We start from the raw sequence: 72,089 nt of genomic DNA on the forward strand, positions 1-72,089 counted from the left end.
CACTCACAACCACAGTACGTGGTAAATATCTACTTTAAACCTCCTCTTAATGATGAGGAAAGACAGAGAAGGCACACAACATGTGAGTGTGGGAGCCACAACAGAGTCTCTGGGGCATCTGGCTTCAAGAGTCTGTGTTTTCCACTGTTACCGTGGGGGGCATTTTGAGACATGGAGGGCAGTCAAAGAGCTCCAGAACTCTCTTAAAAAACAAACACACAAAAAAAGATGTCCCCCTCAGGGAATAAAGGCTAAGATCACACACAGGCTGACTCCATCCTGACAATGCGGAGAATTCCTTCCCTGGCTCCCAAGAAAACCATCCTTAGCCATGCATGGGCTTGTGGCATCCGGGGGAAAAGGAAGCTTGTTCCTTTAACATGACAGCGACTCCTGGGGTCTAGCCCCAGGGAAGCCCAGCACCCAGAATTCCTGTTCAAGGAACCTGCCTGGCAGCACCCATCGGTCCTTCAAATCAACCCCGGAGAGGTTCCCGGGGCGTCGGTGCCATGAATTACCGATCAGCCATTAAGAGTTCCAGGATAAAATATTAACACTGAGCACAGGGGCTGCATGATTTATTCAAGCTAACGGTGTTCTTAACCTATCGCTCCTCTGACACTGTGTGACATTTCCTGAGGAAGGGAATTATATTTTGTTTTCATGTTTTACTGATTTAGAGCCCTGCAGATGGGGAGGGGGGGACACAAAAATAATGGAGAGCCTGGCCACTCTCGCTTCATGGCTGCCTACAGGATGAACGGGGGAGTGAGTGGAGCGGGAACTGGCTGAAAATCATCGCCCTCTGGGGACTTGAACTTGTCAGGCCCAGAGTGAGTTTGTACTGTGGAAAAATACAGTTGATGGCATTTAGAACAACAACGGCAAAAAATAAAAAAATAAAAAATACTTGAAGTTTTTTTTTTTTTTTTTTTTTTTTTTAACCTGCTGGAGTAAAATTCATTCCCCCTAGTTCTGCCTTTCCCGTAGTCTCCTGGCTGCTGCTTCTGGCTAACTCTTTACACTCACTGGTGAAAACTGTGAGTGTCTCAAGGATGTGCACTCTCAAGGTCACTTTTCCACGCTCCCACTCTCGCAGGCATGTTGGGTCCTGGGACTTGGACAGCCTTGGCCACCCTGACTCAGGGCTCTCCAAACCCCGGCATCCAAGAACGCTCTGTCCAATGCTTACACTCCGTATTCAGCATCTCAGCTCCTGGCCCTTGACCACTAAGCAACCAGCAAATGCTGGGCTCGCCTGACCTCGCTTCCTTTCCTTTGTATGGACTTAGCCCCTGAGGGAGGAACAGGTGGTTTTGTCGTGGTTTAAACAGACATAATTTATATGGGTATTTTATCCACTCAATTTATTTGTTCTTAGAGGGAGGGTTGGTCTGCTCTAAGCTGACCCATCATAGCTGAGAAAGGACATTTTTTTTAAATCTCCCCAAATAAAAATGAGCCGCTTTGAAAATATCTCATCTCTCTTTCTCTCTGGTCTTCTTTGTAGCCAACATTTGGACGAGAAACAACAAATACATTTAAAGAAAGTTAAACTGATTTGGGTTGAGGCCAGGGAGCTGATATCTGAGAGGGGGAAAGGCCATATAAATGACAGTAAGAAGCGTTTTTCTCTCTCCCTTGCGTGGGAAAGCTCGGCCATACCATCCTCACTGTCCCACACCTCATTCCAAAACCTATGTCCCGTCTTCCACCAGTGTAAGGATAAACACTCCATACACTGAGATATTATTTAGGAAAAAAGAAAAGAGCCATCAAGCCATGAAAAGAAGAGGAGGAAACTAAAAAAGCATATCACTTAGTGAAAGAAACCAGTCTGGAAAGACCACATACCATAGGACTCCAGGAATAGGACATTCTCGAAAAGACAATGACGGGTACAAGAATAAGATCAGTGGCTGCCCAGGGCTCGGGGGTGGGAGAAAGGGATGAGTAGGTGGAGGACAGAGTATTTGCAGTGCAGAGACACTATTCTCTACGATACTACAATGGGCTCCTGTCATCCAACGTTTCTCAAAACCCATAACATGGGCACTGCCAAGAGCGACCCCTGATGGACGCCATGGACTTCAGTGGCTGTCCCTCTGTCCGTGTTTGCTATCAGTTGTGACGGGCGCATCCCACCGATGAGAGATGCTGATAACGAGGAGACCGTGCATGAGGGAGACTATGTCTGGAAACTCTCTACTTCCTGCTCAATTTTTCTATAAGCCTAAAACAGCTCTAAAAATAGTCTATTAATTAAAAAAAGAAAACGATGCTGAAAACAGTAAGTACTATATTCACAGGATTGAATTCCAGCATTAGTATTAACAATATAATTAAATCTTTTCAAGCATGGCATTTTCAAAAAGGCTCCGGATTCATCCCCCAAATTCATAGTTCATATCATGCCACTCAAAGTGTTTTTCTCGTTTTCTACGACAACATCAGCTAAGCCAATAGAATCAACTGTCTCCTCCTAGTTTAGGTCTCGGAGCATGTCTGCATATGTGACCCATTCCATGGACTCGCTCCAAATATGTCTGGAAATAACTTGGGGTAGAAGGAGTGGAAGAAAACGTCCTTTCCAGGCATCCTCAATTTCCTCAGGCTTTACTGGATCCTGGCTCTGATGACTGGAATTACCTGGTGCTGCTGATGGCTGGTCTTTGACATAAATACCTTACCTCTTTGGCTCATTCTTGCTCTGAAACCCCTGCCATGGTTCACAGGGTGAGAAGCCTACTTGAAGTCATTGTTCTAGGATCTATTTCCAGTAAAGTATAATTTATCCGAAGCAGAGAGCTGACTTGAACTCTAGCAGGAAACCCTTTCGGAGAGTTGCGGGGTCGGAAATAACCAAGTGCATCAATCAGAGAAAGCAGTAAGTAGCTGCTGCTGGGAAAATGCAGTCCTTTCTTGCACAGAACAGTGGCCCTCACTCAGGCTCAGCATCATTTTGGAGGCTTTCCTGAACTATCCGTTTCTGGGGGGTTCTGCTTTGGTCTGCGGAAATCTGCAAAGAGCTGACATCAACCAAGTTTGAGGCCCACTGGACGCACCCCCACAGCTCTCCTTCTGCCTTTATCTCTTATCAGTTGATTTGAAGTTCCAACACCAGCCAAAATACTTGCTGTGGGATTCCTCTCCCCCAAAAAACTATATTTCCCTCAGGAAACAGGAGGCATCTTACATCAGATTTCTTAGTCTGAATTCCAGATGTGTGCTTTTGAGTGACAACAATCAAAAATAACACTTTTTGTGGGGTTTTTCTTTTTCGGTTTCTTTTTTTCAAATTAATTTTTATTGTGTTATGTTAGTCACCATAGAGTACATTATTAGTTTTTGATGTAGTGTTCTATGAATCATCATTTGCATATAATACCCAGAACTCCATGCAATCTGTGCCCTCCTTAATACCCATCTCTGGGCCAACCCATCCCCCACCCCACCCCTCTAAGACCCTCAGTTGGTTTCTCAGAGTCCACAGTCTTTCATGGTTCATCTCCCCCTCCAATTTCCCCCAGTTCATTTTTCCTTTCCTTCTTCTAGTGTCCTCTGTGTTATTCCTTATGCTCCACAAGTAAGTGAAACCATATGATAATTGACTTTCTCTGCTTGACTTATTCCACTCAGCATAATCTCTCCCAGTCCTGTCCATGTTGATATAAAAGTTGGGTATTCATCCTTTCTGATGGAGGCATAATACTCCAAACTATATATGTACCATATCTTCTTTATCCATTTGTCTGTTGAAGGGCATCTTGGCTCTTTCCACAGTTTGGTGACTGTGGCCAGGGCTGCTATGAACATTGGGGTGCAGATGGCCCTTCTTTTCACTGCATCTGTATCTTTAGGATAAATACCAAGTAGTGCAATTGCAGCATCATAGGGAAACTCTATTTTTAATTTTTTGAGGAACCTACCTCCACACTGTTTCCCAGAGTGGCTGCACCAACTTGCATTCCCAACAGTGCAAGAGGGTTCCCCTTTCTCCACATCCTCGCCAACACTTGTTGTTTCCTGTTTTGTTCATTTTTGCCATTCTAACTGGTATAAGGTGGTATCTCAGTGTGGTTTTGATTTCAATTTCCACGATGGCTAAAGATGATGAACATTTTTTCATGTGTCTGCTAGCCATTTGTATGTGTTCATTGGAGAAGTGTCTGTTCATGTCTTTTGCCCATTTTTTGACTTGATCATTTGTTTTTTTGGGTGCTGAGTTTGCGAAGCTCTTTATAAATCTTGGATATCAGCCCTTTGTCTGTACTGTCACAAAAATGACATTTGAAGAAAATATGTTCAACTTGAAATGATCTGAGTCCCTGCCGGGTCTGGAGGCTTCCAGAGAGTAGAGCAGGTGGCTGACCAGGAAGAGGAAGATGAGAGGCAGGAGGAGACAGGGGAGGGATGGAGGATGGACAGAAGGGAGGAGGGAGTGAGGGTGGGAGCATAGAGGGGTGGAGGGAGGGAGAGACACAGAGATGCACTGAGATTCTGTGGATTTTATAGCCATTTCTGGGTCATGATGCCCCTTCTTGTTTTTCTTATTTTTATTCATCTTTTTAACAGCCTTTTAAAAAGGTCATTAAGAGAAAGGAACATTGTCACTGATGCCTCCCGGTGATAAAACGTGTGTCCTCATGTTGTACAAATGTGTGTGTGCCGCTTGGGACGACTCGTCCAGGGGCAACTCACCCACCCCCATTTCAAACAATCTAGCAAAACGTGCCAATGATCATGATCCCGAAAACCACCCCAGGCAAGTGCTCTGGACCAAGGGACTGTGACGTCAAAGATACAGATGGAGAATTTAAATCAAGAGCTCCTAGAAAGAGGGGAGTGAAAAAGACAATATCCCTTGGTGTGTTAATTTAAAATATGTACGTATGATTCTGTCACTACTTTAAGTATTTTATTTGACAGACAGCAATCACAAGTAGGCAGAGAGGCAGGCAGAGAGAGAAGGGGAAGCAGGAGTCCCGCTGAGCAGAGAGCCCAGTGTGGGGCTCAATCCCAGGACCCTGGGATCATGACCTGAGCCAAAGGCAGAGGCTTAACCCACTGAGCCACCCAGCCACCCCCTACCCCATCGCTACTTTAAATATGGACTTTTTCATCCATGTTTTTAAAGCTTATACCTTCACAGTTTTTTTTTCTTCTTCTCTTCTCATTGTAAAAATGAAGAAGTGCTTCATATTGAGAATCCTTTTATTTCAATGGTATCGTACGTAATAAATTCATGCGGGTTTCTAGGAAGCCACGAGATGACTTTTCTTTTTTTTCTTTCTTTTTTTTAATGATTTTAGATTTTATTCATTTGTTTGACAGACAGATCACAAGTAGGCAGAGAGACAGGCAGAGAGAGAGGAGGAAGCAGGCTCCCCGAGGAGCAGAGAGCCCGATGAGGGGCTCGATCCCAGGACCCTGAGATCATGACCTGAGCCGAAGGCAGAGGCTTTAACCCACTGAGCCACCCAGGTGCCCCAGATGACTTTTCTTTTTATTTAGGCTGAAATGTAGAGTGCAAAGACCATTTCAGGGATGCAGAGCCCAGACAGACAGGGTCTGGTATGAAGTTCTGTTTTTCCCCCCTTCTTCCAGGATGCAGCCCACTATTTCTTGGGAACTGCAGGGCGAGTGCCTTCCGTAGCACCCAGCGGATTTTTAAAATCGCCTTTGGCTGTCCTGAACAGAGTCAATGCCTTTTTTTTTTTTCCTGTTTATTTATTTTCATTTTATTTCTTTTCGGTGTTCGAGAATTCATCGTTTATGCACCACACCCAGTGCTCCATGCAATACACGCCCTCCATAATGCCCACCACCAGGCTCACCCAACCCCGTGCCACCCTCCCCTCCAAAACCCTCAGTTTGCATTTTTAAGTATAGAATGTTGATATGCCAATTATAGCTCACCAAAGCCGTTAAAATAAATGACAGAGAAAAGCCAACTTTTCTGAATATAGGAAGTGACTCCACCAGCAACACGTAGGAAGTTCATTCTTGCCGAGTACAATGCGCTTGTCAAGACTGAACAGCCACCACGCATTTCTAAGACCTTTCTGTGGATTCGGCTCTGCTTAGTGATGAGAGCTCTGATCCAGCAGGGGGCTGGGCTTTCTGTGTGCACGGACGTGATATACTTACTCACAGTGTGGAATGTTCTTAAGTCAACCCACAGAGCTGCCAGAGGGAGAGTTTTGGGATTTGGCTGAGGCAGACCTCTGTCGTGCAGACCTTTCACCTACAGGGGAGCCAGAGGGCAGGAGTAAGTCCCCTGGCAGTGGTCCAGCCTGACCCTAGTCTCACCCACTGCCTTTCATGGCAGCTTCTCAGGGTTCCCACGAAATGACTTTTGCTTTGAGGACACTAAAATACACCACCGTGTCTTTGTGTAACATGGCCATTAAGTCACGGGGGAAAGACTGGATGCCGGTTAGAAAGATTAGGACCTCAAGTGCCAGGACTTAGGCAGGAAGCAGTCCATTGAGAGGTCATTTGGGATAGAGCCAAGAGCCTGTGCGCATGTTCTCGTAGCTCCCAGAAACGTGTCCTGTTACATCAGCACGTGCTTACTGAGCACCTGCTACGTGTCAGGACTTGTGCCAAAAAGTACGGTTCGTGGGAGGATAAGACCCCCCTTGCCTTCTTGCTGCCCACTCTGACAAACTGGGCAGAAGGGGACAGAAAACCAGTAAGACAAAGAATAACTTTAAACAGGCTCTGGCGGAAAGAAAAAGGATTCATTAGTCTCGAAGTCTAAGAGGTTCGCTATTGGACTGGGTCTGCAAATGCATTTTGGAACACGAACAGAAATTCTACAGGTGGATAAGGGGGAGGGACCAAGAAAATCTGCTGAGCTAAGAACATAAGCAAAGGTGACAAAAAACCCATCCTATGCTGTTCCTCAGCGGACAATCTGGAGTGTCTCAGGACATGTTGCCTGTCAGATACCATGGGAAATTTGGGGTGCCTTTCCTACTCCCAATAATCCACTCATGCGTCTCATTCCATCACTAGAAAATCAGGCATGAGAGCTCAGTGGGATCTGTGTCTCACTCCAACTCAGTTTTAATGACAAGATGATCTAAAGCTGGGATGCCTGGGTGGCTCAGAGTGTTAAGCATCTGCCTTTGGCCCAGATCATGATCCCAGGGACCAAGCCCGGTGTCAGGTTTCCTGCTTAGTGGGGAGTCTGCTTGTCCCTCTGCCTGCCACTCCCCCTGCTTGGCTCACTCTCTCTCTGACAAAAGAAAAATAAAAAAATAAAAAACCAAAGATGATCTAAAGCTGTTATGTCAAAATCTCTAACATACCCACTAAGGGGTTCCCCATCATTTGTCCTCCATTTCCCTGCTCACACCCAAGGGGTTAGATTTTGTATGAATTTGAGCAAAAGGAACTGGAGAGTAGAACATTAACCTTTAAAATTCACCTTATAAGAGAAATCCCTGTTTTGATGCAGAAAAACAAAATCATTCCTGTATATATGAAGTCAAAATCATTTTGTACTTTAGTTTTGCAAAATTCTCAGAAAAGTCCAAAGGGACATTTCCAGTTTCTTCTAGACCCCATTAAGGATGAGACAGGTTTGTATGACACTGGTTCCTTTGCCCATAAAGATGTCCCCAGTGGCCATCTCTGTACCCTCTGCCCCGTTCAGGCTCTCTGAGCCAAAGGTGAAGACATGTGACCCAGGAAAGACACGTCAGGTTCTATCCTCATGCAATCCCAGGATTAGAATGAAGATGTCCAGGCATAAATTGTGGGGGAAGTTGAGTCACAGCGATAGACGCACGATAGGTAAAGGAACTATCAATTCCTGTCTCTGTTGATATTTAATGAAACTGACCACCTATGTTATAACATTCCACATTATTTTCTTTTTTTTCCCCATTTTATTTATTTTTTCAGCATAACAGTATTCATTGTTATTGCACAACACCCAGTGCTCCATGCAAAACGTGCCCTCCCCATTACCCACCACCTGTTCCCCCAACCTCCCACCCCTGACCCTTCAAAACCCTCAGGTTGTTTTTCAGAGTCCATAGTCTCTTATGGTTCGCCTCCCCTTCCAAAATTTTTTTTTTAATAAACATATAATGTATTTTTATCCCCAGGGGTACAGGTCTGTGAATCGCCAGGTTTACACACTTCACAGCACTCATGATAGCACATACCCTCCCCAATGTCCATAGCTTCCTCCCCCTCTCCCAATCCCACCTCCCCCCATCAACCCCCAGTTTGTTTTGTGGGATTAAGAGTCATTTATGGTTTGTCTCCCTCCCAATCCCATCTTGTTTCATTTATTCTTCTCCTATCCCCCTACCACCCCATGTTGCTTCTCCATGTCCTCATATCAGGGAGATCATATGATAGTTGTCTTTCTCCAATTGACTTATTTCACTAAGCATGATACGCTCTAGTTCCATCCACGTCGTCGCAAATGGCAAGATTTCATTTCTTTTGATGGCTGCATAGTATTCCATTGTGTATATATACCACCTCTTCTTTATCCATTCATCTGTTGATGGACATCTAGGTTCTTTCCATAGTCTGGCTATTGTAGACATTGCTGCTATAAACATTCGGGTACACGTGCCCCTTCGGATCACTATGTTTGTATCTTTAGGGTAAATACCCAGTAGTGCAATTGCTGGGTCATAGGGTAGTTCTATTTTCAACATTTTGAGGAACCTCCATGCTGTTTTCCAGAGTGGTTGCACCAGCTTGCATTCCCACCAACAGTGGAGGAGGGTTCCCCTTTCTCCACATCCTCTCCAGCATCTGTCATTTCCTGACTTGTTAATTTTAGCCATTCTGACTGGTGTGAGGTGGTATCTCATTGTGGTTTTGATTTGTATTTCCCTGATGCTGAGTGACATAGAGCACTTTTTCATGTGTCTGTTGGCCATCTGGATGTCTTCTTTGCAGAAATGTCTGTTCATGTCCTCTGCCCATTTCTTGATTGGATTGTTTGTTCTTTGGGTGTTGAGTTTGCTAAGTTCCTTATAGATTTTGGATACTAGCCCTTTATCTGATATGTCGTTTGCAAATATCTTCTCCCATTCTGTCAGTTGTCTTTTGGTTTTGTTAACTGTTTCCTTTGCTGTGCAAAAGCTTTTGATCTTGGTGAAATCCCAATAGTTCACTTTTGCCCTTGCTTCCCTTGCCTTTGCCGTTGTTCCTAGGAAGATGTTGCTACGGCTGAGGTCGAAGAGGTTGCTGCCTGCATTCTCCTCAAGGATTTTGATGGATTCCTTTCTCACATTGAGGTCCTTCATCCATTTGGAGTCTATTTTCATGTGTGGTGTAAGGAAGTGGTCCAATTTCATTTTTCTACATGTGGCTGTCCAATTTTCCCAGCACCATTTATTGAAGAGGCTGTCTTTTTTCCATTGGACATTCTTTCCTGCTTTGTCAAAGATGAGTTGACCATAGAGTTGAGGGTCGATTTCTGGGCTCTCTATTCTGTTCCACTGCTCTATGTGTCTGTTTTTGTGCCAGTACCATGCTGTCTTGATGATGACAGCTTTGTAATAGAGCTTGAAGTCCGGAATTGTGATGCCACCAACTTTGGCTTTCTTTTTCAATATTCCTTTGGCTATTCGAGGTCTTTTCTGGTTCCATATAAATTTGAGGATTATTTGTTCCATTTCTTTGAAAAAAATGGACGGTATTTTGATAGGGATTGCATTAAATGTGTAGATTGCTTTAGGTAGCATGGACATTTTCACAATATTTATTCTTCCAATCCAGGAGCATGGAACATTTTAACATTTCTTTGTGTCTTCCTCAATTTCTTTCATGAGTACTTTATAATTTTCTGTGTATAGATTCTTAGCCTCTTTGGTTAGGTTTATTCCTAGGTATCTTATAGTTTTGGGTGCAATTGTAAATGGGATTGGCTCCTTAATTTCTCTTTCTTCTGTCTTGTTGTTGGTGTACAGAAATGCAACTGATTTCTGTGCATTGATTTTATATCCTGACACTTTACTGAATTCCTGGACAAGTTCTAGCAGTTTTGGAGTGGAGTCTTTTGGGTTTTCCACATATAGTATCATATCATCTGCGAAGAGTGATAGTTTGACTTCTTCTTTACCAATTTGGATGCCTTTAATTTCTTTTTGTTGTCTGATTGCTGAGGCTAGGACTTCTAGTACTATGTTGAATAGCAGTGGTGATAATGGACATCCCTGCCGTGTTCCTGACCTTAGCGGAAAAGCTTTCAGTTTTTCTCCATTGAGAATGATATTTGCGGTGGGTTTTTCATAGATGGCTTTGATAATATAGAGGTATGTGCCCTCTATCCCTACACTTTGAAGAGTTTTGATCAGGAAGGGATGCTGTACTTTGTCAAATGCTTTTTCAGCATCTATTGAGAGTATCATATGGTTCTTGTTCTTTCTTTTATTAATGTGTTCTATCACATTGATTGATTTGCGGATGTTGAACCAACCCTGCAGCCCTGGAATAAATCCCACTTGATCGTGGTGAATAATCCTTTTAATGTACTGTTGAATCCTATTGGCTAGTATTTTGGCGAGAATTTTTGCGTCTGTGTTCATCAAGGATATTGGTCTGTAGTTCTCTTTTTTGGTGGGATCCTTGTCTGGTTTTGGGATCAAGGTGATGCTGGCCTCATAAAATGAGTTCGGAAGTTTTCCTTCCGTTTCTATTTTTTGGAACAGTTTCAGGAGAATAGGAATTAGTTCTTCTTTAAATGTTTTGGTAGAATTCCCCTGGGAAGCCGTCTGGCCCTGGGCTTTTGTTTGTTTGGAGATTTTTGATGACTGTTTCAATCTCCTTACTGGTTATGGGCCTGTTCAGGTTTTCTATTTCTTCCTGGTTCAGCTGTGGTAGTTATATGTCTCTAGGAATGCATCCATTTCTTCCAGATTGTCCAATTTGTTGGCGTAGAGTTGCTCATAGTATGTTCTTATAATTGTCTGTATTTCTTTGGTGTTAGTTGTGATCTCTCCTCTTTCATTCATGATTTTATTTATTTGGGTCCTTTCTCTTTTCTTTTTGATGAGTCTGGCCAGGGGTTTATCAATCTTATTGATTCTTTCAAAGAACCAGCTCCTAGTTTCATTGATTTTTTCCATTGTTTTTTTGGTTTCTATTTCATTGATTTCTGCTCTGATCTTTATGATTTCTCTTCTCCCGCTGGGTTAAGGTTTCTTTCTTGTTCTTTCTCCAGCTCCTTTACGTGTAGGGTTAGGTTGTGTACTTGAGACCTTTCTTGTTTCTTGAGAAAGGCTTGTAGTGCTATATATTTTCCTCTCAGGACTGCCTTTGCTGTGTCCCACAGATTTTGAACTGTTGTGTTTTCATTATCATTTGTTTCCATGAATTTTTTCAATTCTTCTTTAATTTCCTGGTTGACCCATTCATTCTTTAGAAGGATGCTGTTTAGTCTCCATGTATTTGGGTTCTTTCCAGCTTTCCTCTTGTGATTGAGTTCTAGCTTCAGAGCATTGTGGTCTGAAAATATGTAGGGACTGATCCTAATCTTTTGATACCGGTTGAGACCTGATTTGTGACCCAGGATGTGATCTATTCTGGAGAAGGTTCCATGTGCACTAGAGAAGAATGTGTATTCTGTTGCTTTGGGATGAAATGTTCTGAATAGATCTGTGATGTCCATCTGGTCCAGTGTGTCATTTAAAGCCTTTATTTCCTTGTTGATCTTTTGCTTGGATGATCTGTCCATTTCAGTGAGGGGAGTGTTCAAGTCCCCTACTATTATTGTATTATTATTGATGTGTTTCTTTGATTTTGTTATTAATTGGTTGATATAGTTGGCTGCTCTCACGTTAGGGGCATAGATATTTAAAATTGTTAGATCTTCTTGTTGGACAGACCCTTTGAGTAGGATATAGTGTCCTTCCTCATCTCTTATTATAGTCTTTGGCTTAAAATCTAATTGATCTGAAATAAGGATTGCCACCCCAGCTTTCTTCTGATGCCCATTAGCCTGGTAAATTGTTTTCCACCCCCTCACTTTCAATCTGGAGGTGTCTTCGCGTCTAAAATGAGTTTCTTGTAAGCAACATACTGATGGGTTTTGTTTTTTTATCCATTCTGATACCCTGTGTCTTTTGATTGGAGCATTTAGCCCATTAACATTCAGGGTAACTATTGAGAGATATGAATTTAGTGCCATTATTAGCTTGTAAGGTGACTGTTCCTGTATATTGTCTCTGTACCTTTCTGATCTACTACTTTTAGGCTCTCTCTTTGCTTAGAGCACCCCTTTCAATATTTCCTGTAGAGCTGGTTTGGTGTTTGCAAATTCTTTCAGTTTTTGTTTGTCCTGGAAGCTTTTTATCTCTCCTTCTATTTTCAATGATAGCCTAGCTGGATAGAGTATTCTTGGCTGCATGTTTTTCTCGTTGAGTGCTCTGAATATATCATGCCAGCTCTTCCTGGCCTGCCAGGTCTCTGTGGATAAGTCTGCCGCCAATCTAATATTTTTACCATTGTATGTTACAGACTTCTTTTCTCGGGCTGCTTTCAGGATTTTCTCTTTGTCACTAAGACTTGTAAATTTTACTATTAGGTGACAGGGTGTGGACCTATTCTTGTTGACTTTGAGGGGGGTTCTCTGCATCTCCTGGATTTTGATGCTTGTTCCCTTTGCCATATTAGGGAAATTCTCTCCAATGATTCTCTCCAATAGACCTTCTGCTCCCCTCTCTGTTTCTTCTTCTTCTGGAATCCCAATTATTCTAATGTTGTTTCGTCTTATGGTGTCACTTATCTCTCGAATTCTCCCCTCATGGTCCAGTAGCTGTTTGTCCCTCTTTTGTTCGGCTTCTTTATTCTCTGTCATTTGGTCTTCTATATCACTAATTCTTTCTTCTGCCTCATTGATCCTAGCAGTGAGAGCCTCCATTTTTGATTGCACCTCATTAATAGCTTTTTTTATTTCAACTTGGTTGGATTTTAGTTCTTTAATTTCTCCAGAAAGGGCTTTAATATCTCCAGAGAGGGTTTCTCTAATCTCTTCCATGCCTTTTTCGAGCCCGGCTAGAATGTTCAGAATCGTCATTCTGAACTCTTGATCTGACATATTACCCATGTCTGTGTTGATTAGGTCCCTAGCCTTCGGTACTGTCTCTTGTTCTTTTGTTTGTGGTGATTTTTTCCTCCTTGTCATTTTGTCCAGATAAGAGGATATGAAGGAGCAAATAAACTACTAAAAGGGTGGCAAAGACTCCGGAAAAATGCGCTGTAACCAAGTCAGAAGAGACCTCTAATTGTGGGGGGGAGAAGGGATAAAAACAGGTTCTGAAAAAAAAAAAAAAGAAAAAAAAAGAAAAAAAAAAGAAAATTTTAAAAAATAAAACAAATAAAGAAAAAATATAAAAAAGAAAAAATATATATATTTAGATAAACTAGTCAAAAAACGTTAAAAAAGAAAAGGGTAAATGTTTTAAAAAATTTAGCAGAAGAAGAAAAAAAAAGAAAAAAAATTGAAAAAAGAGAAAAAAAAAATTGAAGTAGCCGCAAGACTAAAGAATCATGGGGAGAAAGCCATGAGTTCCGTGCTTTGCTTTCTCCTCCTCTGGAATTGCTCTGCTGTCTTAGGAATTGAACCTACTTTCCTTGATAGATGAACTTCGTCCTGGCTGGATATTTTGTTGATCTTCTGGGGGAGGGGCCTGTTGTAGTGACTCTCAAGTGTCTTTGCCCGAGGCGGGATTGCACCGCCCTTACTGGCAGCCGGACTAAGTAATCGGCTCGGGTTCGCTTTTGGGAGCTTCTGTTCCCCGAACGCTTTCCGTAGAGTTCCGGAGGACGGGAATGAAAATGGCGGCCTCCTAGTCTCCGGCCCGGAGGAGCCGAGAGCCTGGGGCCCCACTCCTCAGTGCGCCCCCAGAGGACAGCACCCAATCACTCCCGTATCCCCAGCCTCTAGCCGCACTCCGAGCTCACCCAGCCCGCGACCAGTTCAAGGTAACCCCAAGCTGAGAGTTCAGTCCTCGGCTCTGTCTTGGCAGCCGGCTTCTCCGTTCTAATAGCTGCGAGCTCTCCGACACTCCGACACCCCGGATCCTTCTGTGACCCTGCGGGGCCTGGGGCCACGCTGGCCCCGCGTGGGCTTCACCCCGGTTTAGCCCCTGGAGCAATGTCCCTCAGTGGAACAGGCTTTTAAAAGTCCTGATGTTGTGCTCCGTTCCTCCGCTGCTTGCCGGGAGCCGGCCCCTCCCCCCGCGGTCTATCTTCCCGTCGTTTTAGATTCACTTCTCTGCCAGTCCTACCTTTCAGAAAGTGGTTGATTTTCTGTTTCTAGAGTTGCTGTTCTTCTTCTCTTCGCTCTCCCGTTGGATTTGTAGGTGTTTGCAATGTTTAGATAAGCTATCGAGCTGATCTCCTGCTACCTGATGTAGTCTCAGGCTGCTACTTCTCCGCCATCTTGACTCCTCCTCCACATTATTTTCTTTGTCCATTGGACCTACTACTCACGTTTTCCAAATCCTTAAACCCAAGGCTAGTGACTTTGTTTCTTCTGTGCATGCTCGTTCATAAAAGCAGCACCTTGACTGACCGCACTGTGCCCTGGGCCAGGTGCTGGATAAGCTGGTGGTTTCCTCACAGATTTTCTCCAGGGAGGAATCTAACAGACAGATGCCCAGATGGTACCCTCTTGACCCTGATGAGGCTCCCATGTAGGGATGTGAGTCCCCCAGATCCAAACGCTATGCAGATAGCCTTCAGATCGTCTTCTGTTGAAGACTTTGGTGACACCAGGGGAGTTGAAAGGTGCCAGGTGGGGGGTGCCATGTTTTACAACAAATGTGTGTGTTTCTTATTCATTACAATTGGCCAATGCTGCATTTGGTTGGGGTGGCGGGGGATGGGACAACATAGCTATACCAAGCTATGCTTGGTATATTGCTTTATCGTGCCTGTGAGCCTGGCACCAACTGCCACTTGGCATGCATTCTTTCACCTGACCCTCACCTGGCCGGGGCTGGGGGATGCTATCATCCTCCTGTTTGAGGGGATGGTGGAAACGAGGACAGGCAGAGACGGTGAGTCCCTGCACACAGCACTTGTGTGTCCGGCTTCCTAGTACCTCATAAATACGGGAGCTGCCTCACTAATTACTTCCTGATTTATAGAAAGCAATGTGCCTAAGAAATCATTCTTGTCAGGGTCAGGAGCCCAGTGGAAGACAATGCCCCTTCTTAAGAAACCTGGCTCATGTGGAGATTTAACCTATTTTTCTCAAGAAAAAAAGCTACCGTAATTCTAAGTCTGGGGCTCTCCAGAGATTTGCGTCCATCATTCCCTCAAAGACCCTTTCCTGAGTCAACAAATGAGCATCCCGGGCAGAGGAAATAGTGGCACTTTGCTGATAGCGTGTCCAGGATAAAGATTCCACATTTAGCAAGAATAAATAACTATTTTCCCCTACCCAGGTTGAAAATAGGTCAGGAAACTAGGTAAAGAAGTTCCAGAGTCCCACCCGTCTCTGTGCCTTGAATTTCACCAGTGTGAAACGGGAGTCTGCCTCTCATAACTCAGGAGGCTCTGGGGCCGGAAGCTGATTCCTGCCTCCTCCCTCCAGGTTCACTTTGCTGCAGACAGGTGACCTTCTGTATAAACATCTCAAAGCAGCATGTCCATTTCCACCAACTTTCTGTAATAGGAAAAAAACGACATTGAAGCTCTGGGCAGAAAAATCCCCGTATCATGCTCAAAGCTCTTTCTTTGCAGCCTGATAGCAGAAGGCAAGAATTGGGGGTCCTGGGGGTGTGACGAGTGATCCACTTTGCTCCATCCTTGTTATCAATGCTGCTGACCCACGAGTCTCCAGCCGGAGAGAATTCCATTCAGACACCTTTTGCAAGGGTCTCAATTTTCAGAAAAAAAAAAAAAGAGAGAGAGAGAGAGAGAGAGAGAAAGAGTGACCTCCAGGCTCACGAAGAGCAGGAAGAAAAGCCCAAAGCCACAGAAAACACTTGATTTTCCGCTGGGCAGACAATGGTACTCAGTTTAATAGTTCGAGCTGGGATTTTATAAAGCCATAAGCAGCTACAAGAAATTTCCCAAGACTCCTGAAAAGCAATATTGATAAATGTGATCCAGCCACTGTATTCATTAACCTCATTCTAGCAGTGAAAAAAAAAAAAAGATATTTTGGTTTCAAATAGCTTCCAATAGGAAGAATGCAAGATAATGAAAGTGTAATTTATATTTTGGCTCACAGATGCAATAAATTACAATGTTGGCATTTGGACGTGGGACCAGAATTAAGACCCTTTCTTTCTGAATGATCCATTGGGAACAAATTGGTTTCTGGATGAGAAAATGAATCCAGGTCTGAGTTTTCTGAATTTTGGGATACACCTGCATGAATTCTTTCAGAGCTTCTCATCCAATGCTCCAGCAGTTAAATATTTGTCTTCGCAACCAGAAAATAATAGTGTATCTTATTTTTACTTAATGACTTACCATGACCGTGGTAGGCCAGACTAACCTCTTAGTCAAAGTGTGTCCAATTATTCATACACAGTGACAATAAAATAGGGATATAAGTAATACAGTGTCAATATTATTTCTTCTAAATAGGCCACCTGATAGGGAAGGACATTTGCATAAAAGAAAATAAAGGCAAAGGCATTTTGAGCTAAAAGTTTCACTGTGTTCTGTTTTTTTTTTTTTTAATAAATGATGCATAGAGTTTGATTGTGGTCTCAGATAAATGATCCCCAAATACTTTCTTAGAAAAATAAGAGTCTTCATAGGCTTTTCTTTAATGACTACAAAATAAAGTTATATTCATTGTAGAAAATTGAGGGAAAAAATAACTTGGAATGGCAATCATATACCCACCAAGAGTAATTATTTTTATTTTATGTTTTCACATTTTTATAAACGTATAAATCTTGTTTTTACAAATGTGTACACTTCTTTATCATGCTGTCTGTGTAAAATTATAGTCTGCCATTTCTCATTAATAAGAAATCACGAATATGTTCGATGTATGCAGTACTTTTCTGCGAGTCTATGTTTTAGTATCTTCATCAAATTCCATTATAAATGGATTCTATTTTATGCATCTGATTTCCTAGTACAGAAACTTCAGACTGCTTCCTGTCTTCCATATAGGATATGTTTCTTTGATGATTACATAGTTCACAATATCTTTGGATGAGTGTCCAAGTAAACCCCAGGATAATTTCTAGAAGTGGGATGACTGGGTTTTGTGTGCATTATTCCTCCAAATGTACTGTCAAGAGCCTTTCTCCACATCCACCCATTTTACCCTGGACAGGAGATGTCCACCTGAAAATGTCCCCTTGGTTTATTGATGAACAGCACCTGGAAAACCACAGGCTTGTTGCAAACTGGAGAAACTTAACGTTTCCATGCCAAGGAGCTCCCTCTCTTCCAGGATGGGCTCCAAATTGTTCTTTAGTTTTCAGGCAAGCAGACTGGGGGCTTCTGCTGGTGGGGGTGGGGAGACTCTCTTGGGACACTCATTGACTAGGACATTGTTGGGAGCGATAAAGCTCCCCAGTCTCTCTCTAGCCAGTAGGTTTGCGTGTGTGCACACACAATGTGGACTTCACAGATAGACCAAGAAGGCCAAAAGCAAATAAGCAAACAAACAGAAACAAAATTTCAGCATGGAATTGAGTTCAAGTCAATTTAGCTACAGTCCCACTGTCAAGAGTGTGATGGATACTCACAAGGGATCCCAGCTCAAGAAATGGCATTCAGCCAGTGCCCAGAGGCCCACGCTCCCTTCCTGTGGGTACCCCCTCAGAGACACCCACTTCTGAGAGCAGCAGGTGTTTTTATGCTGGTGTTTGTATTTTATATAAATGGAGTCACGGGATACACACTGTATTTTTTCTTTGACTTGTTAGCAATGGTGTGACATCTAAAAAATTTGCAGCCTATATTTTGTCTGTGGGTATCTGGCTTCTTTTGCGAAACACTGTGGGACGCTTAGTTACAGATAAGTTATTCTTGTTGTTAGAGAGCTGTCCTGAGTCCGCTTATACCACAACTGGGTTATCCATTCTGTCCCTAGTGCTGTGGCCACGGATCTTTCCAGGTTCTCAGAATATGATGCTGAGCTAGACGGAGGGAATCCCCATTTTATGGAGGAGACAGTCGTAAATCACTGATAATATTCGGGGAGAATGGGTACTATGTGGACAATAATATGGAGGGCATGACAGATAGCAAGGTAGTGGGTGGGAAATATGATATGGAGGGGTTCCTATAGATACCTCCAAAGAGGGGGTATTTGTGCTGAGTCCCAAATGGAGACCAGAGGCCCAGGTACAATCAGGTGGAACGGCACATCCTTCCATAAAAAGAGGACCATGAGAGACACCTGGCTGGATCAGTGGGTTAAAGCCTCTGCCTTCGACTCAGGTCATGATTCCAAGGTCCTGGGATCAAGCCCCATGTCCGGCTCTCTGCTCAACAGGGAGCCTGCTTCCCCCTCTCTCTCTGCCTGCCTCTCTGCCTACTTGTGATCTCTGTCTGTCAAATAAATAAATAAAATCTTTAAAAAAAAAAAAGAAGAAGAAGACCATAAGCACAGAGGTGCTGAGTTGGGAACAAACTGGTCTGTCTGAAGTATAGAAAGAAGGGCAGTGTGACTAGAAGACAGTGGGGGAAGGAGAGAAAGCAACACTAGGGATTTACAGGGTTGGTGGGGCCGGAAGATACAGGCTCCTGAAAGTCCTGGTGAAGAGCCAGGGTTTCATCCTAAAGTCAGATGGAGGCCACCGGGTTGCATTTGAGCAAACACGTGACCTAATCTTGCAGACTATGGAATTCGAACTCATTTTCTGCACTCTGCCATTGTAACCACTGGGTGCAAAATAATGACAGACTAACGAGGACCACACGAGAATACACAGATTTGATGGGGGGATGGGGATTGCAATTTAAATAACACAAACTCATTTCAAGACTTCTCATTTCCAGCTTAGCAGGGCGACTGAACACAAATTAAAGTCACCAGGGAAGTGCTAGAACGATGTACAAAGCCCTGCCTCTCTCTGGAACATTCGCTTCTGAAATGGGCCGCTCCCTGCAGCTCACAGAGGGTTCCAGGAGTCTAAGGTCAAACCTGTTATGATATTTGTGCCCTTGCTAAGCCTAAGCTACAAAACGCATGTCCATGAGACCAGAACAGCCTTCTGAATTTCCTTTAGTTTTACAGGGATGGTGAAGAAGATGAAGCAATTTGCTAAAATAGAAATCATGCCTCTCAAAAGCTTTCTTTAAAGATGGATTATAGACCCAGATCTTCCAGGGAACAATTATTCACCTCCACACAGAGTGGATGTATGTTTTCTTGCAGCTACGTTCCCTGAATGCTCCTCCGGGCATCCCATCTTGTCTCCTTCTGACCCTTCTATCCTGTCACCTGTGAATTTCCTCCTTGACCACACCTGCCTTTGTTATTTTTCCCCCAATTTTGCACTTCTTTGTCTTTATGAACATGCCCTACTATTACCCATTTGTTCTTCTTTTTTTTTTTTTAATTGGCATACTGAGATTTATTCAGGACTGATTTTTTCCACTAGGAGTCTGTTTTTTGTGTCAATAAATACAGAATGCAGGAAAAGGAGGTGTCTCCCCCTCCAGATGAGTTGAAGACACTGCCCGTGGCTGGCAGGCATCTCTATTAATTCACAGTCATCGTCTTCTGGGGATGTTGAAAGCAACTCACTGAACGGAGTCCAAATAGATTGATTCACTTATTATCCACTCAGCAAACACCGTCAAGGCTTTTCATGATGTAAACACTGACCAGGCCGATAAGGTTATCGTGATAAATGAGAGGAACCCAATTCCTCTCCTCAGGAAACTTAGAAATGAATGAAAACAAGAGAGCGGGCAATTGTTGCAGATCTTACAGTAGCAGCAGGACGGTACAAGACGCAATGTCTTAAATACACACTTAAATCCTTCACACGACTTATTTTGCAGGGCTTCTCCTTTTAACCCCAGGGATTCAATGGGTGGAACGAATGTTACAATTAAAGAATGTTCAAAGGGCAGAGACAACATAATATGCCAAGCACGATTGATGAACATCCCGAGAACATTCCTTCCTGCTCGAAGGAAGGAATGCATCTGGAGATGTGACCCAGGAAACTTAAAGAAAAAAGTCTGTGCATATGCATGTGTGTGCGCACGTGTATCCATGTGGGTTCGACAGAGAGTGGTTCTTTTCTTTTCTTTCTTACAAATAACATGTACGGAGGAGTTTCCTCTGGAGGGAACAGTTTTCGTGACAAAATGATTAAAAGAGTAGAATGCAGACATGAAACAGTTTCAAATACATTAGGTGTAAATGGGGCACCTGGGTGCTAAGTCGGTTAAGCGACCCAACTCTTGGTTTCAGCTCAGGTCATGATCTCAGGGTCATGGGATCCATCCTCAGGAGGGCATCTGCTTGAGGTTCTCTCCCTATGCCCTGCCTCTGGTTCTCTGGTGCTCTCTAACTAAGTAAACAAAATCTTAAAATAAAGTTGTATAGATGGTATAGCAACAATGTGTGAGCTGAAACAAACATGCCCCTGGAGAATGACACATTTGACAATGCAGAAGGAGAGACTCCACAAACTTGGTAACAAAGTGTCCCCAGCATCCAAAGCGAACAACAGTGGGAAGGGGAAGGTACCTCCTAACTCAGGCACAAAAGCAAAACCAGAACAGAGATGATTTGTTGGAGATGTAGCCCAGCGAAGGTTTACGTGGAGCTCGCAAAAGAGAGGGGTAGGAACAAAAATATTTAAATAAATGTTGAACTGCAAGCATAGAACTGTAGACCCAAGAAGCTGAATTAAACCCACGCAGAGGAACGATGGAGCAGAGTACACAACGAATATCATGGTCAAGTTGCCCAAAACTAGCGACAAAGAAAAATACCCGAGAAAGAAAGGGGGTAAAAAGAAACGTTACACAGAAACAAGAACCTTCAGGATTACAACACCGTCCTTGTGAAAAACAATGCAAATGAGAAGATGGTGGGGTGCCATTTTCAAACGACAGGAAGAAAAGATGTCAGCTTACAATTTTATATCCAGAAATATGTATTTTTTAAATTGAATGCGAGATAAAGACACTCTCAGGTTTACAGAAGCTTGGAAAGATTCATCACGAAACCTCACTACAGGAAATGAGGAAACCATCTGAGAGAAGATCTGATATGGGAAGGAGATAACGGTGCTATGTCCAGAAATAAAGAGAACTCAGAATGGGATCTCCGTTGGTACACATTTGAGTTTTACTTCATTCTTTAGATCACTTCAAAAGAACAGGAACCAGCATTAACTCACACAACAAATACTTTGTAAGTATCAATTAGGTCTTGGGCATGTCAAAAGGATCTTGGGAATACGGCAGTGCAGCTGCTTGGAAACACAAATTCAGAAAGCAACGTATACCAGCTATACTAGATTCTAAAATAAGATGCTGTTCATGGTCTTCGCAATGGCTTGTTTTATTAGAAAGACAAATATAAACAGCCAAAGAACACACACTGAGTCAATAACAAGTACTAATTTATGATGTCTGTGCACTTAACAACAACAAACTCAATACTCCAGTGACTTCCAGATCCTGGGAGAGATATGAATTAATGCATATTGATGGAATTAGCAAGGGCTTTTGAAACACTTCTTGGTTTAACGCGGTGCTGCCTTTAGACTGATTTCTCCCTGCATATGCTCAAGATCTCCGATCACTGAAAATTACAAAGTTATTCTTGGTTACCTGCAAAAATTCTAGTAGGTGTTGATAAAACCTCTGTGGTATTCAAGAAGTAGTTTCTGGGTCTCTTATTCTTTTCCCAACCTGTCTGGAAGACAGGTTACTTCTCTTAAAAATCCCACATCCAGCTTTCAAAGTGAATGCATCTGGACGATCTTGATAGGAAGGGTGCTATTATGCTCTGGGCATGAGGCATAGGCTGTGGGATTGGGGGAACCGTGTGTTATTTCCTTCTCTGTCACTTACCAGTTTTCTTTCTCTTAAAATTTTTCTTTATTCATTTGAGAGAGAGAGAGAGAGCGCACACAAGCAGAGGGAGAGGCAGAGGCAGAGGGAGAAACAGACTGTCCGTTGAGTATGGGAGCTCAATAAGGGACTCCATTCCACAACACTGAAATTCTGACCTGAGCCAAAGTCAGATGCTTAAATGACTGAATCACCCAGGACACCCTCTGCCCCTTGTTTATATACAGTTTTGTGACTGTGTTAGTTCCATAAGCTGTTGTAACAAAGTTTCCAACAGCAGGAGACTTTAGACAACTCTCACAGGTCTGGAAGCTGGAAGTCAACAATCAGAACCACGTTCCTTCTGAAGACTCCAAGGGAAGGTCCTGCCTTGCCTCTTGGGTTTCTGGGGGCCCCAGGGATTCCTGGACTTGTGGCCATGTTGCTGTCATCCCATGGGCCCCACTTTCCCCACCCCCTGTATCTCCATGTCATCTCCCATCTGTGTACCCCAGACGCAGGTCCAAATTCCCTCTTCTCAGAAGGACACCAGTCTACTAGAGGAAGGCCCACCCTCATCTCCTCATCTGAACTCGATTCCACCTACAAAGACTGCTTCCAAAGAAGGTCCTAGTCACAGGTACTAAGGGTTAGGACCCAATGGCTCTTTTCAACCCACAGCAATGACCATGAACATGGTCCTCATCTCTCCAAGCCTCGGAATTCACATCAGTGGAATGGAGACAGGATCGGCAACAATCATTGGGCCATTCTAAGATCTTGAGGAGATGGGGAGTAAAGAGCATGGTTCTGTGTGGGGAGGCTCAGTCGTGGAAAGACTCGTGTGATGTCAGAATGTCTTTCTTCTCATCCTTTGAGGAGGAAGAGAGAGGTGGGAAAAGTGTTGGGGGGCAGGAGAGGATGGAGGTCAGTTAGAAAAACCATTTCACTTTTTCAGGCTCTGCTGAAAATCTGTAGTGAAATAGGAACTTAAAAATTAGGAAACTTTTTGCCTTACTTGGGAAATCTTAGCCTTTTGGGTCTTGGAAGAAATTAGAGACGTGATGGATTGGGGCAGAAAATGAGAGAACAGGGTATGAAAACAGCCTATGCAGTGTCAGTGAAAGCTTTCTGCCTATGTGATCCCTGAAAGTCTCAACAAAGAAAATCTTACCTATCTACACAGTCACAACACGAAGCAGTTACAACTAAAATCTATGTTCCTTTGCCTAGATGGACATTTCTTTCACCCCTGAACCAGATGCCAGATTCTTAACTTCATTTCAGATGCATCTTCAGGCCCCCAGTGACTTGGCTTTGGCTCAGGGAGGAAATCATCTGGCTGAGCCGCTCACCGTGGGAACACTAGCTTCTCCTTCAGAACCTGCTCTGAACTCACCTGGTTCAAGATCTCTATGTAGTGAGATTGCCATGTGTCCTCAAGTTAGACATCAGAATGGCCCCCAGTGGCTGATTCTGGCAGGATGGATTAAGAAGACTGCCTAGGTATCAGCTAATGCTTTGCTCTAATTATCCATTTCCAAGTGCAAATTTGCCAGCAATCTACAGATGTCTTATGTGCAAGTAAGTCCCAATGTACGTCGTGAACTCTGATACGCTCAGTACCAAGATGACCATCTGTGCACCTGTTAGAACTCCATATTCTTCTGCCAGCAGCTTGAAAATGAGCACTTTAGCAAGTGCCAGCCACACCGAGAGGAACGTATGCAGGAAATGACGACGGGAGACAGGGCAATGTGTGTGAGAGAGAGAGATGCCAGCAACATTCAAATAGCTTAGCCTGATCTTGATGTGTACCCCTCACTCCCTGAAAACCACAGTCCAAGGAGCTCGTGTCCAAAGAGAAATAACCTACCAGGTTTGACATTAGAAAATTGACCCAGATTGCAGGCCTGGGGTCAAGTGGTCCCCAAAGACTGGGCACTGTGGGAGTTTCATGACATTTGATGAGACATGTGGGATCTTTGGGACTCACTGTGCGGAGTGAGGGGCACAGCTTTCTCTTCCCAGCCTTTCTTCTGCACCGAGCTCTCTTGGGAGCTTAGAGTTTGTCCCTGAGCTTTAGTGCTGCTGAACCTTGTGGATCCTATTTCCAGAACTTCGTGTGTGACCAATGGTATGGTAGCTCTGTACAGGGTCACACCAGCACACTGACTTCAGTTAACTGACTGTCCTTTTCAGAGACTGTCCCTTACGGGCGCAGCAAGGACATTGCTAGAAACTGGGGGTTTCCCCCGAACCACATTAATATATCTTTTCTCATGAGGTTTTGTCATGAGCCCGGTCACTGAGTCCAAATTCACGGCTCCAGAAAGTAGCTTCCGGGTCTTTCCTATTTGGAAAGCGTGCTTTGACTGGCAGTCACGTCTCTAGCTTAGAGACGGAAAAGCATCCTGCCCAACTTCCCACCTAGGGCCCCGATCCTCACTCCTGACTCGGCTGATTCGTGTATCTTCTTGAGACTTGAGTGATGAAAACTCTCCTCCCTCACAACTATTCCCCACTATTAGCAGCCTAAGAAGGGGTGCGGAAGGCAGAGATGAAAAAGGAGTACCCCCCACCCGGTTGACTTGACTTTTGGTGGTATCGCTAACCTATCTTCCGAGGCTCTCAACATAATCACTAGCTCACTGAGCTCCAGCTCACAACCTGCCCTCCATAGAGCAGCCCAGGGATCTAGGTAAAACATGCCGGATATCCTCTCTCCCTGCTTAGAACCCTCTATGAGTTTCCCTTTTCTGCTTACAGTAAAAATCAAATACCTCTGCCAATCTACCAGGCCTCCTGGTGTGAACTCAGTCCCACTCCCCACCCCCCGCCCTCCCCCGAGTCATCCCATCCTCTCTCTTCTCTCCCACCCCTACCGCTCCCAGCCCCACTGGCACCTCCATGGGCATCAACCACACCGAGCCATTTCACACAAGTTACCAGGATAAAACTCTCTATGATGTCAACTCTGCTCTCTGTTACTGTGAAAGCCCTTTTGGGTACAGTGGGCACTTTTTACTGATCCTTCCTTCCTTCCTTCCTTTCGACAGAGAGATAGAGAGCACAAGCAGGCAGAGCAGCAGGCAGAGGGAGAGGGAGAAGCAGGCTCTCCGCTGAGCAGGGACCCCGACATGGGGCTCAACCCCAGGACCCCAGGATCATGACCTGAGCCATAACCGACTGAGCCATCCAGGTGTCCCACGTTTTACTGACTTCTTTTCTTCTACCATGTTTTGTCCACTTACATGATGACGGGTCATCGCTTAAACAGGTGTGAGTTCTCTAAGTTCAGAACACAAGTGGAAAGCTCTGTAGAAAATGGCTCTTAAAGATCTCTTGAAATGTATCTGAAGTGCGTGGTTCACAGTTTTTGCTGTGTAGGTAAGTGTTCTCCATCATGATTATGCCCATAAAGGATGAAAGTCCCCAAGACACACAGAGAAAGAAATAGAACCAAAGACTAGGAGTAGTTATGGGAACATGCAAACCACTCTTCTTTAAAGATGGGTGTCAAACCCTTCTTTTTCAATGAGACCTGGTGGTGTGCCCCCCAACCTTTTAGCCTGTGTTAAGATTTACCCCTCTCTGTCTAATAGTCAGCCTCTGTAAGCTTAGCACATGTTCATAGATTTCCTAAGGGGAGGGTTATGTGAGCTCAGAGGGTAACACCTCATCTTGGATTAAGAATTAATCCCAGCAAGTCGGTGCCCTTGTAATGGGGTCCTCTTGTCTATAGAAGATGTTCAACATGTGTCAGACAGGAAGCAAGGACCCAAAGTCACGATTTCCAAAATGAGGTAATTGATCAAAGTGCAGATTTTCAAAGAAATATCCAAAAAGGTGTTAGAGAATTCTTGAAGCCTGGCAACCACTTCAAGGACTGAAAAGAGGCAGAAGAGAGGCACTGAGAAAGTGGGGGGATTGAAGGATTTCTGGGCTGATCAAGAAAAAATGGTCTCAAGATGGAGGAGACACAGGAGAGTTTTATTTGGAGGACACTATGACAGCTTGCATTCTGGAAACGTCACTGTGCACAAGATGGTCCAGAGGCCACTTCTGTCCTTCGGAACCCTGCCTCGGAGATATGAGCTGCTTCTCCCCGGGATCACCATGCTCTTCTCCTCTTGTGGGGTGTGTGTGTGTTAGGGGACAACTGAAGACTGCTTATCTCCTTAGATGTCAATAAGACATCAACACCACTCAACACACACTGCTAATATAAAATGTGGGAAAAATTAAAATTGTGGATCTAGACCTCAAAAGTAAGGCTACTGATTTGTAGAATAAGAGAATCCTAGAAGGATTCCCACTGAGATTATGAACAAGGCAAGAATGTCCACCCTTTCCCTTATATTTAACCATGTTCTTGAGACAGTTGCCGGGGCATTTGACTAACAGAAACAAGGACATAAAAACAGGGAATCCCCCCCAAAATTGTCTCCATCTATATAGGACCAAATCATATACCCAGCGAGCCAATGATATATAAACTCAAATTCTAGAAGGATCCAGCAAGAGAGGAACATGAAATTAACACGCAGAAATAAAAAAGTTATATAAACATGTAATAACTAGGTAGAAGATAAATGATTCCATGAATCTTATTTATAGTAGTTACAAGCTAGATACATATTTAGGATAAACACAAGCAGAAATGTTCAAAGCCATTACACAAAAAACTATAAAATACCCCTAGAGACAAAGCCGACTTGAATAGCTATGTTCTCTCTTATTCTGGCTAAGATAGCATGATGCCATTAGTATTTTAATTATCTTGTCTAATGTGATCTCAGTAAAAAATTTTTATGAATTTTTCTTGGAGTGAGAAACTGACATTGGATTTTATACAGAAAATCAACACAAAGGATAGCCAGGGAAATCCTGAAAAGTAAGACTGAAGCGGAGATTAGACATAGCATGTGGGTTTTTTGTTTGCTTTTAAAAGAAGCTGTGAGGGCTGGTGCATGAACAGTCAGACCAACGGATGGAAAATGATTTCAGAATACACCCAATGCATAGCATAACCTAGTACATGGCTCATATAGTATTTCAAAACATGGGGGCAAAAATTCCTCTTTATAAAAAAATGCCATTGTTGTCAGTGAACAGCTATTGAAAGAAGGAGATATAATTAGGTCCATTCCTCACACCACACCCAGGAAAAACTCCGAGAGGGATCAGAACTAAATGCTAAATAAACAGAAAAAGGAAAGAAAATGGAATTAGAAGTGGATGGCTCTATCTGAGTCTAGCAAAAACCTCTCCAACTATGGCAGACAGAGGAATGCACAGAGAAAGCAGCCCTCCAGGCAAAGACCAGCTCCGCCCCTGGCTCTCCAGATAAATCTGCTTGCACCCAAGACCCCAGGGGCTCCCGAGAGAGCTAAAATAGAAGCTGGCTTCCAAGAATGGCAATTATTCTCAAATGCCAGGCGAGGCACAAAACATTTACAAGCTGACGGGCAGGTAAGCAAGAGCCATCACACTCAGCAGCCCCAGTGCAGACGAAGAAGGAACGTTTCTTCTGCTCCTGAAACTAAGGGACTAGTGAACTCCTTGCCCTGTGTTCGTCCAGAGACTCACAGGAAGAAAGAGCCATTTGCTGCTGGCCTAAACATTTTCTGGATCCAGTTTTCTAATTAAAATTCAGTCTATAACAGACACCTAGCTGGCTCAGTCAGGAGAGCATGGGACCCTTGAGTTCAGGGCCTTGACTTCAAACACCAGGTTGGGCACAGAGCTTACTTAAAAAATTTAAAAATAAGGCAAAAAAATCAATTTATATTTATGATTTTTAAAAAGGCAATACAAGAATAGGAAAAAAAAAAACCAATGTTTCCCCTACAACAAGTACGTTTACTATTCATTTTTAGATGCTTTTCTTCTTGTATAAATTGTAACAGTGGGATCTTAGTCACGTGTGAATAGAGGTGGTTCAAAGCAGCTTCCCTTTTCTGAGCCCATAGACTGGCCAGAATATAAGCGCAAATAAAATATAAAAAGAGAAAAACATAGCTTGCGGTTTGTTTTTTTTTTTTTCTTCCAGGGAAAACCCCAAAGCTCTAGGTGCACTGAGTCTACATTTGCAAAGTCAGCCCCCGGGGGTGTAGGGGACAGTCCCAGTGTGAAAACTAGAATGGAGTTTCCACTCCAGTCAGAGGCTAGAGATGGGCAGGTTAACAGGTGTATTCTCTCCTCTTGGCAAGGACAAGGCAAAGTCATTGAACTTTAATCACTAAACATTTTTTCTTCTTTTTATTTTTTTTTAAAGATTTTATTTATTTATTTGACAGGGAGAAAGACAGAGAGGGAACACAAGCAGGGGGAGTGGGAGAGGGAGAAGCAGGCTCCCCGCCAAGTAGGGAGCCTGGTTCAGAGCTTGATCCCAGGACCCCAGGATCACGACCTGAGCCGAAGGCAGACGCTTAACAACTGAGCCACCCAGGTGCCCTTGTTTTCCTCTTTTTAAAAATTATTATTTGATTTTTATCTTTTCTTTACCCCTAGACATTCTAATCAGACCAAACGCACTCAATGTTTTATAACGAGGAAAATCGGCAGATCTTATTTTTCCTCTCCACAAAAACCTTACTGTTACTTCACATGGTTGTCTCGGCTAAATGAAAGACAGAGAGAAAAAAGAGAGAGACTCCTCTAATCAGTTACCTCATGGACCCATTTTGTCTCCAATTACCTGTATTTTGTATTAAAGTTTCAGTGGATTCCCACTGTCCTTTCATGAAATGTTAATTCTACCTTTGAAGACAATATTATTAAATCAGCCTTCCGTTAAGATAAAGAAATGGCCCTGGAGTCTTTCTTTCTCTCTACTCATTTCCTCTGAACACTGGCTTGAAAAGCCCAGGCTGCCTTTTACAGGCCACGGAGGTTCCAGTGCTAACCAGCGTACTTCACCAGTCTTCACGGGCTGATGGACTCCTTGTCTCAGGGATTCAGAAACTCCAGATGCTGCTGGTCTTTCTCTGCGATGCCGCGACGCTGGCTTGGCCTGCAGGGTCCTTCCCATCTTGGTAATGTCAGTGAGTCAATAGCTTTTCTAAAAGGAACAAAAATGTTCCTGCCATCAATTGCCAGGAGGTGTCGGATTTAAGTTGAAGTTGAAGATTAAGCTGCGTCGTCCCCAAGTCCCAAAGGGTCTATCTGCAAGCAAGGGAGTAGGTGGGATGGGGAAGAGGGGAGTTTTGTTGAATTCTCGTATAATTTCCCCATCTGCTATGGTTTTGCAGATTTTTATTCCTCCATGCTTCCTTTAACCCTAAATTCCCTTCTGGTCGGATGTAATGGTGTCGTGATGTCCGTCCAGAAGGTTCTTCTGTGCCCCTCTGCTGTGCTGAGTGCTCCTACCCTGTGTCCCCATGGTGAGGCAGACAGCCCCCTGCGGTGGTTCCCACCTACATACCACATTCTGAATTAGTTACCATGGCCCAGCCCCTTGCCCTACAAACTCCTGGAGGAACAGGACTTCATGTCATTTTGACTGCAGGTGTATTCCGTGTTTTGGACAGTCCCTGCCACACAGCAGCCACTAACTCTATGTCTGAAAGGAGAGGAGCAGAAAATAGCCAAAAATCTCTGCTGTTTTATGGTACTTACGGGTAAAAGGCCATTATTTCTCATTTAAGAGTGTGAAATGTCGAGCTCTGGCTCCCGCTGTATTTACGGTTCAGCTACCATCGGTAGAAGTTTATAATGATTTATTAAATCTGCCTCTCCCACTCGGTCATGATTCATTGCCCCTTACCTGGGAGCTCCGTGCCCCTCACAGCCGGGAGGAAAGCCATCCTGGAAATGGGCCAGCTGTCCCAGAGGCTGGGTCCGTCCTTCCCCCTCCTGGACATGGCTGCTGGATCAGGAACCCCGTCTTCAGGGCCCACTGGCTACTGATAATCACGTGTCTCCATTGGCTAGAATGAACACCATGGTCTGGAGAGTATTTGTGGCTCCTTCCCAAATTCATGTTAAAATCCTAACCCTTAAGAGGATAATTTTGGAGATGGGCCCTTTGGAAAGCAATCAGATCATCGTAGAGGGGGTACCAAGAACCACCCACCCCCCCACCCCCCGGCCATGTGAAGAGATAGTGAGAAGACAACCATCAATGAGGACGCGGGCCCCCACCAGACGCCAGATCGGCTGGCACCTTGATCTCGGACTTTATAACTTCCAGAACCATGAGCAATACACTTGTCTTGTTTATTAGCTACCTATTTTATGGTATTTTGTTATAGTGGCCCAAATAGACTGCATCAATGGGCTCGTGAAAAGTCGTGGGGAAGAGGCCTTCTTGACTAGAGTGATTAAAGTCATGTATTGCAACTCAGACATTCCAGAGTCTTCTTGGCCTCAAGTAGTGAGGTTTTAGTTCTCCTAAAAGTCCACTGTGACACAAGGCAGCTCTCTTCCACATCACGGTCGGGTCACCGGAGCCCTGTAGGGAGGATGAGAGGAGAAGGCATGGTCCCTGGCCATTGCCTCCTCTTCTAGGCATCCCAGGGAACTCACTGGAGGTCCCAACAACCAGCAGGTTGCGTTGGCCCTGGTTCAGCAGAAGGAGAACTTGTCAGGAGTGGGAGGGACATGGAGAAGTCGATATTAGTCCCACCTGGTCCCCCTGGCGGTGGGGGGGGCATCTGAATTCAGGATGCCTAGAAACTTTGTGAAAAGTGTACACTTTATTCTGTCTCCATGTGTGTATTCGTGAATGCTGGTGTCCCACTCTTAGAATGGCTTTTTTCCCATCTGAGGGTTGATGGTGAATATTCTTGGAGAAAGAACAGATGGAAGCAAAAGGCGCCACTCACTATGCTCTTTTCAGCACTGCTGGGATGGCTAATGCTCTGAAGGTCTGGAGAGGACACTATGCTTTGATTGGGCATGGCCCCACTGTCCAGCAAATCCTGACTCTGAGGTTGACTTCTGGGGGGAAAGGGGGCACCCTCGACCTGAACATTCTGGAACTCAAGCCCACCTCCCATCACAGGAAGTTAGGAAGATCATGGCTATGGTTCATTTGACAGCAGGAAGGTAAACCTACTCTAAATACTGGTGTCCATGGCGTAGGATTCCGCAGCATCTCACAGCACAAGGGGTGAGTCATTTAGGGGGGAGGATAAAGAGTTGGTTCAGATCACGCCATTGACAACCCTCTCCTTACAACTGTGTACTATTTACAAATGTGTCTCTGTGTGCAGTCAGAGCATAAAGGAAGGCTCCCGAGAGCCAGCCTCAGTGAGGGAAATTAGATGAGAATCAGTTCACTTGATAAATCCCTACTCTGTCCTGGTTCTAGGAAGAAGAGGACTTACTAATAAAGCCTGACCTAAAGCTGGTAAGAGCTGGCATATTTAATTTGGCCATTATTATTAATATAAATGATGACTAATAAATGAGATTTTTGTAACTTAGTAATGATGTGGGGAACTTTTTTTTTTTTTTTTGGTACCGTGGACAATTAACCATGAAGAGAATAATTCTAGACCTCATAAGTAAAAATCAAATTAAATAATTTTATAGGCTTAGGGGAAAATAAAATGTTCTACTCATTAGTTTTTATAATTAAGGACAAGAAACACAAGTGTTCAATAATATAATGGTAAATAATTTAATCCTTATTTTGAGTCTACATTATGGTAAATTAGAAAGAAAATAAGGCTAAAGGAGACGTTTGGAACATCAAGAAGGGTTTGTGGAGGGGTGCCTGCGTGGCTCAGTTGATTAAGAAAGGTTTGTGGAGCCCCTGGGAGTCCAGAGACTTGGGGTCCAAGGAGTCCACAGTCTACCATAAGAGATCATTGTGGATTACTCCTGCCACAACATTGTAGTCTAAAACCCTGGTCTCTTTGGTATCATCTAGAGCTATCTGTGAACTGGAGCCAGAAGGAAAGGAGAGAAAGAGAGAGACAGAGAGACAGAGACAGAGGGACAAAGATACAGCAAGAGAGAAACAGAGACAGAGAGGCCCCAGTAACTCTCTTCTGATGATGGGTACAATGAGAAAACATATTCTTTCCAAGCATTCACAGAACATTTCCCTATATAGACCACAGTCTGGTCTCAGGAAAAGCTTCAAGTAATTTAAAAGGATTGAAATAATGTGAATTCTCTTCTCTGACCAAAATGACACTGAATTAGAAATTGATAAAACCTGTGAAAGATCTATGGGAAGTTCCCAGATATTTGGAAGTTAAATAACACGATTCTAAAGAATCACCCAAACCAGAAATGAGAAGGAATTTTAAGCTGAATAGAAGTGAAAAGCGAGGTGGGAAAATCTGTTTGACATCGGGAAGGTCGTTAATTCGGGGCAAGTTGGTTGTGATCATACCTCTATTAGGAGAAAGGAAAGTTCTTAAACTAATGAGCTCACCTTTCACCTTAAACAGAGACAAAATATGAGTAAGAAGGATAAAATGAAACTCAAAGCAAACAGAATAAAGTAAATAATAAAGATTGGAGTAAGAACCCATAAAATTGTGAAGGAAAAGCAAACAGAGGGGGAAAAAAATCAATGAAACATAAAGCTGGCTCTTTGAGGACATAAACAAAATAGAAAGTCCTCAGAAGATAAACAAAATGGAAAGTCCTTTGTTGGATAGATGAGGGCGAAAAGGAGGGAAGACATGTCTCACCAGCATGAGTAAGTGGAGAGATTATCTTAACAGCAGTTTCCCCAGATTGTAAGGGAATCAGAAGAAAGCATTACAAAGAGCAAATCTATACGTTCAACAACTTAGTTGGAATAAATTCCTTGAAAGATAAACTGTCAAAGCATGGCCAGAAAGACACAGAGACACCAAATATCCCTGTGTCTAAAGAAATGGGATATGCACTTAAGTTCATCCCACGACATGAATTCTAGGCTCAGACAGCTTCACTGGGGAATTGTACCAAATATTTAAAAAAAGAAATTACAGGGATTCTATTCAACCTCTTCTAGAAGATTGAAGAGACTACTTCCTTTCCAACTCATGAGATGAGGGCAGCCTTATCCTTATACCAAGACCTGCCACACACATTCCAAAAGCAAAACAATGTATCCTAAGAGATCATGGAAACAGATGGAAAGTTTTAAACAAATTAGCAAATCTAATGCAACACTACACATACACAGTAATTTATCATCACCAACTCAATTTTTTTCCAGGAATTCAAAGTTGTCTTAACTTTTGAAAATTAGTCAATGTAATCAATTTATTAACAGACTGAAAAATAAAAATAAATACCAGGGGGTTATGTCTTCCTTGTTGTGTTTGGTGGTGAGGGACAAAAACCTCCTTAGAGTGGCTTAACTTATGAAGTCATTCATCGCTGATGTAATGAAACGTCCATCAGTGGCTAGCACAGGTTGATTTAGTGGTCACTAAAAGATGTTATCAGGTACGTAGGCTCCTCCCATTCCTTCTTTCTGCTATATTCAACTTGCTGTCTCCCTGCCTCATGTTTGATGCCTCATGGTCCCAAAATGGTTGCCTGAGAGCCATGCATCACATTCTCGCAGACCTCACACAAAGCACTACTGAATATAAGATAGGGGAAAAGGATCTCCTTGGGTACCTTTTTTTTTTTTTTTTTACATCATGTAGAGACTTCTTATCTCTATAAGATCTAATCATGTAGAGCCCTGAGCTCACCACCAGATTCTGACTTTGTATGTCCCATTGTCCAGAAATGAGTCACATGTGACCCAAGGTGCCAATCCCCACCAGGAGGACAGTGGCATTACTAACTGGATTAGACTAGTCATGATTCATCCCCTGGGCCAAGGATGTGTGTAGCCTAACATTGTGGGGTTTGGTAAACTGGAAGAAGACCAGAATAGCTGCTGGGACTTGGCAACAGAAGATTAATTTTGAGTAATTTTAAACAGAGTTAGGCTTCTTACCAGGGGAGGAGATGAGGAAGAAAGCCTGTGTAGGAAAACTGACAACGAGAAGGGCTTATTCATGAGCACCCGTTAAGGTGAAAAATTACCTGCCATCACTCTTTGCCCCCAGAGATAAACAACACAGGTGGAGATGGGCTGCTTTCTTAATGTAAGCCTGCATTTCACAGAAGCTTTTCTTTTGGTCATATCTCACCTAAAAAATTGAGCTCTTTGTCCACATTAAGCACGATCACCATAAAGCCACATCTACCCATTAGCATCTGTCTTCGTTTGTTTGGGCTCCTGAAACTGAAGGGCATAGATCTAGTGCCTTAGAAATGATGGACACTTCATTCTCACAATTCTGGAGGCTGGAGATCCAAGACTGGGGGCCCACATGCTCCGTGTTGATGAGAGCCACTTCCTGGCTCATGCATGCTCTCCCCTCCCCGTGTCCTCATGAGACAGGAGGGGTGATGGGGGCTCTCTGGGGTCCCCCCTTACTGGAGTTCGAACGTGGTATGGGCTTTGCCCACGTGGAATGGAGACCAACATGAGCTTATTATGGTCCAGGTGACAGCCAGCTGTCTGTCAGAGATCTCAGGAAACACCAATCCCACTCATTCAGCTGTTTCTGCTGCAATGGTGATCTCCCGGCAGCCATTCATGTGTCTGCCACCAAGAAGGGGGCAGAACAGAATGCGAGGTCCAGTGAGGCCCAAGCTGGTGTGAGGGGTGGAGAATTTGGCAAGAACAAGCCACAGTGATTTCTTTCCCAAAAGAAACTTTCCCAAAGTGGTTTCTTTCCTACCAGCCTCTGGTCCGGCAAGCCCCAGAAGCCAGATGTGTGACCACCTCAGTGCATAGAGACAGACTCCAATCTCTCCCTTGCAGACTGGCGACTCCTGTCCTTCCTTCGGAAACCATTTTTACTTATTTTATTTTTAAAATAGCTAATACATCAGGGGCACCTGGGGGGCTCAGTCAGTGAAGTGTCTGCCTTCGGCTCAGGTCATGGTCCCGGGGTCATGGGATTGAGCCCCACATAGGGCTCCCTGCTCCATGGGGAGCCTGCTTCTCCCTCTCCCACTGCTGTCCCCCCTGCTTATGCTCTCTCTCTCTGACAAATAAATAAATAAAATCTTTAAAAATAATAAAGATAAAAATTTAAAAATAGCTTAGACATCAATACACATTTAGGTAGGGAAAAAAATGAGAAAGTACAGATTAAGGAAGAAAAGGAAAATCCCTGGTGTTCTACCAGCCAGCAACAAGATATTTCTATATCAATGGTCTTTCCAATACAGTGCCCTCAGTTACTAAACTCAGGGTGTTTACAAATGGCACTTTGGGCATAGTATCACAAATCCAGAAAAGACAAATTTGCTTTCCCTGCGTTCCAACCCATGATGTGAGGACTGTGTGTTTTGCAGACAGACTCCCAGCTGGTGGTGGTGGGACACCTGTCATGGGTAAGCTCCCCCGTACCCGCTGGAAGCCGTCTTCCAGCACAGGATGCCAGGAGCTCTGCCCCTCTCCATTCAGCTGCACAAGACACACTGTAATTAGTCACAGAGGCACCTTACCAATACGTCTCCTGGACAGAAATCAATAATCCATTATCTCAGTGGATTCTCCAGGCCTTCTACATTGGGATGACCTGTCGTTGTTTTAGATGGTCTCAGTCAGATACCTTTAGACCCCGAAAACTGACCACAGCCAAGAGGCCACTTGCTATGGACACAGTGACGTGGGCTGGGCCAGTTTGGAGGTGAGGAGGTAAGGGGACCCCAGTTACAGCTCAAACAGCCACGTTTTTTCAAAGAAACGGACTCACAAAATCACCTCCTTTACAAATGGGTTAGCAGGTGGTTGCAGTTTCCCTGACCCCAATGTTTCCACTTTTTCTTCCTTTCTGGAAGCTTCTTAACAAAACTGCTAATGCACAAATATTTAGGCCCCTTGCTTTCCCACACCCATTTCCTCTATTGTCTCCATCAGAGAAAGTTCTAATCAGAAACGTAAGCACTATCTGCCAGAAACCCAATAAGCAAAATAACGAATGCGTTTCCTTTTTTTTTTTTAAAGAAAAAAATGTATATCTAAATAGATCACTTGTAGAAAATTATGAGCAAGGACAGACTATGATTTTACATTGTGGAATGGTGCAATTTTCCCTGCCAGGCCCCGAGCTATCATTATAATCAGAATTCTTCTTCTTGAAAAACCGAGATGAAATTTCAAAGTTTCTAAATGGTGCAAGATGGAGGCAGATAAGGAGCTAATGGAACAAGTTAATGGGAATTTGGTGAGTGAATAACACTGAGTAATTACAAAAGGAGATGAGATCTGCCATCTTCCAGTAACTTCTCCTCTTGCACGGATAGGGTGGGATCTGAATTGGTTTTTGCAGAAATTGTTTCAAGGGTTAAATAGCTTGAACTGCTCCATCAACGTCCCTGTACATGGCAGGAATGAGCCTCCCCAGCCCCACGAGGTAGGACATGCTTGAGCAGCTTAAATTTTCCAGGCGGGAGCCTGAGCCAACAACCACGGCCACCCCACTCTGCACCCTGTCTCAGCAGATCCCTGCAGTGGCCTGGCTGAGACATCCTGGTTGCACCAAGTCACCTCCCCGAAGCCACCCCAGGGCTGGGGTTGCCCGCTTTCAACTGTGGGGTATGACCCTCCTCCTCAGCCAAGAGACGCCTCCCACCCCCCACCAACAAGTCTTCCTGCCTTGGCTCCCAGATTCCAATACCCCCAAGCAACGGCTCGACCTAGAGTCACCTTCTTGTGACCCCAGGACGAATGAGCAAGGGCATTCACATAGAATTTTCTCCTGTTCCGAAGACTGGGTTGGCATTGACGCTACCCATAGCATTGACGTTACAGCTGATATTCCCAAATATGCATATTTTGAGAAGTTAGTGAAGGATTTCTTCTCTTACACTCATGGATAACCCTAACAGCAATAGTCTCAATGTAACTGCATCTTTGCTCATATATGAAAGTCTTGTTTCCAGGTAACTAATTGTTACCAAGTGTAACTAATTGTCAATCCAACTGTAAGCTGAAAATCACGTGGGGGCTCTGGGTGGCTCAGATGTTTGAACTTTGGCTTCTTGTATTCTAGGCTCAAGTGGTGATCTCAGAGTTGTGTTATAGAGCCCCATATCGGGCTTTGAGCTCAGCAGGGAGTCTGCTTGACTTTCTCTCCCTCTGCCCCCCCACCCAAAATAAATAAATAAAATCTTTTAAAAAGGAAATTATTTGATTCCTTTTAAGAAACAAATGACCCAGCAAAATTATTAATCTGCTAAACTACAAAGACAGTTAGATGAAGCAAAGTAGTGACTTCTTAAAAATTTTAAATACAGTTACATAGGTTTATGAGAGAAGTAAGTCCCATAAAGTGATTTATTTCCACACTCACAGGATGCTAAATAATCTTTAAAAATATCTTTTCATCTGTAGATATTATATTTATAGAAATAAGCTTTAATTTGGCACACAAATTGAATTCTGCATTTATACTCTAAGCTAAAAGGGCTATTACTAACTAACGCACTAACATTGACAGAAATGGGCTTTTTTTTTTCTAAGTAGGCTCCATGCCCAGTGTGGAGTCCAACAGGGACCTGAGTCCACAACCCTGAGATCAAGACCCTAACTGAAATCAAGAGTCGGACACTTAACCGACTGAGCCACTCAGACACCCCAGAAATGGATTTTTGGGGGGAGGTCTCTTTTTAAGATGGGAAAATTGGTAGAAGAGTCTTACATCTAAATATAAGTTCAGGAAACACACATCTGGCCCATTTGTTCTCTTCTGCATCATCTTCCCTGTTTAGTTTTATGCATTCTTGCAATTTCCCAGCTTGAAAAAAGCACTCCTAATCACGAGGTTCAGTAGGACTCAGCTGGCTCCCTAGATACGATTTCTTCTGGAATGGCAGAGTGCTGCTGTTGCAAGTGCAAGGAAATCATGGGGAGAGGGGTTGTTCTGAAATTTTGTATCATCTTCCCTCACACTGAAGGCTTCTGACTTCCATCAGCCGTGATCTGGAAAACCCTTTAATCTCTGCCAGCCACCGGTGAGGTCTGAAAGAAACCCTCTAGAAATCAGTGGTCTTCTTAGTATACAGAAATGGACTTCCTCTGCAGTGAAATCTCCTTTTGCAGACATCCAACAAATGTCGCCGAGCTTCGTGGGCAGTCTGAGGAGTGCTTCTTGTCGGTTGAAGATCAGAGCGTATCTGCCAGGATCCGGTAATAATGACATTAGCAAAATAATGTTCATGATGGTTTATTTCCTTCAGTGTGGACTTACCCAGAGCTCGGCGACGCCCTGGGCTCTGATGCATCCACGTGATGGCAGGCCAGTTGCCGTCACATACGTGCCTTCTTCAGCTTCTCTTTTTCACAAATAAGATCCCCAATTTGGGCTGGCTGGGCAGAATAAACCCTGCACTTCCTGCCTCCCCTGCAATTGTGTGTGGTCTTGGGATTAAATTCTGGGCTGTGGAAATGGAAAACAACACAGGTGTCTTTGCGGTCAAAGCTTAAAAGGAGCAGACGTATCACCCTCCCCGGGGCTGGAATAAGATACAGACACACATCGTCACGAACCACTGGAATAATGACAGCATCCGAGGGGTGGGTGTGCAGGGAAAACAGAAAGTACCCTCACATGCACACTTATTAAGGAATGCCCAATGATTCCAGAAACCCAGACAAGCATGGAATAACCATCAGTCTACACAGCTGCGGAGCCTGGCCGTTAGACAGACACACTGAGTTAGCTCTGGAAGTAGGCTTCTCCAGCAAGGGCTCCTGATAGGGAGGTGACAGGGAGAGATAAGAGTTTTAAAAGCTAACAAAAGCAAATTTCCAGTGAGAGCCGCTATTTCATTTTAACTGGCAAAGGATCTAATGCAGGAGGTGGCGAGACGATCTGTCAGCACAGAGAAAAGCTTTAAATTCCTGAGTAGCGAGGATAGATCTCCCATTCAAACAATACTCCTGATCATAAAACACCTTCCCTCCTCTCGTTCCCCCTCCAAAGGCCCCTGGTGTGGCGGGCAGAATTATAGCTCACCCGTTGCAAATAGGGGATTGGTACCTAGATGTTGGAAGAATTTGGCCAAAGGCCCTATGTGAAAAAGGAGAAGCAGGGAGAACCAAAGTTACTTATTTTTGCTTTGTCCAGGGACCAAGGCTTGCCTTCAGAGTTCCCTGCCGTGACGTCCTTGCTTGTTCGTGGGTGGGGACCAGGCGTGGATCCATCCACAACTGGCTCCAAGCCAGCCGGAGGTCAGTCCCAGGGTGCTACTCTGACAGAGGGAAATAAAAAATGGGTTTCCGTTCTGCAAGCTTGAAGCTGAGAAAAACACCCATTGCCACACCTAATTAATACACGCCCACCAGTATCTTGGCAGCTCAGGCTTTTAATTAGACTGCCTGGGTGCTAAGGGTTGAATTGGTCCTTTTCCTTCTCCTCCTCCTCCTCCTCCTCTTCCTCCTCCTCCTTCTTATTCTTATTCTTATTCTTTTAAGTGAGCAACAGAAAGATTTCTAGAATGGTTAAGATCGGCAGGTGCCCAGGTTGGTTGGTCTTGAGCGTATGCAGGGAGAGTCAAATGGGAGAAAACCCCTGCCCGCAAACACATCTCTAAATGTCCACGGGCAGGTGTTCATGTAGATAAAACATGGCATCCTACCTTGATGTAGGTGAGATTTCTGGTAAGATCTGATTGTTCACCGTGAGAGTTTTGTCTCCTGGTACTTTTCAGTTAAGAAGAGGCTTCTGCTGGCCTTTTAAAAAATGAAACCAGCAAACATCTAGCCCGCGTCTGCCTATAAGGGCCAAGTAAACGGCTTCATGAAATACAAACAGCAAATACTCAGAACACCATGAATTTTCCTGAAAAGAGACCTGAACTTTACACTTGGCTGCTGACACCTGACCCTAAAATGCAAGAGTATTTCCCCAGCCAACTATCGCTAATATAATTATGGAATAATGCGTGTAATTTTACATTATGTATTTATGTTGCTAAGTGTGTCTATGTATGTATGTTTGGACCATTTAAATCCAAATTCGTAATTATCCGGTGGGTAATGATATCCTTTTCTGAGTACAATTTCAAAAGAACTGTACTCAATTCCTACCTTCAGTATTTTGTATGGAATCTGTCCTCCAATCAATAGCTTTGTTAAGACAGAGACCAAGATTCTGGGAATTCGGATATTCTTTCATTAGACTATAAAAGAGCTAAATTAAAAATTTATTCTGAGAGAAAGCACCACTGGGGATTTAAATAGGCATTTCTCTGAAGAGCATATACAAATAGCCAATAAGGACGTGAAAAGACGCTTAATACCGTTGGTCGTCAGGGAAACGCAAATCAAATCCACAACGAGATAGCACCTCCCACCCATTGGGACGGTTGTGATACAAAAGATAAGCAATAAAAAGTAGCAGTGAGGATGTGGTACCATTGGTGGTAAGAGTAGAAAGTGGTACAGCCACTTTGGGAAAAGAAAAAAAATTGGCAGTTCCTCAAAAAGTTAAACATACCTGGGGTGCCTGGGTGGCTCAGTGGGTTAAAGCCTCTGCCTTCGGCTCAGGTCATGATCCCAGGGTCCTGGGATCGAGTCCCACATCGGGCTCTCTGCTCAGCGGGGATCCTGCTTCCTCCTCTTTCTCTGCCTGCCTCTCTGCCTACTTGGGATCTCTGTCTGTCAAACAGATAAATAAAATCTTTAAAAAAAAAAAAAAAGAAGTTAGTGTTGTGAAGTGTGTAAACCTGGCGATTCACAGACCTGTACCCCTGGGGATAAAAATACACTATATGTTTATAGAAAAAATAAGAAATAAATAAAAAAATTGGAAAAAAAAAGGAAGTTAAACATACCGTTACACTGTTCTCTTGAAATTTTGCTCCTAGGTGTTTACTTTTCCAAGATCATAAGAAATGTACGTCCACCAAAAGAACAGAACAAATGTTTATGGGGCATTACTCATCACTGCCAAGAGGTAGACACGACCAGATGTTCATCAACTGATGAGTAGATCAACCAAAGGTTGTATATGCCTATAATGGAATCTTAGTCCATCATAAAAATGAGTTAGTGTTTCCTAGAACATAGATGAACCTTGAAAATATTATGTGAAGTGACGGATCCCAGTCACAGAAAGACACGTGCTGTATGGTTCTCTGTTTACGAAATGAGCCCAAGAGTCAAATCCGTAGAGAGAGAAAGCTGGATTCACGGTTTCCAGAAGCACTGGGGAGGAGGGGGGAGGCTGCTAATGGGTACGCAGTTTCTTTCCAGGGTCCTGAAAAGCTCTGGAATTACACGGCAATGATGGCTGCACAGCCTTATGAATATACTAAAGACATTGAATTGTGCACTATTTAAAAGAGTGAATGTCATAATATGTTGCTTTTATTTCCATTCGATGAAAATTATGAGAGCATCGTTTATTGGCTGTGTTCCCTTCCCTGTCCCATGCTCCTCTCTGCTACAGTTTCCTGGGAACACTTGCTACAGAAACTACTTATATTTCACTCATTCTCTCAGGGCTTGATTTGGTAGGAATGCAAATTCAGACAAAACCCTGCTCACTTCCAGCTTAAGGTAAAAGGGAGGAGCAGGGATCACCATCTCCAAAGAAACCCGCTCTGGCCTGCAGCCTCTGGTACCCTCCTCGGCGTGTCCTCAAGAGTGGTCTCGTACAATAGGACTCACAATAATGGCCTCATACCTCCGTTTGGAAAACTGGGGTTCTTACATCTTCATCACTTTGGTGAACCTTGACAGCCTTCCCTGAGGCTTCATTGACCATATCTCCAATTTGTACGGAAATATGCATAACTACATACCGTTAATAATGTAAATATGTAATATAAAATTACAGCTATGTTAATTTTACATTTTTTACAAATAATAATATTACTTACAAATATTTACAAATTTTTAAAGTCATGTCGCGCCATCCGTCACGACTTCAGGAATACAGCATTATACATACGTTTGGGTTCCTTAGAAATGCCTTGTTTCTCTCCCATTCTGAGATCTTTGTGGTCGCAAAATTGGTGCCAGTCATTTTTAGTAGCCCCGTGGCCTGAGAGCTTAAGCGTATCATTCACAGTTTGAAATCAGAGTATCCGTAAAAGAGAGAGCTCAAATTCAGACTTACAGTGACCAGATCTCATGCGTTTTAATTTTTCATAAAGAAACGATTTATTTCATTATGGTTTAATTCATTTGACCTAACAAACACTTCTTCACAGCCTGTGCTGACAAATTCAGAAGGACTTCATAAATCATTCATCAATAGTCAGTTTGTCATAAATTCACTCCAGCTTTCGAAACAGGCCTAAGAGCTAATTTTGTATTGCTTCTTGCAACTGATCCATAATTCATAATTACTGTTTTCTTCTGGTATATGACTCTGTAAAGTGCAGAGTTTGCTGACCACACACACACACACACACACACACACACACACACACACGCACACATTCCCCTAAGTAAATAAGACCAGAGACTCTCCAAAGGCTGGACATTGGTGGCCACCTATTTAAAAATACTCTAGGGAAGGGGCGCCTGGGTGGCTCAGTGGGCTAAGCCTCTGCCTTTGGCTCAGGTCCTGATCTCAGGGTCCTGGGAGCGAGCCCCATATTAGGCTCTCTGCTCAACAGGGGGCCTGCTTCCCCCTCTATCTCTGCCTGCTGCTCTGCCTACTTGTGATCTCTCTCTCTCTCTCTGTCAAGTAAATAAATAAAATCTTTTTAAAAAAATACTCTAGGGGAAATAAAAGCAATTTTTAGGGAAACATAACAAAACACGGGAACCTGCGAGCAGAATTCCCATTGTTGATTTCAGCAAAAGGATGTTGGTTTAACTTTTATGATTGCTACTCGTATATGACCTCGAGTAACTTTCTGTGCGTCGAAAACAGAAATTTATTTCTGATATTCAGATAGGTAAATTGAAAGCCCTGGGAATTTTGGCACCATAAATCTCTGGTGTGGCATTGGAATAAACAGGGTATATTGACTTCATCCTTCCTTTCCGACTCAGAAAGTAATTTATTGAGCACTGGCGTGGTAAGTAGCAATACTGGGACGCATTCAGTGGCGAGAGACGCCGTATATGTTATCCTGCTTGGAACACTTAACCTCCTTGCAGATATGTGAAAAATAGCTACAAAAATATTTTTCTGCCTTGTGAACTCGAAGGAAACAACTTATCTAAGCCCCAGAGACCATCACAAGTTCTTCCTTGTTAAAAATGTGACAGTAAACGCAATACCCCTCTTTAGAGGGAGGGGTGTGACTGTTAAGGTGTTTTCTCTCCAGAAACGCCGTTACACAGTAATTGAGAACCGTATAGAAAGAGACGAGGAAGGGCTGACAGGTGCGATTTCTGAATCCGACAATTCCACACTTTCATGGTTCTGTTCATATTCAGAGGCCGTTGGATAAACGCCCAATTAATTCTTCAGACCCTGAAAATACTATTCTCCCGAAACAAAACAAAAGCCTCAGAGTGTTACCAGTGCTCAAGGATCAACGTCCAGCCTGCTCATCCTCGACCAGGTTAAAAGCTGACACTTACAAGCTGCTGTGGTCAATTTCCTTCCATTTGAAACGGTCAGCCTTTCCCAGATAAGCACGGGCTTCCTTCTAATGAAAACAGAGCTCACAGTGTGGATTGATTTCTTGTGAGAGGCATTACAGGGATCGATGAGTAAATATGATAAAGGAACAAGATGGGGACTGGTAGCCTCTGACGAGAGCTGCCTGTACCTATGGCTTGTTTAAAAAGAAAAAAAAAAAAGGGTGAAATGAATACATTTGAAGATCTAATTGGCTTTATTACGGGATTCACAAATCAGGCAGCATCCTGAGAAAGTTTCTCAGAAGGGCTGTACAAAATGGGAAGTTTTCGCAGCAGCAGGTGGGTGGTGGGAAAGGAATTCTTAGCGAAAGAGAAGAAAGAATCCTTTTAGGCAAGGTCACCTTCCCTCCTGGGGCAGTAAGAGGCTTATTAGGTGGTCTCCCTCCTCGTCCTTTGGGGGATGGAGAGGGTGACAGGTGACCTCATTGGTGCTGATCAGAAAATTCCTGATGACAGGTTAAGACTGCATTTCTGGTGAGGCTGGAACTGCAGTGAGATTAGGCATTAGCCCTAGTTTGGGAACTTGGCCTGAGTGATTCCATTTGGGGCCTGTGGTTTTCTTTTTCAACAGGACAGCAGGTGGCCCTGAGCCTAACAGACACAGGGACTGGATGGCTTCCTGGCGTCCTGGAACAGGGTGTCCCCAGGTCACTGTGGACCACGAGGACCACAAGGAGAGTCTGCTTCTCCCTCTCCCTCTCCCCCTGCTTATGTTTTCTCTCTCTCTCTGTCAAATAAATAAATAAATTCTATAAAAATAATTTCACTTTTCAACAAAGAAATGGCAGTCTATGGTTTATGAAACTAGAGGTTTTTTTGAAGATTTTATTTATTAATTTATTTGAGATGGAGAGCTCAAGCAGGGGGAGTGGGCTCCCTGCTGAACAGGAATCCCAATGTGGGACTGGATCCCAGGACCCCAGGATCATGACCTGAGCCAAAGGCAGATGCTTCACCAACTGACCCCCCACCCCCGGTGTCCTCAATGTATTTTAAATATATGCATTTTTGAAATTAATTCCTTTCACACATGAAGATATTTCTCTTATAAGTATGGTACCCTCAAGATAGCTATGGCTCTGAAAATGTGAATTCGGGGCACACGGTAGATATGTTCGCTTGGTAATGGCCCCTGATTTTAGGAGACTGGACTATGCTTACTGGCCTGCACTCTTCCTTCTTTACTCTGCTCTTGCTTGTGTGAGATCAGCCACTTGCAGAGAATGAATGGCTAAGCATGCAGCCTTCTTGGAGGGTGTCCATGCAAACGGTCCCTTTTGGGGCTTGCTCAGCCTCACCCCACAGAAGGACTTGTGGGACAATGTCTCCATCAGCAGTTAAAAGAACAGGTCCGGAGAAAAAGGGAGATTTCCGAGAGCTAGACCTTTCATTCTAAAACCCAAACCCTGTTGCATGAAATGACACCCATTTTTTCCAGATCAGACTTTCAGCTCAATGTGTCAACATTAACACCGGCTGGATTTGAATGCCCGTTTTCCAAGCCCGCGAAGTCCCCCTTGTCTCCAGGTCCTGGTTCTGAGAAGAAAATATTTGGGTTGGGCAGGGACATTCTGGAAGAGAGCATGATGAAGTCTTAACTCAGTTTTGAATTTTTCAGGCTGTTGCTAATAAGAAAGCAAGAGGGTTCTGTCTCTTCGGAGGAATTTGAATTGTTGTGGCTGGCCACAAAGTAAGACAAAATAAAAGTGGAAATCATAATGAGGGGAATGCCTACTGCAGAGAAATTTTGTAAACAAGAAAAAAAAAGGATCAAGCTCGGGTGATTGTATTTCTGTACAGTTTTCTGCCTTGCCCGCTTATGAAGCAACGCAGGAAAATGTAAACTCTGTCTGGGATTCCCCGGGGTGCTGACATTGAAGACCGGGATAAGGTTGCAGAGACAGAGAGGGGAAGATAACTTCCCAGGAGAACAATGCAGAAAAGTCCTGGTGCCCGCAATGAACACTATTGCACTCCCAAGAAAAGAGCCAAAAATGAGGAGATAATTTTTAAAGCTTCTGAAAAGCTTTAAATGCCCCGGAGCATATGCCTTCAAGTCTCGAACTTAGAACAAAGGAAATTCCTTTGGATCCGCAGGACCTGGGTCCTCTTCCTTTACAGACGACTGCAGGACATCTGATGAGTCATTCAAAACACATTTACAGGTTAGTTCGAGGCGCTGGGTGAGCGAGACGCGGAAGGACCGTCCTCTCCCCTTGGGAGCTTACCGTCTAGAGACCTGCAGTCTCCTGGGCACAGGTGGCTTATGAGAGACAAATTAGAAGGTAGAAGGACACGGGAAAATACGAGAGCAGGAAGAAGTGACAGCAGACGGCATGCAAGAGGGACCCCAGGAAGGTCAAAGGGGGGTCTTCCACGAGCTTGTTCTCTGGGCCGTCAGAAAGGGGGACATGCAGGCCTACGCCATAGACGCAGTGATGATGGTCACCGCGTTCCACACGGCTCACAGCCATGGCAGGGTGCTTGTCACTCTGCACCCCAAGTGGCCCCCATTCTCCCTACTTTAAGACAGCAAGAAAGCAGAAGACTTTCAGGCCAGTAGGCTTTCCCTGAAGACATGGTTGTTGGAAGATTTGATATTTAAAACAGATTCTTTGGCTGTGAAAGAGGTTTCAGGTTTATCCTCACTGGACGCATGGGACTTCTCCTCACCTTCTGATGACACTCTTGCCCTATTGATCAGCCCAGCATCCTGCGGGGATCACGATTTTGCCTGGACCTCTTGGAATTCCCCAATCCAGCTCGGCCAGTGACGCTGGTTCACATCCAATCACATCCAGCGGACTCAGCACCCAAGGATGTCAGGTTTGAGCAGGCAAGAGCCGGACCACCAGCCCTGTCCTCGTTCTGAGAGACACTCACTTGCAATCCTGCCTCTGGAGGCCAGAGTGGACCCGGCCCTGAGGACTGGAGGAGCCTGTGGGAGAAGGTAGCACCCCTCACCCTCCCACCCCCCAGCAAGTGTTGCACGTGACAGTGACATACAACGGCATCACAGAGCGGGTTGGCACATGGAAACGTCTAGAAGCGGAGCCCGTAATTCCACGAACAGGTTTATAACTGAGGGCGGATTGAAATTTAAGCCGGTGGTGAGAGCCGTAATCCAAACTGGAATGAGATTTACCGAAATTACTTCTCTAAGAGCAGACTGTCTCCAGATTACAGCTTCGGGGCAGAGCGTCCGCCCGGCGTGAACTAAATGTCCCTGGTGCTATCCAGGGACGAGTTTGAAATGATAAGTCACACATAGCTAACGGGACAGAGGGTTCCCATTGCAGTCCGCAAAGCGTCGCTTGATTTTCTGAAGCATTTATTGCGTCTTCCCTAAAACCAGAAATGCGAGCAGAGCGCGAATCTATTTCTGTAATATTTTCAACGTCCATGTGAAATGCAAGAGTTTCAGGCCAATGTTCAAATGATCGGTCTACCCATTCCCAGTCTGGGAGTGAGGATGTTTAAAAGCCCAGAGGCACCGCGAACGGTATTCTGGAGGGCGGCTCATCGCACATTTACGGTCTAGTGGTAACGAGGCGTCTTCTCTGCGTGAGGTTTCATGAGCTTCTCCAAGATCTAGCGTGGTCCTGAAGCCACATCCTTTAGGGAAGCCGACCGCAATCATGGCAGCAAGGAGGGGAAGTTCTGATTCTTCAGGCAGGGAGGAAAGGTGACATGTGGAAAAGAAATGTCAGCTAGGCAGTGACCTCAACAGTGACCTGTTGAAATGCAGGCAGTGAGGTTGGGATGAAGGGGGTGGCCGGTGTGCCATGCACGAGGGCCAGACCCCCAGGGAGTGGTAGCGATCTGGGATCCATAGGCCCTGCCTTGTGTGTGGACCCCAAATCCTGAATGGAAGCGTCAGGCAAGCAGGAAAGAGGAGGGAGGGAGACCTATGTGCCTCTGTTACTATGTTTCATTTTCAGTCTGCTTGGTAGAAAGTCTGTAATCCTCTACATCGCAATACATGAGCATTAAACCGGGAAAGTCACACCATCTTGTAGGGAATCCTTCACCCCCTTATAAGGAACGTATCATATGTTTCGAGGATCGAGAGCACGAATCAGGCAATAGCAATGGAATAATGCATTTTACTACGATGCCAAGAGAAGTAATTGTTGGGATCGTGGACGTAAAATGAAGGGCTGATTTTCCCTGGGCGACGTATGGGTTCAACTGTTACAAAGAATCTCTAGAGACAAGGCCAATATTTGCCATTTCACATGAGGTCATTCATCATTCTGGGCTGTTAGCAAGTTAAGACCTTGGGATTGATTGTTACTTGGCACAGAAACGTATCCGGCAAACTTAGCGTGAGGCGGAAAATGCATAGTGTGCCTATGCAGCGACACCTTTTCTCTATTCTGGGGTGTCCAGGGAGTGGAGTCACTGAGCCTCTTGATGGAGATGAAGGAGCTTGGCACATCGAAGGGTGCGGCGAGCACACTTGTCCAGCAGACCTAGTCCCCAAATTAATAACCACATGTTGCTTTATTTCCTTGTTTGCTCCGTTCTGCCTTCTCTTCCTGTTTCCTCCTTAGCAACGCTTGGATTTTCTTTTATTGTTTTCTTATTTATAAAAAAATTAGATTTTAATTATTTATTTGAGACAGAGAGAGAGACAGAGAGCGTACAGGCAGGGGGAGAGGCAGAGGGAGAAGCAGGCTCCCTGCTGAGCAGGGTTGGATCCCAGGACCCTGGGATCAAGCTCTGAGCTGAAGGCAGGTGCTTCACCGACTGAGCCACCCAGGTGCCCCCCAAAATTTTTAAAAACTGATGATAAGGAACTAAAATCTAGAACATTTCCACATGATAAAAGGAGTGGTCAGAGCTAGCTGTGACCTGAATTATGTTTCCGGGATGTTTCAATGGCCCCTACACCAGTGACATCCTTCAAAGAAAAATGTGAAAAATTTAAGGAATCGGAAGGTGGGGTCCATGTACACAATGGACTATTACTCAGCCATCAGAAAGAATGAATATCCAGCATTTGCATCGACGTGGATGGAAGTGGAGGGGATTATGCTGAGTGAAACAAGTCAAGCAGAGAAAGTCAATTATCACATGGTTTCACTCACACGGGGAACATAAGGAATAGCAGGGAGGACGTTAGGGGAAGAAAGAGAAAACTGAAGCGGGGAAATGGGAGGGGAGACGAACCATGAGAAACTGCGACCCTGAGAAATAATCTGAGGGTTTCAGAGGAGAGGGGGTTGGGCAATTGGGGTAGCCCAGGGACAGGTATGAGGGAGGATTCGTGTTTTCATGAGCACTGGGTGTTCCACGCAAACAATGAATCACGGAACACTATATCAAAAACTAATGATGTCCTGTAGCTGACTAACATCACATAATAAAAGGAAATTGTAAAAAGAAAAAATAAAGAAATGAAAAGAAAAAAAAAGAATTTTCACTCTCTCCCAAAATGAAAAAGAAAAATTAAAGAAGTTGCATTAATTTTTTTATTAATTGTTTTTAACTTTTAATTAATTAATTTATTTTTTTCAGCACAACAGTATTCATTGTTTTTGCACAACACCCAGTGCTCCAGGGGATGCATTAATTTTATTTCTCTTCTAGATCCAAACAGGGAAGGAAGGACAGAGGGAGCAGAGGGAGGGGTATAAGAGGGACGCACGTTTTGGAAAATGAATCAAATGCCGAAGGTAAGGCAAGCTGAGAAGAAAACCAGCTGATCCCACAGAGCTTCTATAGGTTTGGGAGTAAAGGAGCACACTGGGTACCTGGGCTGCTATGCTGAGCCAGTCTCTCTGGACCCAGTTCGCTAACCGGAGGGTCCAACCACGAAGAGGTGAGGCAGGGAGGTCAGCCCTTACTCCGTCCCTGGAGTGGCAGGTGGTTGTGTATCCCCAGGACCAGGCCTGTCCTCTGCTGCTCCTTCTAACCCCAGCCCCTCTCCTCTGTCCTAGGAAGAACGATGCCAGGATCTCATTAAACGTCCCGTATTCCCACCACTGTGTAGGATCCATTATGGTGCTCAGCATTAACACAATTTTGTCCCCACCAAAGGGACACGTTCTCTCCCCTGCTCCCCCAAATACAGCCTCTGAGCTGCCCGCTGAGGCTGTTTTAGCTTCCTTAATATGTTGGGCACTTGCCCACTGTGCCTGCATCACCACAGGGGACACATATCCAACCCCACGTGTGTCCTGGTGAAGCTGACATCACTTCCTGCTTGTGGTGGGATGGGACTTACAGTCCAGCTTTGCCCAAATGAGCCCTTCTCTCCACTCCTTCACCACCCCACTCGGGCCCACGACCACGTCCAAGGACATCAACTTCGAGAAGCTTCAAGAAGCTCTGTGAGCTTCAAGAAAGGCCACCATGTGGATGCTCCAAAATCACTGGTCATCAGTAACTGATTTTGGAATATAACATGGTGGCCTTTCTTGAAGCTCATGGAGGACTCTGTTATCATTCCCGTCTTGCTTCCTGAGCCTAAGCTTGCAATGTGCCATTCTTTTGCCATAATTCATAGGAAATTCCTGTTTACTACTCCACCTCTCCCAACAGACTGGGAATTTTTGACATCAGGGACAAAGTTGTGTTCATGGCTGTGTTACCAAGTCCTAGCCCAGGGACTACTGCAAGGCAAGTTCTCTGTAACCATTCATGCATTACATCTCTGATGGCCTTATAACGGAGGAAGTAACAAGAGTGTGATGAGGAAGGGCCTGAAACGGAAGTCTGGGAAAGGCTACCACACATAGTTGCACAGGTTGTGCACTGCTCAAATAAGACCCTATTCACATACACAATCATATAAAAGATGTTCCCTAGTGTTCATGGGATATAATGTGAACAGTATCCCGTGGAAGCTTTCTATGGGTCAGGTGACTGCCTCTCAGTCTAATTAGCCTCTCAGTCCAATCTTGGCTAATCTTCTCAGGTAGAATCTGCAAATCTCAGCAACTGAAGGTCTGTTGGAACACAGATGGTTCAAAGGTGAGAAAGTGAACCATAAAACTGAATCCTAAACCCAAATGGTGTGGCTTTTGTAGCTTGAACTCTATTCAACAAGATCAATTTCAAAACGATCTCAAGTAATAAAACATTGATGCTTCATGTCAAGATATACAATTCATGGCACAAAAACTCCAATATTGAGGCTATATCTCAAAAGAGCTGGTAACACACACACGAAGATTATAAGGAATGAGGCCGTTGTTCCTGATTCAGTGTTCTCAGGCAGCACGATCTTAAAAGAAATCTCTTTACTAGGAAGGACGAGGGAGGCAGGTAGGCAAAGGGGAGGAATTACTGTCTTCCTCAGCGCTGGAAGGTGCGGAAAAGTCATTACAAGGAACAGTTCTACCAACCATTTGCTTTGATGGTTTCACAGCAGACAGAAACTCATACATTGGATTATATGTTTCAGAGGAGGAGTCTACACAGAGGTGGGTTTTTTTTTGGGGGGGGGGGGCTTTTGCTTTGTTTTGTTTTGTTTTTCAAAAGAGTCTGTGAAGCCCACAGTCCAGAGTCGGTGGTGCGGCTGCTGATATCTTTAGGGATGATGGTTGCGGTGCTGGGTGGAGCCCCAGGCTGGGCACTGCTGGGCCGATCAGAAGCAGAATATGCAAGAATGCATGAAATACTGAGAACATCCCTCAGAAAGCAAGGCTCTAGCACTGAACACAATGGAAACCACACACACACACACACACACACACACACACACACACACATCTTCAGGGAGCACGAGATGGGTCTGATCAGACGAGCGCTAATTCCTAAATCACACTCACGGGCAGATGAACAACTAGACTTAACAAAGTACCATCACTGTCATTTGAAGATGGAAATAGAATCCCACAAGTGGATGGGAAGAAAACAGTAACATCAGAGAAGCACGTGACTCCAAAGATGCAGGAACGGAGGGGAAATACACATAGGACAAAAGAGAGAGGGGCACCTGGGGGGCTCAGTTGGTGAAGCGTCTGCCTTCGGCTCAGGTCATGATCCCAGGGTCATGGGATTGAGCCCCAGGTCGGGCTCCTTGCTCCATGGGGAACCTGCTTGTGCTCTCTCTCTCACTTTCAAATAAATCAATTAAATTTTAAAGAAAAGTAGAGAGGGTTCCCTTTCCCACAAACCGTCTTCACCTCTCTCTCCCTGGTCACTGGGCATGATCAGTGCGGATCCTTGCTGTCCCCACCCTGTGCAGGAGGCATCTCTGACACTGGCAATGTGACTTGATCTCTCTCTGGTGATCCTGAGGGACGTGCGTGGAAACCACCTGCAGGAGTAGAGTAATTTAGGATCTGTTTTGGACACCCAGCATCCATCGCCCACCCCCCTTCAGACCATGCTTCCCGCATGGGCATAGGGGAAGCAGCCCTCGCTGATTTGTGCTTCACATATGTTCAAACTCAAGAAGAACCAAGGAGGACACAGCATCTCCCTGAGGCGTCTTAGCGGCCACAGTCTCTGGGTCAGGGATAAACGTGGGTCTGTGGACAGCTCCCAGAGGACGGCACTGCCGATTTCAGAGAGGGTAAGAAGCCCTCTGGAAATCTGAAAGCATTTATAATTTAGTGCCTTGCACACAAGTGCACATCTTTCAAGAGGCAGCAGGTTGGAGTTACTGGACAAGTGGTTTCCAGCTCTAACCGCATGTTGAATTAGAATAATGACATTCTGAGTGGTCAAGGTGGGGCCCTGTGAGCTCTTAGAAAGTCCTGAGTGGGAGACCCACCAAGCTTCTCGTTTCCCCAACCAACCCACCTGGAAACGCTGACATAATTCTGTATGGATTTGCAAGACTTGACCTTGGCCAGCCTTGTTAGAACGGAATGCTCAAGTTCAGCTTCAGCTTCTTGCTGCCCTTTCTGTACCCCCTCACTGAATGGACCCCATGTAATGGACACCTAGACACCGATATTACATCTCCCCAGCAGATTTGCAACCCGTGTCCGTCCCCAGTCTGTGGACAGAGGCCACCACCTCACGATCAAAGATGGACTGACCCCTATTGGAATCAAGAGGTAAGTCATGACCTGGTGGGTGCTGCTGGAAAGGACGAAGGGAAGCTTCTCTGCCACCGGATGTGAACTTGGAGAGAGGTTACCCTGGACCCGCAGACAGCCCATCAGAGATACGGCAAGAGAAACTAGGTCTGATCACCCCCTGGGGACAGCGGTGCCTCGATCCAGATGGATATTCTGGGACAATAAATGTTCTCATGTTTTGTAAGCCAGATCCGTGTGTGTGTGCGTGCGTGCGTGTGTGTGTGTGTGTCTTGCACAAGAAATCAGGACCACATATTTATCCTGGGCTTTCTGACTTTTCAAATGGGAGAAACTGTTGACACGCAATGTCTAAAGAAAAGGGAAGGGGGGATGGGAGAGAGGAAGAGCAGAAAAGAAGGGAGAAGTGGTGGCAAATTGATATTTGGGTTTTAATCGAACAGCTAACCTAAGACACAGATAGGATAATAAATTGGCTGCCTGATAATTAGCATAAATACCGCGGCCCGCGAGACAAACGCAGTCGCGGCCCATGGCGGGCTTGATGTCACTGTCCGATGGGTGTTCGGCAAACTACACCTCTCCCCTTAAAACCTCATTTCAGAAAGTAATTGTGGCTGGATTGAAAATCATTTGGATCAGCGGGTTTTGATAAACAGGCTTGTTCTAAGCTGATACACCAGAAAAACCATTTCTAAGGACAATTAAAAATGAATTGTTTTTCGTGCATCTAGAGACACATCAGTGGAGGTCTGTGGGGGACTCAGGTGAGCTGGGACTCAGGTTTTTATAACCAGAGCTCTGATGCCCCCCTTCCTAAGCCTCCCATCATAAAATTTTGGGTCCTTTGTGGCCACACAGAGCAAAATGGAATGAAGGATTCTGGGTCTTTATCAAAAAAAATCTTTTTTTTCTTTTTTTAGAAAGTTAAGAATGTTTAGACATCCCTTGCTTTCAGAGAGGCAATACAGATGCAAAAAAGAGGAGGCTAAAGTCCAGTTTCATAAATTGGAGATTTATTTTCTACTCCCTTTTTAAAAAAGATTTTATTTATGTATTTGCCAGAGGGAGAAAGAGAGAGAGCACACAAGCAGGGGGAGCAGCAGGCAGAGGGAGAAGCAGGCTCCCCAGTGAGCAGGGAGCCCAATGTGGGACTCAGTGCCAGGACCCTGGGACCATGACCTGAGCCAAAAGCAAATGCTTAACCGACTGAGCCACCCAGGTGTCCCTGTGCCCCTTTTATAAGCCGGGAAAAAGTGGAATCCAAGGTTACTGTTATGACAGTTGGTTTGGGAACCCTGAATGAACAGTTAGTAACTCCAAGTGTAGAGGGGCTGGGCTGGGCAGGTAGGGGGAGGGAGAAGCCACCCACTCAGAAGACCTGGCAGGTAGCACAGGTGAGCAGCACTGCCGGGGAAGGTGGCCCCCTGGAGAGCTCACTCATCCTACGTCAGACAATGCTCCAGTGCACCCGTGTTTTCCAAGAGTGCCAGATTTTCTCACAAGTCTGTTAATTTTCTCCAGTAGCATCCCAAGTTGCAGTGAACTTGGTGGGTTAAAGTCCCCGTTTGGTTCTCTCCTGCTTCCATGGGTCAGAAACCTAAGGGCTCTGCTGGGTTCTCCACTGTGTGTCTCACGTGGCAGAAGTCAAAGTGTTGGCAGAGGGACTCTCCTTCCTGGGGCTGGCTTCCCACCTCGTCCAGAATGTTGATGGAATTGATCTTCTTCTCCTGTGTTTCTAGTGAGTCCCCCATCTTCACATCAGCAAACACACGCAGTTTTTGTTTCAGATCTCCCTGATCCTCTCTTCCTTGCTTGGCCAGGAGAAAGCTCTGCTTTTAAGGGCTTGGTGACTAGTTAGGGACCCCCCTGGAGAACCCAGGATCATCTCCCTACTTTATTTTTTTAAAAGATTTTATTTATCTATTTGACAGACAGAGGTCACAAGTAGGCAGGGAGGCAGGCGGAGAGAGAGGGGGAAGCAGGCTCCCTACTGAGCAGAGAGCCCGAAGCAGGGCTCGATCCCAGGATCCCGGGATCATGACCTGAGCCGAAGGCAGAGGCTTTAACCCACTGAGCCACCCAGGTGCCTCTCATCTCCCTACTTTAAAAGCAACTAACTAGTAGCCTGAATCTCATCTGCGAGGTCTCTCTTGCCATATGAGGTAACAGAGTCACACGTGACCCAGCAAGGGTAAAGGACTTAGGGACAGAAATTCTGCCTACCATGATGAGATATTAGATGTCTACATTTTACACAAAATTTCTGAATTTTTTCATTATTAATGACTGTTCAACACTTGTTTTCATATTTTTGTTGTTGTTGTTAGCCGAAGACTGTACTCTTGGGTCCATCCACATGCTTTTCAAATACAGCTTTTGTTTCAAAATATCATGGACACCAGTAGAAAACTAAATAAAAATACCAATTTGGCCACCAAAATCAGATGCCTGTACTCAGTTCTATGGGGCTGTGTTGTCTCCAGGGACGTAAGACAGAACAGCTCTGTTTCTCAGCAGCAGGGATCATGGCTCCATGACTCACTCAGGGACCCAGGCACTTTTCAGTTTGGGGATCTGCTGTGTTCTTAGGAATCATCCTCTTGGATATCAGCCAGTGGATGAGACAGAGACAGTGTGGAGAAGTCAGACCTGCTTTTACATGCTTCAGCCCAGAGGCATCAGACATGACCACGGCTCTGGTCCATTGGCGAGAACTAGTTCCCTGGCTTGCGTGAGGGTGGGCGGTCTGGGGAAATGTGATCATCTCTTGCAGTGTACTCAAGGAGAGGGAAATGCAGACATTCGTGAGCCCTGGAAGAATCTGCCACAAAGATAAACGAGGCGATCCGAAATGTGCTTTCATTGCTATAAAAAATGTATGGCATCAGCATGATTAAAAATCCTCATGGAAATAATAGACTGTGGGGAAGACATCTGCGGATTTCAAAATCCAGTTTGAGAAACACTTTGGATTAAAAGATATTTGGCCAAATATTCTTACTCACAAAAGCTTTTTGCGTGTCTGTAATGTAAACTTGATTAACACAATGATTGATTGAAACAAAAATAATTCAGTGATTATTGAAACAATAAGTCTCCTCCGAAGAAGAAAAAAAGTGGCCACAGAAAAAAGTGTCTGCTGTCATAGACAGAATATTCCAGGGAAAGAGCAGAGGAAGCAGGTGCTACCTTAGCCTGCCGGCTTTCCCCACGATTTCCCTTCTTTTCCACTTCTGCAAACACAGTTAAAGGTATTTGATGAGACAAAAAAGAAAAAATGTGCTCAGATAATAGACTTCACTCCCTAGCATCTGATGCAGCCAGGTTTGCACGTGTGGCTAAGAGCTGGCCAAGGGAATATAAGCAGACTTAATATGGTAGGATTTTGAGGAAGTCTGCCAATACCTGGCAACCCAGCCAGAGGAAACACTATGGACAGCCAAACCACAGGGAAAAGAGGGAGATTAAAACAATTTGCTGCCCATGCTGTTGTTTGTGGTGGAGGTATCTATTCTATCCATCTATCCATCTTCTATCCATCTACCCATCTATCCATCTATCTACTTTTCATCTGTCTATAACTATCTCCATCCATCCATCCATCCATCCGCCCATCCATCCATCCATCCATCCACCCACACATCCATCCATCCATCCTTCTATCCATCCATCCATCTATATCCATTCTATCTATCTATCATCTGTCTGTATCTGTCTTCTATCCAGCCAGCCAGCCATCTACATCTGCTCTGTTTACCTATCTATCTATGTATCTAGTATTTAACTACACATCCATTCTGAGACATTTATATTGCTTTAAAAATTTTACTGTTGTGGTTAGAAAAAAGAACTGCAAATAACCCTCCTCCCCATGTATCTACACTCATGTCTGTTTTCTTAGCCTAATTCCAAGGAAAGAAAATTACTTGGTTGAAAGTTATACTCAGCCGTAAGCACACAGATTGTCCCAATTCTTTCCCAAAAGGTGCATTTCCAGCGGAGAGGTCTGAAATGCACTTTTTCATTTTGTGAATTTATTGACAATCTTATTAGCATGAAAGGATACCTAGTCATTGCTTTAATTTACATTTTATTAATTACTAGTGAATTTGAACCTTAAATAATGCAGCCTTTGGCCATTTGCAGCTCATGCTTTACAAATTTCCTATTCACTGTAGCTTGTGATTTATATTATCATTTTTTAAAAATGTGGGATGCATTTTAAATTGCAGAGTTCATCTTCTGACTGCATTCTGAGTGTGAGCATCACAATCTTCTGCTCCAGGAGAGGAAATTAGACCTCAAGATGGTTAACTGTCTCATCCAAGGTTGTATGTGGAGGGTGAGGATGTGAACCTAACATCCTAAACCCCACCGTCTTCACCAGAAGAAGAAATGACGTTCTCCCACCACTTTTTCCTCTGCAACGTACATCACAGAAAGCTGTGTGGTCAGCTCGTAAGAGGGAGGAGGGAACAAGAAATACAGCTATCCTTGGCCATGCCCTTGGGGTGTAGGGTTGGGAATCTGCATGAAGACAGCATGGGGTGGGGGAGGAGCTGCTGACGAGGGGACAGGAAGCAGTTTCCATGCCTGCTAGGCTCTAACTTGAGCAAGTCACCTTGTGAGGCCTGCTTCCTGCATCAGAAACAGGGGTGATGAGACCTCTCCTGCTTAATTCACTGTGATCATGACCAGGCAATGAAATCGGAAAGCCAGTGCAGATAACAAAGCATCCGAGATAGCACTGTCTTATAATAAGGATTCATCGCAAGAAATTAAAGATCCTTAAGGTTCTAGCAAACAAGATAATGATTATAAACTGGTTTTGAAGGTATGAGCTCTTTAATATAAATGTGCGGGATTGTGATTGAATTTTTCCTCTCCCTAAGGGACTCTTCTTAGTGTCAAGCTGAAAGACCCCCAACACATTTGCAAACCTTAAATTTTTTACATCTGATAGGTTCATCTTCAGAGGCAAAATTTCTGCAAAGATTGAGTGTCTATGTGACCTCAAAACACTTAGGCAGTGAGATGTCTTGTTTGTAGCAGAGTCCTCTCTCACCCCAGGGGAAATCCTCCTTGAAGGTCAGAATGAGGTTCCAGAGTTTCACAGGGACCTCCGCATGACCTGGCATCTCCCATGAGGAAGATATTTGAATCCCAGAGATTTCCCAAAGGCTGGAGCGCACCAGCTGTTACAGAGTAATTCTACTAGGATCCGTATTGTGGCTTTAAAAACAAATACCCACCAGATAGAACCTACTTAGGCTGCTTGGTCTTCCCCATAGCATGGTGTTCCAAGGTCAAGTGCTCTAAATGAGAAGCGGGAGGAGCCAGACTCCTAAGATCCTGGGAACTAGTGTAGTTTCACTGTTAGTAAATTCTCTTTGCCTGGCAAGCCCATAGCATGCCAACATTCAGTAGAAGGAGACATAGACTCTACCTTTCAGGGAAAGAAATCCCAAGGAGTTTATGGTCGCCTTTAATTTACATGCAGAGAGAGGCCTTTTTTTTTTTTTCCTTCATTTACTCCCTTAACTGTGTGCACTTATTCAGTGAACAACCTGAACAACTGTGCATGACAGCCTTGACCAGCAGAGTTCCCAAATATGTATTCTTTGCAAATTATTTCTCCCAGACCAATTAAAATTAGGGACTTCTTTCAAAACAGAGTTTGCTGATTCCCCAGCTGACCCATTTTAGAGGTATTAGTGTTATCAAATTGTTGCCCAAATGTGTGACTGTACATTTCATACATAGCAGATACCCATGGCCATCCAGGGAATTATTTCGGGTAATCTCATCTGATGGCATAATGAAGTACTAGCCACTCGTCTTACCTAACCTTGTGAGTAATGACAATTCAAAGTTTAGGGAAACCAGTGATGGAATGTCTTTGATGATATTGTGCAACACGGACTTTTCAGGACTTGGTGAGACAGTTCAGCTATACACATCCACCAGCAGGAGTCAGGCACAGAGCAGACGGAAGACTTCCTCCTGACCAGAAAGGAAAGGCCCTGGGTCCCAGCTCCCTCATTTCAAATCCCTAGAGAAGACCGTTCATCAGATCATTTTATACAACTTGATTTTTCCTCTTCACCTAAAATGAGAGCAAATGGCCTTGCTGCAGGTTGTATTGGGCTAAATTAGTCTGAACCACTGAGCTGAGAGCATTCTAAAGTTACAGTGAATTAGGACCTTTATGGAAGGTCTGGGGTGACAAAGAGGGTAGAATTCATGGACTTGATTTCATGTACACTTTGTTCATATACTCTCCGGATGTAGAATGAAATCTAGCAGCAGATTATTGCCAAATTGTATAAGAAGTTCTAGAGAGAACTTGATCCAAATTACTCTAGGAAGAATGGCCCCTTCAGAGTTCCCTGCGGCCTGAGCCTCCCCCACCCTCGCCCCCCGCGATGAGGCATCCCCCTCCTCCCTCACACCTACTGTCACCCTCCAAGGAAGGATGGGGCGGGCGGGTAACACGGTTTAGGAGGGCTGACCATGAGCTTATCATCATCTGTCACTGGTACTGCCCTTGCCTTCAGGATAAGTTAGTGTTCATGGTACAGAGTGTGGAGAGTGGAGGCTGGGGGTTTTGGCAGGATGGCGCCCTGGAGGATGAGGAACTTGTGGTGGGACAGAGCTAGGGAAAGGTCAGGGGAGCATCATGCAAGAATTGAACCCATCCTGCCCGAGGGCCATTTTGGTGCGGCTCTCCACACTCACGAGAACTATTCAATTCTTTTCTTAAAACAGACTGAGAAGGAAGTTTTCTACTCAATACCCTCAGCTTCCTAAGGAAATCAAGTCCATGCTGGTAAGAGTTGTTGACCCTCTTACATGGTCGGGGCCTTCCTCATTCACTGATGATCAATATTCTGTCCCCACAGAACGCTGAGCTCCAGCTAGGAGAGAAACCCAAAGGAAAGAGACATTAGAACCGGGCAAGAGCTTTGCTGGAAGAAAAGATGCACCGGTTTGGGGTGGGGTTTCCTGGGGCTGGCCCCCGGGGGGAGATTGGCACATGGGAAGATCCCCCCGGGGAGGGGGCGCTGGCAGGACGGACATTCATGGAAAGCAAAGAAGGGCGAGAGCATCTGGAAGAGATGGGCGACGTGCTTCAAGATGGCATCATGAACACAGACCACAGCCACCCCGACGGGGAGCTCCAAAACAGGCAGCCCTGGAGGACAAGTAGGCTTGCTGGGGTGGCTCTCTCCAGCCAGGTGCCATGTCCAGAGCGGGCAGCTAGCTGGGAGCTGTCACGGAGAAGCATGCAGGGAATAATCCTTCCATCCTTAAGAAGGTCTGGGTGGTCCCTCTCAGCAGCCCTTCAAGAAACGAGGCACCCCTCGAACATCCCCACCTCCCCCTATGCCCAGCGTGTTTTCCCCCGCCAAGTCCACTGCTTCCTTTCTGCCCAGAGACGCCCTTCCCATGCTCCCATGCTGTCCAAGTTCTCTTTGCTGGGGCCTGTGAGGATGTGTTGAAGCCAGGGTGGGGACGATCGTGTAGCAGATGGAGAGGGAACAGCTCTCCACTCCCTCCAGGATCCCACCGGACACCTCAGGCTGCTCTGTTTTTACATCTTAAAATCCGAGGATCTAAAACTTTTCTTGTAATTCTTGGATTCACTCACTACCTCAAATGCCTTCTGTTTCCTTTGTTTAAGGTTTAAGATGGATTCGCCATCTGCAGTGAAACCACACTTGCCTTCCACCAGAAGCAAACGTCGTGCCGTTAGGCACGGGGCAGGAAGTGGATTTTAGGGTGCTTCCCACGTTCCATTATCATCCAGCACGTGATGTTGCAAAGGCAATCGATATGAGCAAACACCAGAGATCGTCCATGTGTCCTTCCTACCAGACTCTCAATCCTAGAACAAGCTTGTCCTCGTCAGAGGGAAATAGAACCATTTAGGGTATGTTTGTGTGAGAGTCAACCCGGGCCTTCCTGGGCTCATTTGGTGCAGCTCTAGCCTTTTTGCAGGGTGAGGGGTGCGCAAGGAGTGATGGGGTGAAGGTGAAATTGATGGTGTCTGGAGGGGCCGTGCACGGTGGAGAAGAGAGCATGGTCACCTTTGCTCCATGATTCCACAACCTCCCCGCCCCCACTGAGACCCCCTCCTCCATCTCCTACTCTGGGGTAAGACCCAGGGAAGGAAGGCGCACTTGGAGAAAGGCAGAACTGGAAATGTGATGAACCAAAGGGAATAGTCAGCTGCTAATGAGGACGCCGGCTCCATCCCTAACTCCAGGCCAACGCGCCTGGCGGAGAGCAGCACAGACAGACTCGTTCTCTGCAGGATCAAAAACAAGGCAAACGTATACACACGGCGATCATCAGAGGTTCTGCAGGCCCCTGTGTGTGGGAAAGGGCCCAGATGAAGGTCTGGTATGACCCCAGATAATGTGCTGATGACAGGTTATACAGGAGTCGGAAGCTGGGATGCAGCTGGGACACACAAACTTCAATGACTTACATTAGATTGCAGTGTCATTTTCATCTGCTTTATATTTCTAGAATTTTTATATTGAAACCCCTTCAATCAAAATTTTGATCCAATCAAAATTCAATCAAAATTTTCGACTTCCAACTTCTGCGCACATGTGGGTGTGTTATGTATATGACAAAAATTCATTTAAATAGATTTTAAAATGAAAGAGATGCTCTTCTTCACCCAGGAATGGTAACGGGATCTTACAGCGTTCACCAGACAGACTGCACGGGCTGCAAATCTCCCATCGCCCAAAACCTCCCATCCCCCATTATCGTTCATTGTTAAGGACGGCGGGAAGGAATCTGGTCCCAAGCCCAAATGGTAAAGGGATACGTTTCCTCCTCGACGAATGCTGGTCATGTGTCGGCTGTGAGATGCTGGTCATCCACGGACACCTGGTGGGAAATTCCCAGCCTCGCCAACAGACAAAATCATCCTTACCCCCAGCACCGTCATCCTGGATTCCCAGAGGTCACGGCTCGTTGAGGTTCCTCTGGGAAGCTCCGGTTGCCGTCCCTGGGTCAAGGTTCCTGATAAGCCTTCCCTGTCCCCATCACCTATTCCCATGAGTGCCCGTCTGCTGAGTTACACACTCTCTGAGATAATGCAGTGTGCACAGTGTCTGGGAGATAGAGATCAGGTGTGTGTGTACAAGTATGTGCAAATATACACATTCCCGTGTATGTATCTCTACACATGTTCCTACATGTGTGTGTACATACAGATGTATATTTCCAGCAACAACAACAACAAAATGCTTGCTGCTCTGACAGCAACAAGGACAGGTTGCTTCCCCAATGGTACTAGTGTCTCTGTTTTGTGCTCATAAACATTTTCATTGATAATCAGCAAAAATCACAAGGACAGACCCCTTCCCACGACAGGGCTTCCAGGCTGGGCATCTGCCTCCTTATGATCCCCAAGGATATCACCCTACAACTCAGCCCACCAGACGCACCCCAGAGTGTGTGGTGTTATGGTGAAATGGGCAGAATCCAGGGACCCGGTTCATGGCTGGGTTGGAATCATGGCACTGTGGGTTCAGTGTCCTAGAGTTCTCACTCCGCCACAATCCCTGGAAGCTCGGGGTAGGATGCAGGGCAGTGACATAAACAGGGTTTCCCTAATGCACTGTCCGGGGGGGACCCTTAACTTTTGTGGGCTTGACAGCTGTGGTTTCAGAGGCTGGAAGGGCAAGAGCAGATGGCAGAGGACAAGGAGGGTGGGAAGAAGACCTGGAGAGTGCCAGTATGTGGAAGGTAGCCCGGGAGTCGGGGGTCCGGGCCTGAGTCCCAGCTGGGTGGGCAGGCTGCAGGACACAGCAGAGGCCGGCATCGCCCAGGCCGGGGAGTCCTGGCCCTGGCCTTGGCACAGGGGAAGGAAATGTCCGTGGCTGATTCTATAGAGTGGACTGTCCCTCCCCGTGGCATCCTGAGGCTGAACCAAGACACTGCGTGTCATCTGGCAGCACATGGGGCTTGGGACACGGTGTTTGGTGGATCCACGCAGATCGACGGTCTCCACGGCCCCTGGGACCGGATCCTCCCTGGATCCCAAAAGGATCATTGGTTCTCCTGATCCTTGTCAATCTCAGAGCTCAGAGGAAAAGGCACGAGATGAGAAGCCAGCGGCCAAGCAGAGGGCGGGCTAGGTTCCCACGCGGGACGAGGGCCACAGCCGGAGCTGGTCCCCGACGCCTGCCGCGCTCCTCTCTGCTTCTCCGTCCACTTTAACACTTAATTTATGGAGACAATTAATAGAGACCAATCAAGCGAGGCTGTGCACACAGTGCCATGTTCAACAGCAGATGTTTCCAATAGCGATTATGTTAGAATAATAACAACACGGGGAGAAACGTCTGGTCATCAGGACTGGGCTGTGCCAGTTAACGAGACGGCTGGTCTCGCCGGAGCACCACGGGCGAAGGAGCTCGGTGGCCAGAATTCGATGGCCCACCAGAGCATCTGGCGTGGGGTACGACCTTGACTCTCTTCTGTTTGCGTTATTCGTGCTACTATTTCCGCATATCACTGCTGCCCTGTGATTCCTGTCACTCTCTCACCGCGTTTGGACCCTGGGCTGGGACTTGGTGGGTCTGTGCTTGGCTGGAGAGAAGAGCTTTTCCTCATCTCTTAGAAAGTCTGGTATCCACACGGATGCACGGGTCAGAAGGAAGCAGAACGCACTCCAAGGACGGGATATGGATTCACAAAGCCCCGAGTGTGGCTCTGGATTCAACCCTTCATTCCCTGCTGCGTGACCTTGGGCAAGTCCTTCCTGACTCCCACCCCTTCAAGGACCCGGTGTGTCATGACATGAGAGTAGGACGTGGTGACTCCGCTGGTAGCCGGAGTCCCAGCCTGAAGCCCTGTGGGATACAGAGGGGGCCAGAGGCCGCTGCCAGCTGGAACTCAAGGTCGGGGCCTTTCCTGCTCACCAGGGGCCATGCCTCGATGGGAAACCCCCCAGCACTGGGGGGGTCTCAGGTTCCCATCAGCAGGAAAGCATTCCTTCCTTCGCAGAGCCTCCTGGAAGAGTTCTGGAAAACTGAAGACAAAGCTCACGTCTCAGCTCCTCCACTCCATAGTACCACAGCAATGTGAGGATGTGGCTGGTCCTGATGGAGGCCAGCACAGCTCGCCTGGCATGGTCACCGCTCCGTTCTCTGTGCAAGGGCGGAGCCCTCCATCCTCACTGAGCCTCTTGTTCTGTGTCATCAAGAGAGATAATACGCTTCTTCCCCATCCCAGCTGCCTGGTGTGAGTCGAAACTGTGAACCGAGCACCACAACAGCAACGAGGGTCCCTTTCCCTCCTACTGAACACAAAATGAAGGTGTCTCCAGGAGGCCCAGGCCCTGCCTGATATCGAGACACGTTCACAGGCCCAAGACTCTAGCACCCACCCCCCGACCTTGGACCTGAGCAGGGCAGGATGGAGAAGAGCGCACAGGAGGCACCGGGAGAGGAGGGCAGGAGCACATGGCCATGCTGACGGAGGGAGCAAGGCAGGAGGCCCGCGGCCCCCTCTGGCTCATTCCAAGATTTCTCTGCAGAAACAATTCCAGAATGGCAGCTCTTACTTGGAGAAGCCAGAGACAGAAAAGAACAAAAGAGCTGATTCATATTGAAGTCACAGTGGTGCTGATGGGAAGAAAGTGCCGGAAAGGCCGCCCTGCCCATCCCCCGGCCAACAGGAAATGCTCGCCCCGTCCCCAATTAGGAAGGAACAATAAAAGTCCTAATCTCGGGCATAGAGAAGGACAAAATCCGACAATAACAGCCAAGCTGCCTGACAACTTATTCTTAGCTGCCTGGCTCCTGGTGGTGGGCAAAGGGAAGGAAATTCATGCCCAGAAATAGAATGGCAGTGTTCTCTGTAGGAATTTTTGCCAGGCATTGCTGAGAGAGAAAGAAATCGCCTTAAGCCTCCTTTGGATTTCTCTCTGTCTCCTTCTAAATAAAATTAGGATCAGTCTGAGAGCTACTTGGAAGCCTGTCGTAGCCACCACCAAGGACCCTTTCGCGAGAAGTCAATGCACAGAGCCTCGTGAGCTCCTCTTCATCGACACCTGCGGGGTCCTGACCATGTCCCACGTCCCACCCCCATCTGCGACCCGGAAGAGTCTTCCCTTTCCTGTCCTGCTTCCCAGGGCGGGAAGGTCAGACCGGCAGTCCCAGGCCAGACGTGCTCTGCAGAGATCTTCCAACTGAAGGACCTGCCACCATGTAAAAGTCCACACTCTTACACAAACATCTGGGTTTCCAGAAACATCTGTCTTTATAACGTCTGTCTTGTTACAAAGGGAGCAAGGAAATAGAAGAATGGCTTGTCCACTTTCTGGTGTGATGAACTTGGACACGCAGTGGACTAACGCTTCCTCAAAACACACTGAGCACAATGACTCGGGTTCCTGAGCCGTCCGATGCGGTGACACTCACGCCCACTGCATGGGGCCCTGTGGGCCAATAGCTGTGCAGAGTCTGAAACAAGCAGAACGGAGTCTGGCATGGTGTCGCTGGGTGTGTTAGCCTGTGCGGCTGTGACTGCCCACTCAGACAGACCCTGGGGACAGGACCCCCATGGGACATGGACCCTGCCCTCAAGTGGCAGACATACCACTGTGCACAAGGATGGGCTATGTGACGAGTCCCTAATACGTGTATCTACCTGGGGACCCACGGAGGGGAGGACCCGTGGGGTGCATAAAGGCAGGAATGAGATAACTGCATGGAGTGGGGGACCCTCAGCAAAGACCAGAGGACAGTGGGACGTCTAGAGGTGCAGGGGATAGGGGAGGGGAGCTGGGCCCCGGAAACAGCATGAGCACAGAAAGAAGATGTGCAGAAGTTCCATCTTTCCAGGGACCCACGTGGGATCCAACGTTCTTGGCATACCAGGAGATAGAAATTTCCCTGCAGATCAGCCCTCCCTTTCTCCCCAACTCCTACACCACGTGTTCCAGGTCTAACTCGTCCTGCCTCCAGCACCAGTGGTAAGCACACAACCCAGGCGGGACCGATGTTCACATTCCATTCTTTGGTCCCACAACAGCCAGATCCACAACAGACACTAGACCTAATTCCATTCCAACTCAGAATTCTTCTCCACAATGTTCGGGAAGAGAAGTTTCATCTTCCTGGCTTGAATAGGAAGTGATGGAAACCTCTGAGCGGTTGGGGAATGCCACATAGAAGAACACTTCATATTCCTGTATAGAATAAACACAAGATGGAGAGCATCACAACGAGGAGATGGAGAGAACTGCTGAGCTCCTCATCCAGCCTGGCTTGAAGTCATCTTGGACACTTGCAGCTGCTTGACCCAATCAATACATTTTCTTCAGAGGCTTAAGGCAGAAGATCTGGTTTTCTGTGACTTGCAAACAAACAAACAAACAAAATGCCCCAAAAATAACCAATGAGGGAATTCAAGTCATCATACCTGCCAGATCCCACTAGCTGCCCCACCTGCCCAACCCCATCCACCCGAATGATGGTACCCCTAGTTCAATGACAGCCATTTGATCCTTTCTCCCTAAGGCATTGATTCCAAGAAATACGTTCCCTTCTCGAATTCCCTGGGAGGTTCAAACTTGAGGAAAGTGTAGCCACAGAGTCCTTTTGTAGCTGCCAACCATCAACCCTGGAAACGCAACCGATCTCTCAAAGCTGATGATTTTCTCCGGGGGTGACACGGGGCTCTATGTGTAGGTCCCACCCATCGCTCAGAAGACGCTCTGCTTCCAACACTGGCAGACCAGATTGGAAGGCATGACACTTCTCTTGGGGATGGAAAGGCTTTAGCATGCTCATGTCCTTTCATTAGCCCTTTGGTTTCCTGTTATTGCAAGTCCAGTGGATTCCAGAGGCTGAGAAACTGAATTTCTGCATGGGTGAGTTAGCACGCACCAACCCTGGGGTCAGCGTGGTTCTATCTTTATGCCTTTCCAACGGCACAGAGGTCCTCCCCTGTTGGAGACTCATGTGGGGCTTCTGGAATTCTGGGGACCTCAATTAATTGACCAACAACACAAGTATTAATCAAGTTAAGACCGTGAGTTCACAGCAGGAGCTGACTGGTGAGACAGACACTGGAAGCGGGCAACGTATAGTCCTATTTTCCAGTCCTGTGAAGCCTTTCAGAGACTCTGGAAAAAAACAGCAGAAGGTGTCTTCCTGGAGGGGTGGTGTTTTAAAAATTTGGAAAGGGGCATAGCTAGCTGGTTTCTCCGATGCGTCAAGTGTGGGATGACCTTCTGCTGCTAGCGTGTAAGAATCCCACCCCCCCACTGGGGCCCCTGGGTGGCTCAGCCCGTTCAGCGTCTTCTTCTTGGTTTGGGCTCAGGTCATGATCTTGGGGTCATGGGATCGAGCCCCACATGGGGCTCCATGTTTAGCAGGAAGCCTGTTTAAGATTCTCTCCCTCTCCTCGTCCCACTGTGTTCTCTGTCTCTCTCTCAAGTAAATACTTCTTTTTTTGCTTTTTAAAGGAATCCCCCTAACTACATCCTGGGTTGCTACACAGGATAGAGGTTGAGTAATGCCCAGTGGTTAAACTCAGAGGCTCTGAAGCCGGCCGGCCACACGGCAGGTCCGGTCCCTGCACTCACCAGCTGAGTGACCTCAGGTCGATAATTACCCCTCTGTGCTCCATGACCTTGTCTGGAGAGGGTGACTGGTATTACCTAACTTGAGGGCTGGTGAGGATCACACAGGTCAACTCCGGATGCACTTATTACAAGAGGACGTGTCACATAATTAACACCCCATATGTGGTACGAATATTCATGAACGCCTGCATAAGCTCCTCCTCAGGGAAGTGACTTGTACCCCATCTTGGTACGTGCCACAGCTCTGCACGTTTCCTTCCACGCTGTGTGCGCACAGTGGGTGCTTCTAGAATGCCAGCCTTCCCTGTGAATGAGGGGAGACTTCCATCAGGGGATACAAGGACTCGGGTCCAAGACTCCGCCCTAGGTCTGTCCCTTTGACCCAGGTCCTTCACCATTCTTTGAGGATTGTCACAAGAGCAAGTCCAGCAATCTGGGGATGCCCTAAACATCTTATTCCATCTCAGAAACACTGAATCACTCATTCATCCATCCATTCATTCATTCACATGTTCAACAAACACTCCTTGAGGACCATACATGTACTGGGCACAATGCTGGCTCATAGGACACCTCATGGATAAGGGACAGAACCTGGACTCCGTGAGCCCATCTGTCAGTTAGAGATTCAACCATGCGGCTATGAAGATAGAGATGTGTGTTTGGTAGAGCTAGAAACATAAACGCTCACTGACGTAATGGCGGTCAAGCACTGTGTGACCCCTTTTGAGACATTATCTTACGTGACCTTCCCCTCCCAGACTCCTCACTGGGCTTGTTCCATACGCCATTCTAACTGTAATGATAATGCAAGTACTTATGCTCAGATTAAGTGCAGATTTCCACCCGACAGCCGATCATAAGACGATACAACATGGGCAAGACTAAAATGTAGAGAGGGGGGAAATTTAACTTATTTTCAGCTTCTCCCTGATCTTATGGATCTGAGGTTCTGCTCAACACCTCCTATAAATCCACACCTGGCCATATATTGCCGTGGGAAATTTGCCCATGGCCCAAATGCAAGAAATTAAGGAGAAACTGGGTTCTTTAGGACTTCTAGAATGTTTTTTTCAAACGGTTTTCAAGGATTACTGGAATTATTGGTAGTTCTGCCTTCTATTCTGGTGCTAGAACAAATTTCTGCATAGAACCGTTCTGCTGGGCCAGTATCATCCCATTTAATGGAAAAGGACCCTGAGCTCAGAGAGGGGAAGTGATTTATCCAAGGTCCAGCAGAAAGGGAGGCGGAGTCAGGGTTTGAACCCATGTTGACCTTTGGAAATCTGAACCAAAGGGATTCACTAAACTCATGCATTTTTCTCTTTATAGTGAGATAGAGCAGCTCCCTTTTAATTTCCATTCTGGGGATTTAAGTAGCCGAATCTATTATCTCCTGAACGATGGCCCCTGGAGGGCTTACAGAGAGCGGTCCTGTCTCCCCTTCTTCATCTCGCCCCTGGGACTTTACTTCTCATCAACAGGCTGCACCCTCACAAGTCCCGAACCTCACATGTCTCTGTGACTGGCGTCAAGGGCCTTCTGCCCCCCGGATGCCCGTGAGCAGAAGACATGCCAATTTCCAGGGTTGCTCCCATGCCTAGAAAGACACAGAATTCTCAGTCGGGGTGACTGAGAGCTGGCACTTGTTGCTGATTTTTAACAGAAGCCAGGGTGCGAGACATGCCTCGCTTTCCTCTGAAATCTACTATCAGAAAACCATCAGCAGCAGTGCGACGAGAAGGGACAGATGCCCCACAAGCCTCCGAGGGGGAGCGAGAGGGAGTGGTGGGGAGTACAGAGCCGGCCTCTATCCTCACCTTGGACCCACCAGCCCCAGAGGATGCAGACAGGCAGAAGGATGACCCAGGGTGGCCTAAACACATAGTTTTTCAAGAGCAGCTAGGAATCCAGGTTATAAGGTGAAACTGATGATTTTTCACATGGTAGCCACTGATTCAATTTTTTAAATGCAGAATACACACACATCCCCCTCTGGGTTAGACCTGGCCTGTGCTCTGCCTGCGTATGACCTCTGTTCTGGGAGCCTGCACCGACTAACGCCAGCGGAGATCACGTCAACCTCCCGGCAGCCTCTTCCGACAGCGGACCCATTAGATCTCACCGCTCTCAAAAATGACAAAGCTTTGTCACATAGATGTTGTTATTAAGCTGTGTCCCCAAAATCTGTGCTGTGGAAGACTTTTTATTTTCTTTTAACATGAAACTAGGACTTTTCCTTGTCTTGTTACATTAGGTCAAGTGTCTAGTCTCTGAAAATCCTTGAATTCTTTCAGATTCTAGATTCTTAGCGATTCCCCACAATAACCTTCCACAGCCAATGTGCTCCCCATCCTGAGATCAAAAGCCAACTTTGTTTTCCCGGTATCACACTTTGCCTTTTCCCAAATGAACGCTTTCTCCTTTGGCTAAACCTCCATGCAGTTTCCACTGTACGTACTCTCCCTCGGCGGAATTTCCAGGAGATCCCAGTGATCCTCACAAGACTATCCCTGGGAACAGGCCAGCCTTCCCTGCACTTGCATGGGACTGAGAATCCCACAGACCAGGGGCTTCTCTGCCTGGTGCCGATGAGCCTCTACTGTTGGAGGGTCCCCGGAGTCTCCTGCCTTGACAGAACAGCTCCCCACTCTGCAGATGGGGCCAGTCCTCTAGGAGCCGTGGCGAAATGCTCCACGGTGAGGACGGGCATAGCAGCAACAAAATCCACACTACCACTAATTCATTAAACCCTCTGCGTCTACATGGGCCCAGAGGTTTGGAGCAGAACCTGGCATGGCCCAGACCAGTGATCAAACAGCTGGGTTTGGTGACTGGCAGACTCAGCATATTCCTCTGAAGGTCAGGCTGGGCTTTTCTGGAAAGGAAGCCCCACCTTCACGCAAGGACAGGGGTGACCATGAAGCACGTAGCTACTGTTTTCCAAAGCGGCTTGTCTGGGACACCTGGGTGGCTCAGTTGGTTAAGCGTCTGCTTTCGGCTCAGATCCTGATCCCAGGGTCCAGGGATTGAGTCCCGCATTAGGCTCCCTGCTCAGTGGGGAGTCTGCTTCTCCCTCTGCCTGCTGCTCCTCCTGCTTGTACTCACTCCTCCTTTTTCTCAATGAATAAATAAACAATTTTTTAAAGTGATTTGTCTATCAAGCTGGGACAGAGATAAGTTCAGTCTATGTCTCTGAATGCAGGGCAGCAATAGAATCCAGCCCTTCAAGGACCTGACCCAGAGTACAGAATTCAGCACTTCAAGGGTCTGACCCAGAGTACAGTCATCCAGGACAGGAGAGCAGGGACCCCAGCTCTGGGGACTCTCGGGAGGGAGTACAGGTTTGGGAACCTGCACCCGTGGACCACTTGTTCAGACCCCAGCGGCCCGAGCACACAGACCCAGCCTCTCTCAAAACGCGGCTATCCTTATCACCCTTCAGTGACCGTGACATGGGAGAGATCAGTCACGCGCACTGTCAAAGGCAACAGGGGAACGTGGATCATCTGCTCTTTCACTGTTGTTCTCGATGGTCAGCAATGACGGGGTGCAGATTTCTCTAAACTCGGAATATCCAAGGCCTCTGGTTGGTTCCCTCCCACACCTGCCCAGAGGACTAGGCCTGCCGCAGCCCCAAGCTTTCAAGCAACATCAACTTCCGTCTCCAGGGAGAATTCACAGTCCGAGACCAGGCATGGGCTGTGCCTGATTTGGGTTTCCTAAGGATTCTTCTTTTTTTAAAATATGCCTCCTAGAAATCTCGTCGCTTCTTTACCAAACGCATCTCCGGCTCAAAGCACGGCCTCCTCCAAAGCCTCCTTGGAAAGCTAATGTACAGCATCTCCTTCAGCCCCTCCCAGACCTTTCCCTTCACAGAACGTCTGAGGCGAAGTTCTTGAGCCTGAGCCCAAGTCCCCTGACCCTCTAAGCTGGAGGCAGGGGAATGTCAGGACAGACAGCACCTGCTCACTGTTCTGATTTTTTTTTTTTTTTTCTAAAATGAATGAATGCATGGGCCCTGGCAGCTCCTTTTAACAACTTGAGGGAGAAAGGACAGCTCTGAAGCTTTAAGTCCGTTCTCCATGAGGGTCTGTTGCAAAAGGAAATGGCCGACCAGTGCGCCAAGAAAACACAGGCCAACACCCTAAATTGGGTGGTTCACACAGACCCCTGCAAAGAACATGAAGTAAGCCACGGGCTCGTTCCTGGCCAAATGTGACATCATGAACGCAGCTCATCAGAACAAAGAAATCGGCAGAAAGGCCCCAGGGCCAGACTTCCCCAACTGTGAGCTGGATCCCACTGTAAGACCTCCCACTCCATAGGTGGTGTATCCATAAGCATGTTGTCGACACTCACTGAATGCAAAGAAGCAGAATAAAACAAAACAAAACAAGCCACAAAAGGACATCAGGATCATGATTTTCTCCTCACGGAGTGAGGCTGAAATGGATTTCCAAGTTTAAAAAGCACATCCTTTAAGGAAAGTATGGTAAGAAATACCGTGTGACCTGGGGCATGGGCCAAAGTAGCAAAGATGCTTATTTGGAGAAAGAGACAGAGAATTTTTTCTGCTTAAGTCGTGAGGTGTCCCCACTCTGGGGAGGGAAACAGGCACCCTCCAGAGGGGTCAGTCCCCCTGTCCTTAGTGTGGTCACCCTGGCTCCAGCCCCAGGAGACCCTGGGACAGAGGGATGGGCCCCCAGAGGACTGGACCCCTGGCAGGTCCCCAGCAAGGCCCCTTGTACCTTCACGACGTCTTCATCCGCAGACCTGCACTCCACAGCCTCCAATACATCCACCACGGAGCCGTCCTCCTGAATGCCCACGACCTTGACAGGAACCGAGACAGCTTCCCGGTGAGGACAGCCGT

Source organism: Meles meles, chromosome 12 (assembly GCF_922984935.1).
Source record: "Meles meles chromosome 12, mMelMel3.1 paternal haplotype, whole genome shotgun sequence".
Lineage (NCBI taxonomy): Eukaryota > Metazoa > Chordata > Mammalia > Carnivora > Mustelidae > Meles > Meles meles.